We start from the raw sequence: 60729 nt of genomic DNA, 5'->3' as shown, positions 1-60729 counted from the left end.
ATGTTCACCTTATTTTAGTTTAGATAGAAAAAAAAATTCTTTTTGAATAACTAGAATAACATGTTAGAAAATGTGAATTTAAATATAATATTTTTAAAAAACATACTGGAAAACCTTTTGCAAGAAGGTGTATAAGGTCTTGTGTTGATTTTCTAAAAATGTTTTGCAAATATTTAAAAAAACTTTCAACGAGGATAACGAGTAATACAATATGTTATAAAAAAGAGAACCATAATAACACATGTTTTACACTGTCACCCCAAACTCTGTTTCTTTTCTATAAACTCTAAAGAGTTTCATTATTCAAAATCAATTATTATAAACGCTAAAGGATTTTATTAATCAAAATCAATTATAAAATCACATTAATATGAAATTTATCTAGAGGAATCACTTCATAACATTGAAAAATAAACAAAAATGTGACGTTTGACTCTCTCCAAATTATCTAGAAAACGAATTATAACTAAATCACTTGAAGATTTTTCAAACTATTTTCATGCAGGTAATTGTTTAATCAAGTAGATGTAAAATAAGTACAATTGTTATTAATTATTAAAATAATTTAATCCACCCTTTCCTTTATTTTGTACATATTTTTATATATAATATATTTTGTATTAGTTATTTTATTTATATAAGTATCAATTTTATATGAAAAGTGTTTAGGGAGTTTCTACAATAATATCTAGAAGCATATTTTTATTATTAGCAACCTTTTTATATATTTTAGATAATTATGTATATAATCGAAAACAAAAAGCCGTTATTCTCTTTTAATGAAAACAAATATAATTAATGACGCACAAATATTCTCCTTTATTTATTGTGATATGTTACCATGTTGTTAAAATACATTTATTATTACATCAATTTTATTATTTTATTTTATTCTTGTTGATCAAAATATTATTTTATTACCCAATACGATAGGTTGCGACATGTTATGTTATGTTTATTTATTTTATTTGAAAAGAATAAATTAATTAATTATTTTTATAGTTATCCTAATTTTATACATTCAAATATATTCGTATTCATTACTCATATTATATCGTCTTAATCCCAAACTCACATAATTTATATATGGCTTTCTTTTAAAAAAATTTGTAATTTTCTTTGTTAATAGAATTTGATGATAAGGTTTAAAAAAAATATATTTTATTATATTAATACTCAAGATGTAACAATAGAAAGGGAAATATAGTTGGGATTTTAAAAAAAAAAATAGATAACAAATACTCTTTATTGATCAAGATTATTTCTCATAATTGTGTAGGAATATTATTTCTTCTAACAATTTTAACTAAAAAATTCTTCAAACAAATTATAATTTCTTTACACACTCTTGTGTGCAAGTATTAATCACGTTCTTCATAAGATCATAAGTACCTGAGAAGCAAGTAAAGTAAAGTAAATGGTCAAAATCCTAAGCAATACATCAATTATCAAAATCATGAAAAAAATAATTAATGAAATCAAATATAAAAAATTATAAAACAATGAAGATAAGTAAATATTTTAAGAGAGTACATACCGATATTGTTGGCAATGGACTTCATTAATTGACAACTACTAATACAATTATGAATAGGATCAGAGGGTAATTGACTACAGTGTGATCGACAATCTTCGATACATTTTGAATATAATCCAGGAAATGCTAGTTGAGGTTCACATTTGAATGCACACTTCAATTTGCATAAAAATCCATCAGTTTTACTATCTAATTCGGCTTCTAATTCGGCTTGTGTAAAACTCAAGAGAGTCATGAGCATGATTATAACTCCAATAGCTCTTATCTCAACTTTTCCCATCACTCTTCTCTAAATTCTTTCTAAAATTCTAAAATTTGTATAAAATGTCAAATCTCTCTTGTGATATTTCAAGAAAGCTAAACATGAATTTATAGAAAAAAAATATTGTAATATTTTCTTACTCTTTAAAAATATTTAGTTAATAAATATATTTTAATAAAAAACATACTATTATATATCTATAATTAAATGTGTAATAAATGTAATATTTTGACAATGTGTCATTTTTAAAAATAGTATCAAAATATATTAAATCTCATTTAATTTATAAATCCTTGTAGGAAAACACTTGATGTTGAACTATATCCGCATTTTTTAAATATTTTTAAAAGTTTGTTGTCTTCTCTTTCTTATATATATTATATTATAAATTTATAATAATTGTAATTTTGTTGAATTAATATATAACGTAAAATTTTAAATATCATTCAAATTTTACTATATATAAAATTGACTAAGCTAATTTAGAAGTCCAAAATTTTTATAATATTGTGATAATAAATTCTTTCATAGACAGAAAATCAAACAAAATTTAGTGTTCATGCATCTATTTAAACTTATCTATAATTTATAAAAACGTATATTTTTTAATAATGAATTTATTTATTAAATTATAACAACACGTTCATTGTTTAAAAAATAAATTATACATATTAAAAGGTAAAAATTAATGCATATATAACCGTTATTTCTAAAAGGATAAAATATTTAATTATTTTGAAATAAAAGTAAATTATACGACTATTTATTTTATTAAATTAATTAATTAATTATTTTTATTAAAATATAAATAATTTAAATACAGTACACTTTTTTTTTCTTTTGACAAAAGAAATACTATTATTATAATCACTATTGAAATAAAATATATTATTAAATTTTAAAAAATATTTTTACTAAAAGTAATTAAAAAATTAAACAAGTTTCTTTTAATTTTGTTGTATGTAATTTTTTTTATTGTATAAGTGGTTTTTTTTATTAAGAACAATTATTTGAATTTTGAAAAACAGTAGTTACGTAAAGGGTAAAATTGTAAGGATATAGATTTTTTTTTTTTTTTTTTTTTCAAATTCAAAATCTTTTAAATCCAAATTTTCATTTTAAAATCAACAATTATTAAATTTGTTTTATTTTAATATTATAAAGGATAAAACTAAATAAAAAAATGTGTACAATAAGAATCCCTTTATATATTAATATATACTAGCAGAACATAAACATGTGTATTCACTTTTTTTTGTTTATATATATTTTTTTAATTAAATTTTGAATAAATGATATATTTATATTATAAATATAAATTTATAATTTATTTGAAATGTTTGTGTCGATTTATCTGCATTTTTTTATTATATATATATATATATATATATGCTTTAAAGAAGAAATAAAACATTAAAAGAAAAAAATTAAATAAAGATAAATATTGATATTGAAGATGTATTTATGTGTATTATTAAAAAAATAAAATTTTTGTTAACGAATATTTTTATTAATTAAATTATAACCATAATCAAATTGTATAAAACATATCATACATAATTTTTTCAATTTAAAAAGAATTACATTTTTTATTTGCATATTCTTATCAAGATTAAAAAAAATAAAAATAGCTATCATGATTCCTAAGTATTATAATTTATTTCATTTTCATAAAAAAATAAAAATTAAATTACAATGTGAAATAAATAGAAAAATAACAAAAAAATATAATGAAAGTGGAAAAAAATAAATAAAAGTTGATTGGTAAGTCAAAGGTTTTCAGTAGGAGAATTAAAAAAGCTAAATAATTTATATATATTTATTTAATATAATTGTGTTTTGTAGGATATGTAACTATGGTGTCGTGTTCAAAACAAAACAAAACTATAATTTCATTTTTAAAATTTGTTATAAAAAGAATATTTTTCATATAGATATAATATATTCGTATTTATTAAAATAAATAATAAATTTATATTCTTAATATAAATATACAAATAATAATATTTAATTTTATTTTAAATATTAGTTTACATACAATTTATCCTTTATTCAGATTATTGTCATAACTTAAGTATTATATAAGATCCAAATTCTCTGATTTTTAAAAAAAAATATGTAATTTAACCATTAATATTAATAAAAGTAAAAATTTTAAATTTATTATTTTCATAAAAGAAATTGCATTGATGAGATATTTATGAAGTTTTACTTAAATTTCCATTATATTGTAAAATAATTAAAATAATGCCCATCAAACCATATTTTAATTCAAAATTCAATTTGACTCATTTTTTTAAATAATAAATGTAGTGCATGTCAAACCGTTTCTTTCAAAATTTAATATTAACTCTTTTAGTTTTAAATTTAAATAATTATAAAATAATCAAAATAAAATAATAAAATAAAATATTGATAGAATGATAAAATATGAACAAATTTGTGTACACCATTGTAATAAAAAATCCCTTTTATATATAGATATAGATTAAATGTATTCCATAAAAAAATAGTATATCATTGTTAAAAGACGTAAGATATGCTTTTTTAAAATATATCTAAGTTGATTATTTTTGTTAAGTCCCACGAACATCAAATATTGTTTACGTGACTCAGATATATGCTTATGTGCTTCACGCCGTCAAACCCACCACATAATCTTCGTTGTCATTGTGTCTAAACTCATAGGTTGGACAAGATAGGATAAACAACTGGAAGGTAGGAGGGGAGCACGTCCCAAAATTCAGATAGACTTTTCAATTCAGACAAATTCACCTCATTGCCTAAGTAAGAAATGTTAAAGGATAGCAAAGATTGAAATTGAGTTTGCAATCTAAAAGGGGGAAACGAAAGAATAAGTAAGGAAACCTACAATGGTAGCAACTCCATCAGTGGTGAAACCCTCACAAGAGGTGAGCACCAACACTCCCAAGTTCTTGAACGATTTCGCGATAAGCTCCAAGCATTCATCGCTGACAACCATCCTCTTGAGCCTCATCTCCTGGAGCCATGGGTAGGTAGCAACAATGGTACTTTCTCTCACATAAACAATGACGTTAATGATATTTGAAGACAGAGGTGATTAAGGATGTGTGATTTTAGTAAAATAATTTCGAGTTTTAATATTCAACATACTTGATGGAATTTCATGTAGTATGCTCAACTATGAGACCATTGTTTCCATTCTCAGTAAGTGACACATTAAAAGACTAAATCTATCTACAAAACCCCAAAAGTATTTATGTACACTTTGTATTCTTGTTTTTGTTATGTTCTTCATCTTCAAGGTCTTTATATATGTAGTCTTCTGAAATGTGATCATTGAATCTTTGTAATTCTTCGTTCTTCACATAATCAAAATAGAAGCTTTTGCTCTGATTGATTCTTCCGCATCTTAAACATGTGAGTATTTGAAATTCTTACTTTATATTATTCAAATGTGACGTTTTAGCTTTAATCTTCTTAACTTGATCAACTGTAGAAATATGCCACATTGTTCTTCTTCAAAAACATTACCTTTGTTGTAATTTGTGCGTCTTTAACATATACTTGTCCTTTCAAACTATTTCTTTATCTGTAAAAACTTGAACGTTAAGGCTTTCGCAATTTTGGACATGGATCTTTCTCTTTTCAGCATTGTTCATCATCTTCTTTGTATTAGACACTCAAATAGGAAAGTTCATATATGAGTCTTTAATGCGTTGTACACTTGTTTGTACTTCGAAACATCTTTCTCTTTGAAATCTTGGTTATTAGCATCTTATTACAAAGTGGACTTTAAGCCTAACTCAATAGGAGTGGGTGCAGGTTTGCAGGCTAAAAGACCTGCATCTGTTAATAATTGCAATGCATATTTTCTTTGATTTACCATTATTCCTGTCTTACTTCTTGCTACTTCTAGACCAAGAAAATATCTTAAATTCCCAAGATCTTTAATCCTGAATGTCTGATTCAAGGTTTGTTTGATTCGAGCAATCTCTTCTTTATCATTTCCTGCCAATATTATATCATCCACATATACCAATAATGTTGTAAAAGATCCTTTAGAAGAATTAATGAACAAGAAATGATCATTCATAGATTGAGTATATCCCATAAAAAGCAAAAATGATGACAGTTTGACAAACCATTCTCTGTTGGCTTGCTTAAGGCAATATAAAGCCTTTTTTAGTTTACAAACTTTTCCTGGTGGAATAGAAGTCAATCCAGGAGGAGCAAGCATGTATACATCTTCTTTCAAATGTCCATGTAAAAAGACATTGTTTATGTCTAATTGTTTCAATTCCCAATTATAAATAGAAGCACTAGTACAAAATTTGAAAACAACGACTATTTATTTAGTGCGGCTTTGCGTTTAAACGCATTTGTAAAAAACGCGGTGGCATTTTTGTAATTAAATTGATTTACAAATGCGGTCTTACCCTAGAACCGCATTTGTAAATCAATTTTACCCTAAAAATAGAAGCGCGCCACTGGTTTTCACTTTCACTTTCGTCTTCTCCGCTCTTCGTTTCAACGTTCTCAGCTCTCTCCGCTTTGCATTGTAAGTTTCAGCTCTCTCTGCTTCAACGTTTGTTTTCGTTTTCGTTTTTGTCATTGTCATTATTCACTTCCTTGGCATTGTCATTTCGTTTCCTTACTCGTTTTCTGCATATAGGTGGTTACTGTTCTATTGGTTCTCTGGTTTTTTCTGCTCCGCCACCGCCACTGCTTCCGCCTTCGCCTACGCCTTCGTCTTCGTCTCCGATCACCATCAACCTAAAGGTTGGTGTTGTATTTATTTAATATTTTGAATTTTTATTTTTCTGTATTATAATATATATTTAATTAATAACTAATATAACTTGGAATGTATAACTAATAACTAATAATTTATATATTTGTGTGTATTTTGAATTTTTGTATTATATAATTTCTATTTTCTTAAATTTATATTATATATAAATTCTATTTTTGTAATTATTTTTATTTTTTGCACTTTCTTTTTGCATATCTTTCTTTTTTTCTCTGGCATCATTTATTTTTTATAATTGTCACTTTAAACTACTTTTACTTAAATAAAAATGAATATGATATTAATCTTTATGGAATTATAATTCTATAGTGTATTAAACTTTGTTCTAGAATTTTAATTTTAGAAGTGAAATATTTAGTTAGTTGTTAATTACATTTTAATAAAAGTTTTATGTTATGTTAGTTATTGTTACTTTTAGAATAGAAATATCGTGTTTGGATTGAGTCCGGGGGTGTTCGACCCTCGGCAAATGTGTGAGATTGAAGAGAATACTAATTATTAGAAAATCCTAACTATATTCCAGAATATATAATGGATCGAAGTTGGATTAATGCTGTTCGTATAAGTGATGAGTACGAAAGGGGAGTAGAGGAATTTATACAATTTGCGCAGCGTAACGCGATTATTAGTGGTCATGATGGAGCAAAGATCAGGTGTTCGTGCGTTAACTGTTTGAATGGAAGGATACTGGATGTGAATATCATGAGGGAACACCTGCTATGTGATGGGTTTCTTCGATCTTATACAACTTGGACATGGCATGGTGAATTATTAAATTTACCACGTGTTTCCGTAACTGAAGAATATGTGGGTTCTACCATGGATGAAGCAGTACACGATGATGGAGATGATGATCGATTGGAGGACATGATTCGTGATGTGGGAGCTGAGTGTTTTGCAAAAGCGCATGGATATGAAAGTATGTCAAAAGATGCAGAGACTCCTTTGTATCCTGGATCAACTAACTTCACACGGTTGTCGGCGGTGTTAAGATTGATGAATTTGAAGGCAATAAACGGATGGACTGATAAAAGCTTCACGGAATTGCTCCAGCTGTTGAAGGATATACTTCCAGAGGGAAATAGTCTACCTAATCGTAATTACGAGGCAAAAAAGATTCTTTGTCCAATGGGTATGGAGTACAAAAAGATACATGCATGTCCTAATGATTGTATATTATACCGGAAAGATTTTGAATTGTTGAAAAGTTGTCCGAGGTGTGGGTTATCACGTTATAAGTTGAAACAAAAAGATGATGATTCTATTGATGACATGGAAAAGCATGGACCCCCAATGAAGGTTATGTGGTATCTTCCCATCATTCCAAGGATGAAGCGTTTGTTTGCAAACCCAGACGATGCTAAGAATCTTAGATGGCATGCAGATGAGAGGAAATGCGATGGCATGTACCGACATCCAGCTGATTCTATTCAATGGAAGAAATTTGATGATGACTTTCCAGAATTTGGTAAAGAATCAAGAAATATCCGACTTGGTTTAGCTACAGACGGAATGAATCCGTTTGGTAATATGAGTACAAATCACAGTTCATGGCCTGTATTACTAGTTATTTACAACTTACCTCCTGGATTGTGCATGAAGCGAAAATACATGATGTTGTCTATGATGATATCCGGTCCGAAACAACCAGGGAATGATATTGATGTTTATCTAAGTCCCCTAATTGAAGATTTGAAGTTAATGTGGGACCAGGGTGTCGAAGTATTTGACGGATTTGCTAATGAAACTTTCAAGCTTCATGCCATGTTATTTTGCACCATCAATGACTTTCCGGCATATGGTAACTTATCAGGTTATAGTGTTAAGGGTCACAAAGCGTGTCCAATATGCGAAGAAGACACTGCTTCTCAACAATTGAAACATGGAAGGAAAACAGTATATCTTCGGCATCGGAGGTTTCTTAGAAGTCATCATCCTTACCGGAGGTTGAAAAAAGCCTTTAATGGACACCAAGAGGGTAGTGGTCCACCAACTCCATTAACCGGTGTTGAGGTTTACGAAAAGGTAAATAACATAGACCACACCTTCGACAAGTCCAAAAAAAAGTCATCTGTGACAAATATTTGGAAGAAGAAATCAATCTTCTTTGATCTTCCGTACTGGTCGAGGTTAGAAGTCAGACATTGTATAGATGTAATGCATGTTGAGAAGAATGTGTGTGATAGCTTAATTGGTACACTTCTTAACATTAACGGGAAGACGAAGGATGGTCTAAATGCTCGTTTAGATTTGATTGAGATGAACATACGCGGCGAGTTGGCACCCATACAAATGGGTAAGCGTACATATTTGCCCCCAGCCTGTTACACAATGTCAAAAGATGAAAAAATTAGTTTTTGTCAATGTCTAAAGGGTGTGAAAGTGCCACAAGGACATTCCTCAAATGTGAAGAGTCTAGTGTCAATGCAAGATTTGAAGTTAATTGGGTCTCATGATTGTCACATCTTGATACAACAATTGTTGCCGGTAGCTATCCGTGGGATCTTACCAAAAAATGTTAGACACACCATAACCCGTTTGTGCTCATTCTTCTATTCCATCTGTTGTAAAGTCATTGATCCCTCAAAACTAGATGAACTTCAAAATGAAATTGTTGTTATCTTGTGTGAATTGGAAATGTTTTTTCCTCCGTCTTTTTTTGACATCATGGTTCATCTAGTGGTGCATCTGGTAAGAGAGGTTAGATTGTGTGGACCAGTGTACTTAAGATGGATGTATCCTGTTGAGCGGTATATGAAAATTTTGAAAGGTTATGTGAAAAATCATTATCGTCCAGAGGCTTCAATGATTGAAAGGTACATAGCTGAAGAAAGTATTGAATTTTGTTCAGAGTACATGACAAAAGCAAATCCAATAGGTGTTCCAGCTAATTCATGGCACCACAGGCGTTCTACAAGTAAATGTTTACGTGGTGTGAATATTGTAAGCAAATCTCGATCAGAAGTCTTGCAAGCACATTTGTACATATTGAATAACACAGATGAAGTTGTACCTTACATAGAAGCTCATAAAGCCATTGTGAAGGCAAATAACCCAAGACAAGCAGAGAAATGGGTCTTGATGGAACATAATAGAACTTTCATGCCTTGGTTTAAAGATGAGGTGTTCAAGGATTCAACGGCATCAGAGACCTTGACTTGGTTGGCTGCTGGATTGAAGTTTGATGTCATTTCATGTACAGCGTACGAAGTGAATAATTGTATATTTTACACGAAGTCCCTGGATGAAAAGAGTACAGTTCAAAATTCTGGTGTTACTCTTGAAGCCGAGTCAATGCAGTTTTCGACTTCGAAAGATACAAATCCAGTACTTGGATCAATGGCATACTATGGGTTTATAGAAGAGATATGAGAGATTGACTACACTAAGTTTTCCGTTCCAGTTTTCAAGTGTAAATGGGTTGATAATAAAAGTGGGGTTAAAATTGATGAATCAGGATTCACACTAGTGGACTTTCGAAAGATAGGGTATCGAGATGAGCCATTTATAATGGTTCAACAAGCATCTCAGGTTTTCTATGTGAAAGATCCTACGTCAGAACATTGGTATGTCGTTTTACACGGGAAAAAACAAGGGGAAGCCATAGATGATATTGAATATGGCGAAACTCGTTCATTCACACCAATGATAACTAATAAAGATGATGATGTACTTGATGATGTACATGCAACCCGTAAAGACCACAGTGAAGGAATTTACATATAAACATTCAACCCACATGCAACATGTAAATAAACATTTATAATTTTATGTATTATTTTTATATGATTTTAATTCGATGCACATTAACTCATGTTTGTTACCTAATTTTTTTAACAGAGACATGGATGACAACCAGACTCCAGTCAGACCTCGATCTGGGCGAGGTAGTAGAGGACCTACTAGATTGAAGCGTCTTGCATTGAGACGTGCTGCTGGTGAGAAGACACATGTTGACATTGACGTCAACACTGGAGTGGCTTTTGGTCCTAAGGCAGATGAGTTTATGAGCTATCTTGGAGTTGTTTCTCGTGAGAGGCTCTCCATTTTGATTAATTCATGGGATGAGGTTTCAGAGGTTGATCGGAACATGCTATGGGAGGATGTTCTGGTAAGCTTTACATTATTATTGTTATCATATAATGCTTTTTAATATTGATTAATTAATTTTAATTTCATGATGTTATTTTGCAGGCAAACTTTGACATTCCTGATGTGGAACCGCTTCGATCAAAGATATTATCCAATATCGCACTTAAATTTCGTACCTTTAAGTCAAGACTGACATCGAGATACATTTTTGGCGACCTTAAAGACGAAAATCCATGTTTAAAGTACCAACATATTGATGAAGAGACATGGCGTCTTTTTAGAGAAAGCCGTGAAAATGAGGCTTGGATGGTAAGTGAAGTAACTTTTTTGTTTATATAACATTAATAAGTTTATCTTATTTACTTCAGTTTGTTTATTTCAATTATGACAGGATCGTCGGAAGAAAGCTCAAGAGATAGCTTTGAAGAATCTTACCCCGCACGTTATGTCTCGTTCGGGGTATAGAAAACTTGAGCAAACACTGATGGTGGAAAATGAGAAATCTCAACAGGGGACGTATTCTGAGAATGTGGAAACAGGGGTCACTTCTCCTCCACCACCTTTTCGCCATGAAAAATGGAAGAGGGCCCGAATTAAAAAGTCCGGTGCACCAAGTTCCGAGCAATCCGGGGTTATAATCGAAAAAATTGTAAGTTATTTTTGTTATTTTCAATTTTTTTAAAGCATTAATTATATTAATGATTGAAAATATGATTTTTGTGTACTCTTGCAGGATTCCTTGGAATCCGACGGTACATTTGTTGCTGAAGGTCGTCACGATATCCTGGTTGAAGCAATTGGACGACCTGAACACTCTGGTCGTGTTCGTGCCGCTGGACAAGGGGTCGGAATTAAACTTTATTTTGGAGTTTCAGAACGACAGCCATCCTCCTCCTCCAAGAAGGAAACTCAAATGAAGACTAAGTTACGTGAAGAAATAATGGAGGAGATGAGAAAGGAGACTGATTTGATGTGGCTGGAGATGAAAAAGGAGAATGATCGAATGCGACAAGAGTTTCTATCGCAACAAGTTTGTGCTGAGCCGATTGAACCCCTTGTTAGTCCCACTCCCAAGAGCACAAAGGGGAGTTGTGCGGCTCCTCCAACATCAGGGGATGATATCAATGGGCAGACAGAGGATTGTGAGCTACTGGTAGTGGGCGGCAAACTTCCTCGGGTGGTGGCACTTGGAAAAGTCTATAAAAACGCCACCACCTTACATAACGTTCCTCTCTCCCCTGATGTGGCGAAGGTAACTGTTGAAAAAGTACGATTTTCTGATGCTCGTGTTCCACTACCTTCAGATGAGGTAACCACTGTGGCCGATGCATTTCAGACATTCGTTGCCTGGCCCAGAGAGCTCATTCGATCTATGCCCGAACCTCATGTAATAATTTCGTTTCATTATATTATTTTTTATTTATATTTATATATTACATATAATTTAATACAAATGTTGTTTATCTTGTAGGAACCTTTTCAGCCACCAACTCCGAAAAAGAAGCGTGAGGTTCCAGTTGACGATCCTATGGCTTCCCTACGTCTCATTGCTAGTCAGATTGGCAATGATCCTTTTCCAGTTCCGTGGGATAATACATTTTTTCAAATCAACACTGAACTGCCACTGATGATTTACAACACAGATTTATCAGAATTTATATCTGGGAACCAGGAGCTCAATATAAGTATAATTCAATTTTTTATGATGTAAGTATCTTTACCTATTATTCAATTTACTTTATGTTAAATTATTATTGATTATGCTTTAACTAAAAACTTGTAGGTTTTTGCATAGAGTCTGTATCACTGAGGGGAAGGAAAATATGTATGGATTCGTAGATCCTGCATATACTAATCCCGTTGGACCAAACTCAACTGAGACTCAAGCATACATCACTAACATCCTGGAAAAAGAGGGAAAACAAATTTATTTATGCCCTTACATTAATGAGTAAGTTTAATTATATGTCATCAATTATTATTATTTCATGTTTTAAATATTTACTAACTCTTTTCAATGATCATATAGGCATCATTGGCAGTTACTTGTCTTATCAATGGTTGATAAGACTGCTGTGTGGTTCTGTTCCCTACACAAGAAGATGCCCACAAAATTTAAGGATATCATTGATACGTAAGTATAGTATAAACTTAACTTTGTATATGTTACTAATTAACCATCTACTAACGAGGTTTTTTGTATTAACCAGTTCATGGCGTGGATATAACATCCTAAAAGGTCGATCCAGTTCAAATAATTTGAACTACATAAGAGTAAAGGTTTGTAATTTTTTTCTTTCTCTATTATCATTGTTTATCAATATACTAACATATTACTTTTTATTGAATTATATAGTGTAATAAACAACCAGGAAGCTATGAGTGTGGCTATTACATTATGCAATGGATGATTACCATTATAAGACTAGGTGTTAAAACTGGTTGGAAGGAGGTATATGTTAAATCATTTTTATAATTCTTGAACATATATATATCTAGAAACTAATTTATGTCAACTTTGCAATGCAGTTATTCACAGAAGAAACACCAATGAGTGAGGAAGGCATTTCATATGTTAGAGATTCTTGGTCCACATACTTCATTAATTTTTATAACTCTAGCATAAGTAAACAACATTAGTGGTTTTATTATATGTAATTTGATCACTTGTAAATGTACATTTTGATGATTTCAATTGGTTACTACATTTTTGTATTTGTCTGGCTGGGTTTAATCATTATGCAGGTTATTTAAATATATGGTTTCTGCACAAAACAGGATGTACCAAAAAAAAAAAACACTATTTACAAATGCGGTCATTTACCAAGACCGCATTTGTAAATAGTGAATTCGCATTTACAAATGCGGTCTTAGTAAATGACCGCATTTGTAAATAGTGATTTATGAATGCGGTTTTTACCAAGACCGCATTCATAAATCCTAAACCCCAAACCCACTCCCTAATTCAGAATAATATACAAATGCGGTTACCTAAAATGACCGCATTTGTAAATGTGATTTATGAATGCGGTCATAGGACCGCATTTGTAAATTCCAGATTTACAAATGCGTGTTGATCAAATGCGGTTCTATGACCGCATTTGTAAATTTAAAATAGCCGCATTTGTTTAACTTATCTGCACTAGTGAAGCTAAAGAAAGAAGCAACCTTATGGTGGTCATCTTTGCTACTGGAGAGAAAGTATCAATGTAGTCAATGTCTTTTGTTTGCCACTAACCTTGCTTTATACCTTTCAATTGTCCCATCAGCCTTATATTTTATTTTGAATACCAATTTGCAACCTATGGTAGCTTTGTTCTTAGGCAGACAGTCTCCTAAGTTTGATTTGACTCTAAAGCATATATCTCACATTGTATAGCTTTTCTCCAACAGTCATGTTTCACAACTTCAGAATAAGTGTTTGGCTTAACATGTGAAGAAAGAGACATAACAAAAGATTTGTAAGAAGGTGATAAATTGCTATAAGAAAAAACAGAATCCAAAGGATATTTAACTCTTGAAGATACACTGGAAACATTAAGATTACAATGATAATCCTTTAAATACTCAGGTGGTCTTTTTATTCTTGTGCTCATTCAGACAAATGGATCTGATTTAGAACTTTGTTCTATATCATGGTTTTCATTGAGATTTTGATCTATATGGGAACAATCTTATTCTAAAACCTTAATTTCTGACTCACAATTATTATCACTATTATTTTCAACATTATCACAAGGTGTATTATCACAAGGTGCAAGAATGGCTTGTGATGGCTGACTTAAAACAGATTGATCTTCAGCAAACAAAATTTGATCATTAATGTCAGAACTGTTAGTTTCATTGCTAGTATCTTGAACTCTTTGGTATGGAAAAACATGTTCATAAAAGACAACATCCATAGACACAAAAATTTCTCTTGATTGAATATTCAACAAAATATATCATTTTGTCCCCCTTTGAAAACCAATAAAAACACATTTTGATGCTCTTGGATCAAATTTTCTTCTATTTGTTGACAAAGTGCTAGCATAACATAAAGAACCAAACACCTTTAATCCATTAAAATCTGCATCAGTTTTGAAAAGCATTTCATGAGGAGAAGAATAGTTTAAAACAGGTGTGGGAAGCATGTTTATAATATGCGCAACATGTATCACAGAATATAACCAATAAATTTTGGGTAAATGAGATTGTATCATAAGAGCTCTTGCTACATCTAATAAATGACCATGTTTCCTTTCAACTATACTATTTTGTTGTGGAGTATTGACACATGATGTTTGATGTATTATTCCTTTACCGACAAAAAAATTGGTCATGACAAACTGACTTCCATTATCACTTCTTATTATTTTTATTGTTGTCTCAAACTATGTTTGAACAAAAATAACAAAATGTTCCAAAACCTTAACAACTTCATATTTTTGTTTCAAAAGAAAAATCCATGTGTATCTCGAATAGTCATCAACTATGGTCAAGAAATATTTATGACCATGAATTGATGGTATTGAGTATGATCCCCAAATATCTACATGAATCAAATCAAAACATTTTTTTGATTTAGATGTACTAATAGGAAAAGAAAGTCTTTTTTGCTTTGCAAAATGACAAACATCACAAACAAAATATTTGTTATATTTAACATAAGGAAATTTATTCTTGATAACATCAATACATTTATTTGAAATATGACCTAATCAAAAATGCCAAAGGGTTTCTAGATCACTAGCACTGACAATAACAATATTGATGATGTGTGTAGATTCAAGGGGTTTAATTTGAAATTTCTGGTAAGATGGGATCTTGAGTATATAAAGTCTATCTTGCATCTTAGCAGAACCAATTATTTTCAAGGAGTTTTTGTCTTGAATGTGATAACCATTAGAATCAAAGGTAAGAACACAAGATAGTCTATCAATCAATTTTGTCACTGAAAGAAGATTAAAAGTGAAGCAAGAAATATACAAAACATTGTTTATGACATGATTTTGATTGAGAAAAACACTTCCAGAATAATTGGCAATGACTTGATTTCCCTTTTGTAATTTGACATAAATAGGATCAATTTGATGATACGAAGTGAAGTAAGTTAAGATGAACAAATTGTTAGAATGGATGGCTTTAAACTAGAGGGGGGGTGAATTGTTTAAAGAAGATTTTCGCAAACTTTTAAAACAAGAATGAATTTATCTCAGGAAACAATTGATAAAAAATTCAGTTTATCAAAAAACATAAAGCAAAGCACAACACTGGAAAAACAATCGGTTGTTTTACCGAAACAATCGGTTGTTTATACCAGTTATCAAATACAAAACTGAATTTAAAGAGATAGGGATAGAGAGATTGCACACAGATGTTTATACTGGTTCACTCCAAATCCAGAGCTACATCCAGTCTTCTCAGAAACCCTGAGGAAATCCACTAAGCAATCACAACTTGATCACTTACACAACAACCAAGAGAATCACCTTGAACACCTCAAGACACACACTCTTCTTGGCCAACACACCAACACCAAGAACACACAGCCAATCTCAGCAAACACAGAAATGAAACTTGTTTCACAGAGTACAAGGATTAAACTTGTTACAAAAGATAATTTGAAATCAATACAAGCAGAATCCTATTCCACAACTTTGATCAATCACAAACTTTCAGCAATCTCAGCTCTTTGAAAAACTCAAAAACTCTTAGCAAAAACTTGTCAAAGATTAATTCTCAAATTTGTTTTTCTGAATTTATTCAAAGATGTAGTTTGTTATCAAATCTTAACAAACTCTTAAATTGCATTAAAAGATTGGTCAAAGCATTTAATGACTGGAGCGTAATCAGTTAAATCATTTAAAGCTCAATCAAAGATAAAACAGTTTTTCTGTTATGGTCCCAAAACAAACAATCGGTTATTTCTTCGAATCAATCAGTTGTTTTGGTTCTTAACAGTTCAACTATTTTAAAAATAGTTTTCAATCTTTTTCTCAAAACAAATAAGTATAAACAATCGGTTGTTTCGACAAAACAATCGGTTGTTTTAACTTAGTTTGAAAACATTTTACTTTCACAAATATTGAGATGCTTATGCTTTAGATTCGATCAAAGGGTGGATTACAATACTCAAACTACCCCAGAACTATACTAAACCAGCACAGCAACACCAAGCACAACCAAGGCTTCAACATCCTTCAAAGGGTTTGGATTCTTCAAAGCTTGAACACCACTTGGTTCAACACAAATGTGATCAGTAGCACCACTATCAATAATCCAAGAACTAAAAGAAGAAATAAAGTTATTACCAATTTGTGTTATCATGTTGGAAGGAATAACAAAGACTTGACTAGAAACATTGTCACTGGACTTGACCTGTTGTAAAAGAGCTAACAATGTTTGATATTGCTCAGGAGTAAAACCAATTTGTTGAGACTCCACTTCTAACTTTGAACCTTCATGATTATGCTCATTATTGTTAAAATTTGTATTGTGAAAGGCTGCATGACTCTGATGATGGTTCTGATTTTTAATTTTGAAATGAGGTGGAAAACCACGTTTTTTATAGCATGTATCAATGGTATGCCCTGTCTTTCCACAATAACTGCAAATTTTGGAAGTATATCCTCCTCCATAGCTTCCTCTTCCATATCCACAACCCATGTCATAGGTCATAACATTGTTATTATAACCTCCTTTGCTAGTAGCAATCATTGTCTTGGATTGATCACCAAAAACTTTCCTCTCTTGTTGTGTAATGAGAGAGTAAACTCTATTCAAGGATGAATTATCTGATGAACTAACATGGTAAGGTGAACAAAGATCTTGTGAGGGATCAACAACTTCACCCATAGATAAATGTAGCAACTAGAGCTCTAATTAGAGCTCTGATACCATATTACGAAATAGAACAGAGATGAATAAAAGAGAACAAAAGATGAACAAAAGAGTAAAAAGAAGGTAAAAGATGAGAAAGAATATCTCTCTTTTCTTGTTATTGAAATCAAAACAAATGGTTTGAATATATACAAGTAGTACACTCATTCTAGGTTTAACTAAAGAGGAAAATAATCAATAATTAAATACTAGAATCATAACACATAAAGACAAAATAAAGGTTATTCACCTCTATAAAGAGAAACAACTGATAATTAGAAAAGACACCCAATTAATATTAGGATCCTTCTATAACTCTGGTATCCGTATCCTTTAATACCTCGCCACAAGCAGGGGAGCAAATATTGATGAGACCCAGCTTGGAACAAATATTCTTAAAAGATTGAGGACTTATGTATCTCACTAATACCCGACCTGACATAACATTTTCTGTACAACAACTTTCTCAGTTTCTTGCTAAGCCTACAATTGATCACTATAATGCAGCGATTAGAATTCTCAGATATATCAAAGGGGCTCCAAGTCTTGGTCTATTTTTCTCTTCCACTACCTCTGTTCATCTGAAAGCCTTCTGTGATAGTGATTGGGGCACCTGTAGTGATTCAAGACAATCCAGTGACAAGTTTTAGTGTGTATCTTGGGAATTCTCTCATATCTTGGAAATCAAAGAAGCAAGAAACAATATCAAAGAGTTCTTGTGAAGCTGAATACAGGGCAATGACCACTGTTACATGTGAAATTCAATGGCTAACTTATCTTCTTCAAGATTTCAAAGTTCCTTTTGAGCAACCATCTCTTTTATACTGTGACAATGACTCAGCAAGATACATTGCAGCAAATCCAGTGTTTCATGAGCGTACAAAACATATAGAAATAGATTGTCACGTGGTCCGGGAAAAATTAAAGAAGGGTCTCATCCATTTGCTTCCCATTTCCACCACAGAGCAACTGGCTGATATTTATACCAAAGCTTTAAGTCCACTTCTTAATATGGTATCAAAGCCATTTCGAGCCTATCCTAGCAAGTGTTTGTTGGGCTTATCAGGCCACCCGCTATCGGGCCGTTATCGAACCACCCATAATATGTTATCCCACGCACGAGCTGTCATTTCGACGTGAGGGGGTGTGTTGGAGATCCCACATCGACTAGAGATTAGGACATTTCATTGTATATAAGTGGGTGAAAACCTCACCTCATAAGTCGGTTTTATGGGGTTGAGTTGGGATTAAAGTTCACTTTGTAATACATCTTGAAATGGCTTCAATATTCATCAACGCAGGTATCTCGCTTCATCTCTTTCCTGTTAGATGCTCAATAAGAAAACTTCATATGTCAACTTCATACACATTGTTCCTTGCTTGTTAGACGTTGTTCCTTTAACCATTTCTAGAAACATTAGAATTATCAATTGACATAATAATCATCATAATAAAGCATGGGCATCACTGAATAATACTTTTAATATCTTCGAATTATGGAGACCTTATATTCTCAAAATACTAATTGTAAACATATTTTCAAATTTTTTTCCAAGTTAACACAAGATTTAAAAGTTTGAACCATAATCATATTTTAATATGGAAATATTTTCATGAAATATGTTTCAAAAAACTCTTTAATATGATAAATATGTGTGTTATGTTTTTCCAAAAACATTCCAGTTAAAATAATGTTCATTCAAAAACTTTTCAATAAAAACTCAATTTTATTCCTTAATGCATAGTTGTATTAGAAATAGTTTATAATCAATATAAAAAGTGCATTTCATTATCAAAACATTAAAGCACATAATATTTCATATTTTTAATATCTTTGTTTTTCATTCTTAAATAAGAAAACTTTCCAAAATCATTCATTCATTTATCTTATTTGAAAACTCTATTTAGTATGAATTAATATCATCAAATAAGGTTAAAAAACATTAACAAAGTGATAAAAAGTGTTATAGAAATGTAAAAGTTAAGTATAAACACTTCTTGATATGATAAATCATCTGACGAGTAAAAGAAGAGATGATCGTTCGTCACGTGCAAGCTCCAATGATTGTCTAGTGTGTTTATTGGTGAGTTTTCCTCGTGCTTTTGAAGCATTTGCCTTAATGTAGCTTTAAAGACCATCTAACAAGATCGTTTACTCACATGTGAGATCATCTTACGCGTCTATTCACAATTGCACTTTCTAGCTAGTCAAGTTCCCACTTTGATTATTTTCTTTATAGCATATAAGCACTCAGAGATTGTCTATTACTAATATGAAGACTAGGTCATCTGGTATGTTTAAGATAACACTTCTTTTTTATTACTAACATGTAATGCATCAATATATCGTCCGATAAAATCTTTTATTTTGACCATGTGCCATTGAATCATCTAAACTTACACTCTAACATCTACACATAAGTGAGCTTCGTTATAAATCATAACACAAATTTTAACCATTAAACAATTCTTCGTTAGAAAGGAAACTTGTGCTTCCAGCTTTGTCGGGTCTTATATTTCCTTTAATAGTTTATTGGAACAAAATACAAATCAGGGAATAATTTAATTTACAATATAATTCGTAGGAATCACTGAAACAATATTTTTGAATTTCTTTTCATTACATAAACTTTTTATATTCAATTATTTCACAGTTAATTTTGTATTAAAAAACTTTTGAAGTTAACATTGATCAAAATGTTGAAGCGTAATTAGTTTTAACCTAGATATAATCTCATTAATTATATTTCAAAAAACATTTAATATAGAAACAATTCAAACTCTGGTTTTTGAAAGCTTTTACACCGATGTGCTATTTACCCAAGTCCATTAATCTTATTCGAAAATGATATTTTCTATAATTTAGAAATGTCAAATAAGAGAAAAACATAACATTTAAAAATAAGGAAAAAAAATAACTAATTTTTAAAAATAAAAGAAAAACAAAAAAATTAAAATAAAGAAAAAAATAATTAATTTTTTAAAATAAAAGAAAAACAACAAATATTTTAAACAAAGAAAAAATAAATATCTTTAAAAATAAAATAAAAACAAAAATATAGAAAAAAAAATAATAAAAGAAACTTAGGGTTTGAATGGACTCCATGATTCACAAGCCTATGTATCCTTCATCCTCATTAGGGTTAACTTTGGGACATAAAATGATCATGACACTACTAGACAAAGTATTCCATTCCTTGCAGAATCTTCTACAAATGTTGATACCAAATCAAATCTGACTCCATTGAATATAAAAGATAATGATAATTCCAAAAAAGAACAATTCTCATATCCTACTACTTATTCTAATGAGATTTATTTATCACTTAAACTTTAGTTTTGATCTTATTTTAATATGAGTCAAAGTTGTTTGTTTGACGGGTGATTACTCTCTTATTTTAATTACCCAAACACTTTGATATTTTAATTTCAAATTATAAAAGCCAAAAATCCCCAATACTTAGTGAGATAAACTTTAAATATTGAACAATGTGCAAAACTTTAATTGAGAAAATATTGGCATTGTAAAAATAATTTTGCATGAGAATTAAAGAAAAATAAAATAAATTAGTAAAAGAATTCAATTGATAAAATTGAGATTAAGCAACCCGACAAGGGAGAAACATGGATATGGTATTTGTAAAATATATAAAATCATAATGTTATTAAAGAAAATAACATACAATATTTTAAATTAATTGACATTTATGCAACATATAAGAGTCATTCATATCGATGTCTCAATTATGAAATTATTAAGAATATCTCCTAAACATTAATTCCTTAAATATTTAAAAAACATTCTTATCATTAAAAAGAGATGTTATATAACAATTGATATATTCTAATTTATGTCTAGTATCAAAAGATATAATTCTCATTTATGTCAAATTCTTATAAGTATTTTTTAGTTAAATCCAAGAATCAAGTTCACGAATAAAAATTCAAGCTTTAAACACAAGATCCATGAATCAAGTTCATGAATAAAAATTCAAGCTTTAAGCACAATCCAAGAATCAAGTTCATGAATAAAAATTCAAAGCTTTAAACACAAAATACAATAATCAAGTTCATGAATAAAATGACAATACCAATATCAAGGAAGAAAAAAATATCATATATCAATATTATCAGGATTCATCATAGTTTGAAAAGATTACATTCAATCCCAAAGAAATGAGTTAACCACTCATGGTGACCATTACATGCACCAAAGCAAAAGAAAGAGATCCATAATGTTTCTCCTTAACAGTTGATTCCTAGGGTTTCCTCCCTCCTCTTTCTTTCTGCCTTACGCTCTTATTTAACCTATTTGGACTTAACCTAAGTGGCATCTTTATTCATAACACATCTCTTTCTTCATCTTTCCTTAAATTCCTAAAAATAACAAAAAATTGAGAATAAATAATTCTATTAATCTCGTAACACCAAAATGTATTATTAAATTCTAAATTTTCAAATTAGTGTTGAGTCATAGCTTAATCAATAATTAAAATTAATAAATGTCTAAGTTTTTGCATAAAATTTCACTAAACAATGACACTTATTATAAATGCATTATCCAATGATTTTGATAGGATTCTCTAGGCAGCTTTATGGTGCAACTTTCAAGCTGCTTCAACAAATTGGCTAAGGAATTGCATAAGAAAACTGATATCTGGTCTAGTGTTGATTAAATACAACAGTCTTCCAATGACTCTTCGGTATGCAGTATTATCATGCACTAGTGTGTTTTTGATAAAATAATCTCTCATTTTTTCTTGACCATGGATGTTCTAGCTAGTTTGGTACTCAACATATCTGCATAAAAAAAAAATTTAATAACCTAAAGGGGTTGAGTACGCAAAGAAAACAGAGACCCAAAAAGGAAGAGAACGTTAAAAAGCTCCATCGTCTGATCTTCGTCTGACGCATTCTCTGTACGAACTTCGTTTGATATATATCTTTGTTTGACGAGTTCTTCGTCTTATGTGATGTTATTTCATCTTATGGTCTTTTATGCACAACGGTTCTTCCTTTTATTATTCACTTTGACTATATTCATTTCAAGAGTGAACATGAAGACTGGATCGTCTACACAACATTTACACGGTTTCGTCTAACAACCTTTTCTCTTGTTGTACCGTCTAGTGAGTCTTGCTCTTTTTCTTTTATTTTTTTCTAATCTTGTGATACACATGAATAAGCTTTGTCATATCATAATACACCTTATAGTGTTTGTTATCATCAAAACATGTAGACACTTAATCATGAAATTATCTAATGAGTATGGTTTCGTATATGACTCAACACCAACTAATTCCTAAACTTGAATAAACTCAATCATCTACAATTTAATTGAAATTAAAGATGGACTACTCTATTACATGGAATCTTTACTCCTATACCATGACAATATTTAAAATGTTTATTGTGAAAATAGAAACTCTGTTTAAAGTAATTCTTATTCCTTTTAAGTATAATCATTAACTATAACAACTCATTCAACCATACAAATAAAAAAAGTTATTCATTAATTCAATTTATATTTTGTGTATTTAAAAAGTATAAATTAATTTTATATTTTTAAAATTACCCAAATTATATATATATATATATATATATTCATGATTCACATTATATCGGCTTAATACTTTGACTCATAATTTACATATCACTTTCTTTTGAGAACGTATTCTAATTGTTTTTTTTAATAGAATTTGATGATAAAGTTTTAAAAAATAAAAAATAAATGAAGATCTAAGAATTTTTCTTGACAATAGTTAACAAATAATATTTATTGATCAAAATTTATTTTTCGCAATTGTGTTGAAATATGATTTCTTCTAACAATTTCTCACTCATATTACAAATTATAACTTTTTTTCACACTCTTGCATGCAAGTATTCATCACGTTCTTCACAAGATCATGAGAACCTGAAAAACAAGTAAAGTCAATGGTCAAAATCATAACAAAGTAAAGTCAATTATAAAAATTATGAAAAGAATAATTAATGAAATCAAATATAGAGAAAAAAATATAATAAAACCCTGAAAATAAGTAGATATTTTGAGAATGTACATACCGATGTTGATGGCAATGGACTTCATTAAGCGACAACTAGTAATACAATTATAAATAGGATCAGAGGATAGTTGACTACAGTGTGATTGACAATCTTCCATACATTTTGAATATAATTTAGGAAATGGTTGTTGAGGTTCACATTTGAATGCACACTTGACTTTGCATAAAACTCCATCAATTTTGCTATCTAATTCGGCTTGTGTAAAACTTAATAGAAACATGACCATAATTATAACTCCAAGAATTTTTATTTCAAATTTTCCCATCACTCTTCTCTAAATTCTTTCCAATGATCTAAAATTTGTATAAAATGCCAGATTTCTCTTGTGATAATTCAAGAAATCTAAACATGAATTTATAGAGAAAATATTGTAATATTTTTTTTTACTCTTTGAAAATATTTAATTAGTCAAATATACTTTAGTAAGAAAAAATATTAATATAATGTACATATTAATAATTTATTTACTATTTTCTTCTATAATTAATATTAATATATGTAACGAATGTAAAATTTTGACTAAATAGTTTTTTTTAAATATTAAAGCCGATTTAATGATATATATATATATATATATATTTACTTGTATTTATTTAACAAAAAAATCATAAGTGCATTATTAAAAAAATGTAACCAGTTTAAATGTGTCTTTTTATTATAAATTTAATAAAATAAGAAAAATAATACGGAAATACATAATTTATCTCTAATTATCTGGATGTATACTATATTTGGTAAATGTAATGCTTGATAGTTTTCAACCGTCAAATTTATCATAATATACATTAATTTTGTATTTTCAAAACATAAAACATTTATTAATTTCAATAAAATGTAACTATCATACAATAAAAGCTTCATATTGTGTGTATAATAATAATATAATAAAAATATTTATTTGAAATAACTTCTTTATTCTTTTAAATATAAATAACGGGTTATTAGAACATATTCCAAGCCTATACTTTAAATATGTAGTGATAATATTTATTAAGGATGATATGTTGATAATAATATATAATAATTTATGGTTTAATATTTATATTCAGTGATTTGACTATACGGTATATTTATTTTTTATGTATAATTTGTTTTGTTATAATACTATATTTTAAATTGTACGAGGTTTAGCATACTTTTTTATCCTTTATAATATTAAAATAAAACAGTTTAATAATTATTGATTTTAAAATGAAAATTTGGATTTAAAAAATATTGAATTTGAAAACAGATAAAGAATCCAAATTCTTACAATTTTACCCTTTACGCAACTACGTTTTCTCAAATTCAAATAATTATTTTTAATAAAAAAATTATCCACAGAATAAAAAAATTACAGACAACAAAATTAAAAGAAAGATATTTATTTTTGTTATTACTTTTAATAAAAATATTTGTTATAATTTAATAATATATTTTTATTTGAATAGTGATTATAACAACATGTATTTAGATGATTCATGTTTTAATAAAAATAATTAATTAATTAATTTAATAAAATAAATATTTGTATAATTTACTTTTATTTTAAAATTATTAAATATTTAATCTTTTAGAAATAACGGTTATATATATAATAGTAATTTTTACCTTTTAATATGTATAATTTATTCTTTAAACAAAAAACATATTGTTATAATTTAATAAATAAATTCATTTTCAAAAAATCTACTTAGTATAAATTGTAGACAAGCTTAAATATATTTGTTCTTGTCGGTTGACTTACTCGTCTGTTGACTTTGGTGACAAGCGCTAGTCCTTGTCTGTCTCTTCGAGAATTTGTTCTATCTCCTGTTGCTCTGGGACGCGGCTCCGTTGAAATAGAGAGGGTCCTATCTTTTGATTGCACTTTGACGATCAAGTCAGTAAAGGGCTTACTAGAATTTAAGAAGTATTCAGTTTCAATCTTAGAAACAACGTACCTTAACTTGGAGTCTCAAAACCCTTTTATAGCTTACCTTTTGTAACAACTTTCTATCACGAGAATTTAATCTCAACTGAAAGCATACTCAACAAGATAAACACATTCTATTCAGGGGTGCCTTCTCTCAAGGTTCTACAACATAAAAGAATCTTATCTCTAAGGGTTTACTGCCCAAACGGGACCCAATCACATGGCCCAACAGCCGAGTTGACCTGCATGTGCTATGCATCGAGATCCGACCACAGAGCACTGAGCCCAAAACACTCTGGTCCAGTACACAAGCCCCCAGGCTCAAGCTAAGCTTGCTTCAACGAAGATACTATTCGCGTGCTCTGGTGGCTTACGTGTCATTCTCACAATGGGAAAACGTGACACAACGCACAAAGCATTTCTGAGGTGATATCTCACCATATTTAATCCTAAACGCACACGTGACATTTTCATTAACGGTGGAAAGGCGTTGTTGCTTGCCATTCCTACATTTGTTTAAGTTAATGTTCGAAAGCCTTCTTCACTCACTGTTTCATTTCTCCTATATTTGTGAACCCTTCGCGCCTCTCTCAAATTCACTACGCCTCCTTCGCGAACCTGGGAAAACTCCTCTTCCTAAATCGCTCCCTGAAACAAGGTACTTCCTCTTATTCAACCCATTACTCTACTCCTGTATTTGCATGATGACCTGTTTGGAATATTTGTTGCGATCACACTACCTAAGCTACATCTTTTTTGGATTTATTCTTTCTTGCTTATGCTCGTCGTTATTTTTGTTGGTTATATGGTTTCACTTGAATCTGAAATTTATCCTTGCATGTGGGTTTCTTTGCCTGAATGTGTGTTTGAATTTGCTTGTGTTTGTATTTATAGATACTTTTTACGATGGATTACCAAACTCTGTACCCCTGGGCACCCAGAACCTATTAGAAGAAGTTTCGATATATATCTCTCACGAACAAATAGTGGCCTATATGAAATCAAACGCCAAAAAAAATGTCATTTTTTCAGAGAGAACAATAGAGCCCTTAGGGTAATCCCGTATAGAGAATATGAGCATGTGTTTGTTGTGACGAGTCCTCGGACCCTAAGGATCCCTTTTGTTATATAACTCTCACGAACATATACTGGCCTATATGAAATCAAACGCCAAAAAAAGTGTCATTTTAGCAGAAAGAACGATAGAGCCCTTAGGGTATTCCCGTGTAGAGAATATGAGCATGTGTTTGTTGTGACGAGTCCTCGGACCCTAAGGGTCCCTTTTGTTATTTTTATGCCACCGTCTTAAAAGAGATTCTTCTTCGTTTACCTTTATTCAATTTTGAAAAAGAACTCCTCATCAAGATCAACGTGCTCCTGCCCAGCTACATCGAAATAGTTGGGCATTTGTTCGGGAGTTTTCAATTCTTTGCACATAGTTTGGTCTTTTGCCATTTGTGGAAGTCTTCCTATATTTCTATGAGGCCAAACATCTAGGTTGTTAACTCTAGATTTCCTTTAATGGGGTGGGTGGGAGAGCATTGTTATCGCTTTTCCAACAATCTTACAAAGGCTTCAAGGGCAAATTCTTGAAGACACGCCCAACAAGAAGGACCCAACTCTTCTAGATGGGTTTCCTTTATATTGGATCAAGGAGATGATTGGCCTGGATCAACAAGAAGGATTTGGCAAAAAGGGCCAAGGAGATGAGGGAAGTTGCTTAAGCGCCCCTAGCCCGGGATCTCAAACTCAAAGCTCTTGCCGCAACAGTTCCAACCTCCACTGAAGACGACGAGGAGACCTATTATGGGCTAGTCTTTAAAAAGAGAAGGAAGACAACAATTGCCTCTTCCGAGCTCTCCACATCAGATAGGCGAGCTCTCTCTTACCATGCTCCTCCACCAAGACAATCAACACCACACTACATGGTAGTGGTGCAAGAAGACGAGGGCACGAGCTTCCAGGAAGAAAGGACTATGGGACCAAAGCTTGGACGCTCCCTCTTTTCTCGAGAAGGCCTTACTGCCCAACAAGGCCAAGGAGAAGTTGATGGGCCTCGACGAGGATCGCTTGGTTGGGGAGACCATGAGGCAACTGGGGTAAGCATTGGCTACAAGCTGCTTAGTTGCCTCCAAGCTGAAGGAGTGGAGAGGGTTAGCTAAGAAGAAGTCCTATGACGTTGCTGAGCTCTATCAACAAATAGGAAACCTTCAAGGAGAAATTCAGCGACAAAGCTTCATGAGGAACTCCAATAGTTAAGACAATCACAATAAGAAGCCAAGGCCCTCCTGACTGAGAAGTCCATGGAGGCCATAGGCCTATCTGAGGAGAAAGTAAAACTCTTGGTTGAGGTGGAGAGGTTAAAGGGAGAACTGGTTGAGGTGACATACCAATTTACACTTATGCTAGTTCATTTAAGCTTAAAGGACAACAAAATTAAAACTTCCATCAAGCACGAAAAATCACAATGCTTTGGAAATCTAACCTCGAGATGATCCCTACTCTCGGCTGCAAAGAACCTCTTTATTCGTATGAGCGCTCTTCAGCTACTCCAATAAGGAACACATACTCTGATCTTTCTAAATAGGGACTTCGATACTTAGAGATTCGCACTTGATTTCTTCTCCCTGTGTTAAGGATGACTTGTTTACAATCATGACACATCTGACTCGAGCGTTGGCTTACGCATCCAGTCGATTCCTAAACAATCATCTTCACTAAGAACATTTACCTTGAGTGTTGACTTACACACCTAGTTAACATTACCTTTGTTTAGAGCATCTGACTCGGGTGTTGGCTTATATGTCAAGTTAGCTCTTAAACTAGCACCTTCACAGTGCATTACTACCCTACGAGGTTAATCTCAACCTTCATGTGAAGAATGCCCGAGCTCGGGTGATTTCACCAACCCAAGGTGGGTCATATTACCTGCCCACAGATGAATTTTTTTCCCACAGAGCGCCTACTCAGGTATGCTAATCGAGTAAGGTCGTCTTATCTGTCTTTAGTCAAACAATCTTAACTACAGTTGATCGTGAATCAGGGTACCTGCACTAAGAATCTTACTGAGACAAGGTCGTCTTACCTTATAGTGCATGAGCAGTTTCACACATGACGCTTACTCGAATAATTTTACTGACAAGTTGTCTTATCGTGTGTTAACAAAAAATAATTCTAATGCATCATCTTTCAAGAACAAATTTCCATTGGGTGACCTCGTTAAAAAACACTCGTAAGGGAAAAATAGTGTCGCCTTAGTTACCACATTGTTCATAAAGAAAACATCAGCAAAACATCTAACTGAAATAAAATTTATGGTTTGCACCATTCCATGTTCGAGGTATAGCTCCTCCTTCGAGGGTTTCAAGCCTGTAGGCTCCGTTCCCAAGCACCTCCACCACATAGAATAAGTCGATCCACTTTGAAGACAATTTATTCTCCAACTGATAGGGGTGAGCCTTTTGCATCACCAAGTCAGCAACCCAGAACTGTTGAGGCTTCAACTTGGTCTTCTGCTTCAACTCGATCTGTCTCTTTAAAGCTTCAGACCTGATACGAGCTTGTTCACGCACCTCATCTAGTAGATTCAGGTTCACCATCCTCCCTTCATTAGATTTTTCTATCGCGAAGTTCTCTAATCGAGGTGAGCTTTCTTGGATCTCTACAGGTATCATGACATCTGACCCATATACCAAATTGAAGGGTGTTTCCTTTGTGGTGAATTGAGGAGTGGTGTGATAGGCCCAGAAAATTCGAGGAACCTCTTTTGGCCAGGTCCCCTTGGTTTTTTCCAACCTCCTCTTCAATCGTCCAAGCAAGACTCTGTTGCTAGAATCGACCTGACCATTCGTTTGAGGATGCTCCACAAAGGCAAACACCTGTTTGATACTGAGCTTTGTGCATAGCGTGCATAATTGCTAACTTGCAAACTAGGTACCATTATCCGAGACCAAGTGCCTTGGGATCTCGAAATGACAAACAATGTTTTTCCACACAAAGTGTTGCACCTTGTGGGCGGTTATCTGCGCAACTAGTTCAACTTCTATCCACTTGGTGAGTACTCAATAACCACCATGAGGTACTTTGTCTGACGAACTGCCAAAGGGAAAAGACCTAAGATGTCTATTTCCCGAGTATGGAAAGGTTAGGGGCTATGTATTGACCATAGCTCCTCAGGGGGCGCATGATCCCAATCAGCATGCTTTTGACATTGTTCGCACCGCGGTGCATATCTCATACAATCCTCTTTCATAGTTGGCCAATAATACCCAACTCGAACGACCTTCAGCGAGAGAGTTCTTTCTCACACATGGCTTCCACAGATTCCTTCATGGAGCTCTGCTATGATACGAGTACACTAATCCTCACTTAAACAAGTGAGGATGGGATGGGTATAACCATGACGAAACAACTTTCCATCCACAAGGATATACCTCCCCACATTCCTCTTAACCGCCTTCGCCTCTGCAGGTTCTGTTGGGTGCAAACCATCAGCTAGGTAGCGCTGATATGGTGTCATCCAGGTCTCTACCACGTCGACCTGCAGGACCTCCAATGACGCTTCTCCCAACAAGTCATAGGTGCTTATCATGGGCACCTTCAACGTCTCTTGTGTCAATGATCAGTGCCTCCTTCCTCGTTCCGAGGTGACCTCCAGGGTTTCTACCTGGTTGACTTCAAGGTCTCTTGAATGACTACCTTTGTCGACCTCCCTTCCTGGAACTCGCTAGCTTGGACAACAAGTCTGCTTGGGATTTTTGTTCTCTAGGGACATGCACCAACTCGAATATGGAGAAAGCGACCTTCAGAAACATGACACACTTGCGATACGAGATCAATTGTGGGTCTTTAGCCTGGTACTCACCTATGACCTGCCCAGTAACCATTAATGAGTCATTTACCAACAAGCTTCGAGCACCCAACTCCTTGGCCAACATCATTTTAGCTATCAAGGCTTCACACTTAGCCTGATTGTTGTTGGTTTTGAAAGCAAATCTCAAGGTCTGCTCGATTAACAACCCACTAGGTCCTTCCATAATGACCCCAACACCTCTACCTTGTTGGTTAGAGGATCCATCCACCGAGAGGACCCAGTGGAAGTCATTACCATTTGCCTGGGTAGCCTCAGATGATAGTTCTGCCATGAAATCAGCATATACTTGGCCTTTAATAGCCCCCCTGGTTTTGTATTGCACGTCAAACTCAGACTGTTTGACTGCCCAATGAACCATCTGACCTGCCATGTCAGGCTTCTGAAGGACCTTGCGGATAGGCAGATCGGTCATCACTATTACAGTGAAACGCTGGAAATAATGGTGGAGTCGTCGTGTTGCAAATACCACTGCCAAGGCGGCCTTTTCAATAGCATGATATCGTACCTTCATCCCTTGCAACACCTTTCTCATGAAGTAAATAGGCCTTTTACTTTATCCTTCTCCTGCACAATGACCGAGCTGATTGCTCGATCGGTGACTACGAAAAAAACACGAATGGGAGTACCTGGCAGCGGTTTACAAAGAACAGGCGGGTTGGCCAGATACTCCTTTAACCTGAAGAATGTGTCTTCACACTCGTGAGTCCACATGAAACGGCTATTCTTCTTCAGGCATTGAAAATAAGGGTACCCCTTATCTCCTCCAACTGATAAGAACCTAGACAAGGCGGCCATGCGCCCAGTCAGCTGTTGTACTTCCTTCACACTAGCAAAGATCCTCATCCCAATGATTGTTGCACACTTGTCCAGGTTCACTTCTATACCCTGTTATGTGAGCAGAAACCCAAGGAACTTCCCTGCTTCCACCCCAAACACACATTTCTTTGGGTTCAGCTTTAAATTATACTTGGCTATCGTGCTGAACAGCTCTTCCAAATCAACAATGTGTTGATCCTTTTCTTCTGAGGTGACGACCATATCGTCCACATACGCTTGTACATTTCGCCCAATCATTGGGCAAGGATCTTGTCCATCGACCTCTGATAGGTGACACCACCATTCTTGAGACCGAAAGGCATGACGTTGTAGCAATAGCTAGAGAGCTCGGCCATGAAGGCGGTCTTGCTCTCATCTCGGGGGTGCATGCAGATCTAATTGAGAATGCGTCTAGGAAACTCAGCAATCGACAACCTGAAGCGTTGTCCACCAAGGAGTCTATGATGGGTAATAGATAAGAATCCTTGGGACAGGCTTTATTCAGGTTTGTAAATTCGACGCACGTCCCCCACCTCCCATTGGTCTTTTGTACCAATATCACATTTGCTAACCACTCAGGGTATTGAATCTCTCTTATGTGGCTAGCCTTCAAGAGCTTCTGCGTCTCTCCCCTGATGATCTGACGCCTCTCCTCGTAAACTTTCTTCTTTTTCACACTACCGACCTGACCTTCTCATCCATAGTAAGCCTATGACACAAGAAGTTTGGGTCTATCCCGGGCATATCCACGGACGACCAAGCAAAAGCATTCATATGCCTCGATATTACTCATCTATCTTGTCTAGTAGCTCTCGACCAGTGACAAGCCGAGTTTGAACTTCTTACCTTCAATTTCTTTCTCCTGAACCTTACCAGCAGGTTTAGGTCGCCTCTCCCTGGAGACTTCAGTTTGCATGATCATTTCTAGCTCTTGTGCCTGAGCAATGATCGAACACACTCCCCTTTTGGTTCCTTTCCAGATATTCCTTAAAGAATCCATCCTTTACCAGGCCTTCTAACTGATAGCCCAGAGTTATACAATGTTCCACGTCATGCCCAAACCCCTTCTGGAACTCCCACCGGGTCTCCTTTCGTGGCCCCAAGTTCTTGTCAGATTTTGGGGGGAATCTCAACTTATCTGCCATCCCTGGCATGCTCAACAAATCCTTGTAAGTCATCCAGAACCTTGGTCAAAATGGCAGGTCTTCCTTTGCCTTTTTCCTGGGCTGGTTCTTTCTAACTGTGTAGGATGCTCGCCTTGTGTCTGACCTCTTCTCGATCGCGGCTTCGTGGATCCTTAGAGGTTGAGCTCGGCTACCTTCTTTGGGCTTGGTTTGCCCTGGGTATGTGCTGTCACACTTCATAGATACTGCTTCTTTTGCACTGATGTGAGCAACAGCTCTACGTCGTATCTCCCAAAACGTTCTTGCTTGATTTTTTATTAATGAGACATTGAACATTCATGCCATGATCCCCTGCCCAAAGGCGTGAACCATCAAGGCCTCGTCCTGGGTCTGGAGCTTCACTCTGAATGCCCCAAACCTGTTCAGAATCCAAAAGAGTTGAGAAGGATCATATCAGACAATCCAAATGTTGGCAACTCACATAAGATGTAAACCCCTTGGGAAACTCAAAGTAGATGCATACATTTGCAAGTATCAAATACACATGGAACTTATACATATTAGACGATGCAAGCATCTTCCAAGCATCAGAAAGAGAATGATAAATTGGGAAGTGTCCATGTTGAATCCTTTACATTCTTGAAATATTTTATGACATCGGGTTTATACTTTCCAAGTTTTATTTGGCATTTGTAAATTATAGAAAACATTATTTTCAAATAAGATTAATGGATTTGAATAAATAGTATATTAGTGTAAAAGCTTTTGAAAAATAGAGTTTGAATTGTTTCTATAACAATGGTTTTTTGAAATATAATTAATAAGATTATATGTAGGTTAAAACTAATTACGCTTCATCATTCTAAATCAATGTTAACTTGAAAAGTCTTTTAATACAAAATTAATTGTGGAATAATTGAATATAGAAAGTTTATATAATGAGAAGAAATTAAAAAATATTGTTTCAATGACTCCCATGAATTATATTGTTCATTGATATGTATTTCGTTCCCATAAACTTTTAAGGATATTGAAGACGCGCACAAAGTTGGAAGCATAGATACGGATACGGACACTGACACGACACAGATACAGACACGAAGATACGTATAATCTCTAAAATGTAGGACACGGGACACGGATCTATGTATTATATAATTTTAAATTATTTAAATTAAAAATAAATATTTATGTGCAAAAGTATGTTTCAGATTCTTTTGGGAGCAGGAAGATATTTTTCATGACTGGTTCAAAAAACTTTGTTCCTTATTTTTATAATCATAATAAAAATTTATACAATAAATTTGATTTTTTAGAAAATTATTGTATTTATACCTTTTAAAATTGTGTTTTAGAATCGTGCTATAATTTTTAAAAATCTAACAAATATTTTTTGAATTGAACACTTCACCGATAAGTGTCGTACGAGTGTTGACACCGATACGTGTGTCCGACACGGATATGCCATTTAAGATAAGTGTCCGAGCCTCATAGGCTGGAAGCATAAGTTTTCTTTCTAACAAATAACCGTTTAATGATTAAAATTAGTGTTATAATTTATGACAAAGCTCACTTATGTGTAGATGTTAGAGTGCAAGTTTAGATTATCCAATGGCACATGGTTAAAATAGATGATTTTATAAGACGATATATTGATGCACTACATGTTATACATTTCTTAAAGTATAAGACAATCCAAAAAGAAGTGTTATCTTGAACATATCAAGTGATAGAAAATCTCTAAGTTCTTATAAGTTATAAAGAAAATAATCAAAGTGGGAACTTGACTAGCTAGAAAGAGCAACTATGAATAGATGCATCAGACGGTCTCACAGTAGTGGAATGTGACCAAACATAGATGGTCTCTAAAGCTACATCAAGGTAGACGTTTCAAAAGCACGAGGAAAGCTTACCAATAAGCACACTAAACAACCACTGGAGCTTGCACGTGACAAACTATCATCTTATCTTGTACTTGTCAGATGATCCATCATATCAATGAGTGTTTATACTTAACTTTCATATTTCTAGAACACTTTTTGTCACTTTGTGAATGCTTTTTTTAACCATATTTGATAATATTAATTCATATAAAACACAATTTTCAAATAAGATAAATGAATGAATTACTTTTTAATGTTCTCGTATTTAAGAACGAAAAATAAAGATACTAAAAATATGAAATATTACGTGCTTTAATGTTTTGAGAATGAAATACACTTTCTCTATTGAGTATAAACTATTTTGAATACAACTATGCATTAAAGAATAAATTGAGTTTATATTACAAATATTTTGAATGAACACTAGTTTAACTAGAAAGTTTTGGAAAAACATAACACACATATTTCTCATATTAAAGATTTTTTTCGAAATATATTTGGGAAAATATTCCCAGGTTCAAATATGATTATGGTTCAAACTTTTAAATTTTGTGTTAACTTGAAAACAATTTGAAAATCTATTTACAATGAATATTTTGAGAATAGAAGGTCTCGATAATTCGAATATAGTAAAAGATAATATTCAGTGATACCTGTGTTTTATTATAATGATTATTATGTTCATTGATACTTATAATGTTTCCAAAAATTATTAAAGGAACAACGTCTAACATAAAAGAGATGAAGCTGAAAATAGATACTTGTGCTCATTTCAAGATGCTAAGAGAAAAGATTTGCAAAAAGAAAGATGTTTTGAAGTGCAAACAAGTGATACAAAGTATTAAAGGCTCATATATGAACTTTGATGTTTGAGTGTCAAACATGAAGAAGACAATAAAGTGTTGAAAAGAGAAAGATTCATGTTTATACATATAAAGGAATAATTTGAAAGGATAATTATATGTTAAAGATGTGTAAATTACATCAAAGTTAATGTTTCCATTTCGAGCGTGTATTACATTGAAGATTGAAGAAGAACAACGTGACATATTTCTACGATTGATCAAGTTAAGAAGATTCAAGTTGCAACTTTCGCATTTGAAGAATATAAAGTAATTAGTATCTAATGGTTAGATATTAATAATAAAAACTACTTTAGATACCAATAATTTTTTTAATCTTTAAAATGATCTCTAATTTAGTCAAATAATAACAAACTATTTTATCTCTAAAATTAGTTGTTATTTAATTATTTTCTTATAATAAGTACAGTAAGTTTGATAAGTTCATGGTTGATTGCTTAATGACTATTTTTTTAGAATCTTGACTACTTCACATTAAGGTTAGATGCAATGTGAAGAAGAGGTTTATCACCTATTAAGGTTTGTTGCAATGTGAAGAAGAGGTTTATCACCTTTGTAGAAGTGATTTTTGTGATCCATAAATTGACATATGGCTCATCAGTTAAAAGTGATTTTTGTGATCCATAAATTGACATTGACATAAATTGACAATAGACTGACTATATGCATTAAAAATGAAAAATGTCAAGTAACCTAAAATGATCATGCTAACCCAACAATCATTCTCAAGTAACAAAACTTGTAAATTTAACATACTTTTTGACAATATATCAAATGTATGTTTAATGAAATTATGTCACCACAATCATGTAGTGATTATAAAATATTTAGTTGACAACAGGTGTTAGATTTCGACACATTTGTGAAAATCATTTGAATGCATAGGAGAAAAGAAAAATATTTAGACACCACTAAAATAATCCATAAACAATATTAAATGAGTATTTAGAGCATTCTAATCTTTTCGCAAGCATAAATTTAAGGATGTATCATATTGCATAATATGATTATCATGAACAAACAACACACATTAATATGATATTGTATGACAAGACGCACTCATAGCCTTTTCCTTTCCAGCATCACAAAATTTTTAACCACCTTTCATTCATTCCAAAATAAATTTTCCAGAATGAACTTTTTACACTTCGGAATAATTGGAATGTTTTATTGATGCAAAAAAAATACTCCACATTCATTAGGCAAAACATGAATTGACACTTGGTCCACAAAATACTAATGATCAGAGTGCAGCCACATCATATTTGCAGCCACAGAAAGCCCTTCCACTGTGAACTCCATCACAACGATCTACCAAAAGCATGAAAATGTCATATCAAAATGCCAAATTTCTACAACATCCAACAAGGGCAATTAACATCAAAACAAACCTTTCCACCTGCGTATCTTGAGTTATTGACTCAAACTGAGTACATGGGCTTTTATACCCTTGTTTACCTGGAATTGTAATTATTCGGCCAGGCTTTTGGCCCATTTATATATTTTTTTCAAAGGAGCAGCAATTGTTAAGAGCATCGTAGTTACTATCTTACGATTCACGATACGTATACGAAACGATACAGTTTTACCCTCCCACGATACGAATCGTTTGAAGAATCTTTTTCGTCCTTGAATCTTAACTGTATCATACGATGAATCGCAAAACAATTCCGTATTGTGTGAATCAGTGTGAATTTAAAAAAAAAGTAAATAAAAAAAGATAGACAGAATTTGTTTAATAACATGTATGCACCACATTATTTTTTTAGAGGTTGTTTTGGTGAAATTGTGTGGTATAAATATATATATATATATATAATTTATTGTATCTTACATGCATACATATCTTATATATTTAGATATATATTTAAGTATATATTACACTTTTTAATGTTTATGAATCTTACGATTTACGATTCATAATATCAGCTCTCCGATACACTAACTGATACACTAATTGTATCTCGATTCTACTACTACCATGGTTAAGAGTATAGACGAAGGACGACATAATTGTTTATGGGAATCACTGCCAAGTACCACATAGAGTGTTCACAGTGAATAATGTTATTTACACAAATTTTCGTACACAGCAATCTGAATCCTTGAGAGTTTTTCTAGTCGAACGCAGATACATTCAACATATTCTCAGTTATAACGGCAAAGAGCTTCCTTTCATATATGCTCTGAATTCAAAATACTGAGAAAATTAGGGGGTGGGGGGAAGGGATCTTAATGCATACCAACACCATGAGATTCAAATTACTTCGGTAAACAGATCTTTATCAACTACATAAAACAATAAACACCAATATACCCAAAGGCTCAAGATTGTTAGCACAATTTACATTTACCAATTTACATAAAGCCAGCTATTTTCCGTTACATAAAATAAACAAGACAATACATGGGTGGACATAACCTGGTATAGTTTGAAGCTCCAAGTCATATCTTGGTGCACCTTATTCAGGATGAGAAGTCCAATATACCAGTCCACTGTATGCAATCAACTCAAATTAGAATACAAATAATGAACAAGAAAATAAAAAGTGCAGTCATTCATGCTACAAGGGAAATAAACATAAAAATTTCTCCCTTTCATGCTTTAAAGGATGGAACCATAAGTATATTAAGTTGCATTTTCAAGCTGTTTTTGGATAAATTTATTTACAATCAAGACATTAGAAATTAATATCATAATAGTTACAAGATATCCTAAATAGACAATTGAAATCAAATTTAGGAGCAAATGCAAACAGTTTGAAAATAATTTTGAAAGAGCTTTCTAAATATCCACTTCCGTGAACATTTCTTTATCATTTTTAGTTTTTTTTATGGTTATGATATTTTCAATTGCAAAAGGTAGTGTGCATCACAACTGGAGCATAGACAACAAAAGATTCTCAGACAATGATAAATAACTCTGATTGCATCGGCTTTCAAGAGAAGCATGACAGATTAAGACAATATATAGATGAATGATGGTAGATTCAAATAGCACTTACCTAATCAAGACACAAACGCACTCCAAAACACCTGCAACCCCAGTCCAAACTGAAGGGGCAGATTTATCAAGTGAATCTTGGATCAGTAGACCTGCTGATCCAGCCAAAGAAACAAAGGATACCACATATGCAATGAAGAGCCACAACTTCAGTCTGTCAACAAGAAAGTGGTCAAAAGGGATTAAGCCAAGACAATAAAGAGGAAATAATACTTAATGACTATCACAAGTTATTTTGTCTAATAAATTTAATGCAAGACACAACATGCACAAATGACATAGGAATGCTTCACTTTTACCCTCTTGCATGTTCACATTCCTCTATCAAAATGCCTGATGAAGGCACTAAGGCACATAAATCCATGCTTCTTATCTGGTTTATCTGGTTCCTATAGGTTTTTGTTATTGTTCATTATATGCTTGCGCTTATACATCTGGTTACTAGAGGTTTTGTTATTGTCCATGATCTGCTTGCGCAGGTACTAACATGATCACCATGTGTCCTCACACTCACAATTAAACACTAAACTTCAATTTCAATGTATTTCATTCTCATAGATAGCAGTTTGGAGGAAGGGTAAAAGTGAAACGGCGCTATTACCTCTAAAGTCCAGAAGCATTTAATTAGAGGTCAGCATTTTAGGAAAAAAATAGCACAAGTAATCTCCAAAGATCAAGCATACTACTACTCAGCTGTTCTTTTAACTTATTAGTTTGGACACATAAGTAATACAAGCACAAACACAAACACAGTTCAGACACAAGTACATCAACATTCCACACACAGTTGTTAGGAATATTAGTCGAAAATTGAGACCTCAACCGGAGTGTTAGGGAAAACATAAATTGACTAATCGACGTATTGAGTACCTCCACTCGCCTTCGTCATAGGGAGAATAATCGATGTCTTCTTTTCTAACGCAATTGAACATCAAAGCCGCAAGAGATGCGAAAATTCCTTTAATCAAAAGTAGAATCCATTACTATAAACCCTAAAATTGAAAGAGCGGTAGATGAGATGAGAAATTGAGCACTCACCAGGAAGGTAGTGAAGGAAGGGAACAGTGATGGAGCTGCAAACGACGGCGTCGAGCCAGATCCACCAACCGACACCGAAGACGGTGCCCGCAACGCCGGGGCCGAAGATTGCCCATAACTCCAATACGTCCATCTTCCCTTCTCTTCCGTCAGACCTAACCAAAAACACTGTTAGTTTTGTATACTGCAATATGCCTTGAGTATTGCACTATCTTGATTGACTGCAGGAGGATAGAAGGGGAACACGAGAGTATCGGAAACGTTTATATACAGTTAAATTAAAATTTATATTTTTTTTTACTGAAAAATTAAAACTTTCATTTTTACATTTAAAATTATTTTTCCTTTTTTATATGAAAATAAAAACTCTACATTATAATATTATATTTACGTTTGAATTTTTATTATTATTATTATTATTATTATATATATATTTAAATATAAATTCTTGTGTATTTGTATATATAAGATATATGTTATTGGGTTTCAAGATATTTGAAAGAGAGATAAAATAAGAGAGAAAAAATTAAAAATATGTTAAAATTAAGTATCAATCTCTCCCACTTTCCTAATTAAGTGAGAACAAATAAAATAAAATTTTAAAATTAAAAGAACTGTTTATTTAATAAAAAAAAATATCAGTATAAAACAGAAAAGTAACTAATCTCTCAGTGAAACAAATAAAATAAAAATTTTAAATTAAAAAACTGTTTTATTAACTTCTAAAATTATAAAATGTCCAAATAACCAAAATAAGATAATAAAACAAAATATTAAGTAAGGATAAAATAGGAAAACAAATTTAGAGCAGTTAAAGTGGAAAATCCCCTATATAATTTTTAGTTTTTATTTTTTGGTATATTTTTTAGTTTTTTTTTTACTATTATTATTATTATATATATATATATATATAAATTCATGTGTATTTGTATGTATGAGAGATATGTTATTGAGTGAAGAGATTCAAGGAAGGAAAGAGATAAAATAAGAGAAAAAAAAATTAAAAAATTGTTCTACACTCAAAACTGCTCTCATAAGTACCAATCTCTCCACTTTCATTGTCAAGTGAAAACAAATAAAATAAAATTAAAAAATCGTTTATTTAATAAAGAAGAATATCAATTTAAAACAGAAGAGTAACTTACTAATTTCTCCACCAAAATGTTCAAATAACCAAAAAAATAATAATAAAATAAAATATAAAGTAAGGATAAAATAGAAAAAAAAAATAGAACAGTTAAAGTGAATAATCCCCTTGATAAAATTACTTTCCATATCTTTAAAAAAACTAATTGAATTTCATAAAATAAGAGAAAAAAAAATTAAAAAATTGTTCTACACTCAAAACTGCTCTCATAAGTACCAATCTCTCCACTTTCATTGTCAAGTGAAAACAAATAAAATAAAATTAAAAAATCGTTTATTTAATAAAGAAGAATATCAATTTAAAACAGAAGAGTAACTTACTAATTTCTCCACCAAAATGTTCAAATAACCAAAAAAATAATAATAAAATAAAATATAAAGTAAGGATAAAATAGAAAAAAAAAATAGAACAGTTAAAGTGAATAATCCCCTTGATAAAATTACTTTCCATATCTTTAAAAAAACTAATTGAATTTCATAAAATAAGAGAAAAAAAATTAAAAAATTGTTCTACACTCAAAACTGCTCTCATAAGTACCAATCTCTCCACTTTCATTGTCAAGTGAAAACAAATAAAATAAAATTAAAAAATCGTTTATTTAATAAAGAAGAATATCAATTTAAAACAGAAGAGTAACTTACTAATTTCTCCACCAAAATGTTCAAATAACCAAAAAAATAATAATAAAATAAAATATAAAGTAAGGATAAAATAGAAAAAAAAAATAGAACAGTTAAAGTGAATAATCCCCTTGATAAAATTACTTTCCATATCTTTAAAAAAACTAATTGAATTTCAAATTTAATTTCTCCGATTCCTACGCTTAAAAGTTGTTTCTCAACTATATTTTTATTTTATGTGTACATGATCTATTTAGTTTATAGTCTCTTTTACCATATACTTTTAATCTATTAATTTTTATATTAAATTCAAATATATTTTTTTTTAAAAATTATAGTAAACTACACTATTTAAAACTAGGGATTACAATTTTAAAGAAGAGTTAGATATTTTACCATCATTGGAGGCCAATTCAAGAGCAGGGGTTTAATATTTTAAAGTTGAGAGTGAAATTTAAAAGATGAGTTTGATACTTTAAAATTTGGAAAACTATTTTAAATCAATTTTTATTATTTAAAACTAAGGATTTAAAATATGAAATAAAATTTAATATTTTTGAAGTAGGGATTCTAATTTTAATATTTTGAACTAGTGATTAGAATTTTAAAACAAACTTAATATTTTGAAGTAGGGATTACAATTTTGAAACAAGCTTAACATTTTAATGTAGGGATTAAAATTTAAAAAGTTTGGTTTACTATTTTAAACTACAAAAATAAATTTTAAACTAGGGTGGGTTTAATATTTTTGTACTAGGGATTATAATTTTAAATTAGGGTTTAATATTTTGAACAGGGATTAAAACAGACTTAATATTTTAAAATTACAATTTTGAAGTTTGGTTTAATATTTTAAACTATGGATTTACTTTTAAAGCTTGAATAATGTAAATTAGGATTTAAAATTTTGAAATATGCTTTAATATTTTGAAACTAGGTTATTGAAATTTTGAAGTATGGTTTAATAATGGAAAATGGGTTAGAAGAATTTAATATTGTTGTGTTATATTGTTGTATATGTTTAGTAATTTAATAATATGGTTTAGAATTAAAAATGCATTATGTAAGATGTGATTAATTCGGTTGTGTTTTGTTGTTGAATTTGTTAACTACTTTTTAAGTTGTAAGGCACAAATGGTAGGGTAGTATTGAGTCAATATTAAATGAAGCATATGTTTGAATAACAAGTAAAAACAGAACATTAAGTCGTCCTTGATCACCACAATTAGCACTAATTATGTGAATCATAGTTAAAGTAATAGAGAGCATAAAGTTTTATCATAAACTCCCTACCATATTCTAACATGCAGCAGAATATGCAACTAAGATAAACAACAAAAACGACTTCATTTTACAGAAAATTGGAAAAAAAATGTTAAAAGGGTAATAATCTATGTAGCACAGACACTGATACGGAGATACGTAAAATCTCTAAAATGTAGGACACGGGGACACGGATCTATATATTATATAATTATGGATTATATAAATTGACAATAAAGATTTATGTGCACAAGTATGTTTCAGATTAATTTTTGGAGCAGAAAAAAGTTTTTCACTAGTTCACAAAGATTTGTTTCTTATTTTTATAATCATAATAACAATTTATATAATAAAGTTTGAATTTTTAGAAAATTAATGTATTTTTTCTTTTTAAAATTGTGTTAGAACCGTACAAGAATGGTCAGAAATCAACAAATATTTTTTGAATTGGACACTTCACGGATACGTGTCCTACAGGTGTCACACGAGTGTTGGTGTCCGATACGACACGCCATCTAAGAGGAGTGTACGAGCTTCATAGATAATAATACCTAAGAAGTACAAGCAAATACAAACCAAAGTTATAGTAAACCAATCCATCTATATCATTCCCTATTACATATTATGGGATCGTCCTATGAAAAACGAAATCTTAAACAAAACATACAATACAAATTTATATCATTGCATTCACTTAATCTTTCTCATCTTGATTCATGTATCCATACTACAAGACATCAGTCTTGATCTAATATTCTGTTGAAGATAGACCACTGCCACTTTAATGTCCCATTGAGTTTCATTCAGTTCAGTCATACATGCTTCTTTTCAGTTATTGTCCCGATTTTATGCATCCAAGTTGCTATGTTGTTATTGGAATACATCAAATGAGTAACAATACAAAATTCACAGAACAAGCACCATAAAAATGAATATAGAGAAAACTGTAATTGGTAGGTACATCATCCATTGGAAGAGGAATGATAGAAAACAATGTAGTTAAAATAGCAACTTCACCTTAAATCCTCAATTCGGGAAGAGTGAATCACATATTGAGTCGATGAATTTTACAAGATTAATATTCCATATTCTATACCATTAAATTCATAAGTCATAACCCATAAAGCAGTAAGAAACTTAACAAAAAAATCCAAAACAGAAGAGGTCAAGTAGACATCAAAACCTTGCAAGGCATAATATATTAAACACAATGCAAAGAAATACTCTAATCTTAGAATCTAGATGTCTAATCTAGAAAACGTATCAGATTATAATCACAAGGATCCACACATCACAATCACAGGGCTCGGAGTGACGTTTGTGATCCACATTGACCCTGTGTCAAATTTTTCTCAATTCGGGATGTGTAATGCTTCAGGTTTGGTTAATGAGTTCTGGGGACAATTTGGGTTGACGTGGTGAGTGAAATTTGGAAACACAGGAACAACGTAAATTTTAATAAGAGTAAGGCTGACGTGTCAGAAGTGTTCACAATGGTCCAACTTAATGTTTGATCTTGGCTCTACTCAAAGTTTAGCTTTAGGTCGTTTTCTTATCCTAATTTGTGTTTGAATCCTTTGGACTGTATGGGGTTGGTTAGCTGAGGTTCTCGGTGTTTTTACCTTGTTAGTTTGGCAGGCGTCTCTTAGAAGAGGAAGATGGTTTAAACGCGATTGTATAAGGATTGAATAAGTGATTTATATTTATTAATTCGTTTTCTTGATAAATGTAAGTTCTCTATTAATATAAGAAATAAGAAATGGGATTAGGAGAAAATGACGTCAACAAAAAATAGAGCGATCTAATATTTAAATGAGCCACTGACAAAATCATAAAATTGATGGATTTTACTAGGGATTTATCTTAATGAAGACTTTACCTGTAATTTCTACTGCTGTGTGTGATTAATGGTAAAATCGAATGTTGATTTAAATCTCAACTTTAATTAGCAAGAAAGAGAATCTACTTTTTTATCCCATCTAAACCCATCTTGCATGTTTCTCAAGGTAACAAAAATTATATGAATAACCTTTACAGAAAGAATAAATTATTAATCTTATAAATTAAAAAATTAAAATAAATGTTGTAGTAACTAAAGAAACATCTAACATGTCTCAAAAGCAACTTCTTAACCATAGTAAGCAATATCGAGAACTTTAAAAGTACTAGTCATGATGTTTGGAGTGTAATTTGGATTGGTATAGTGAGCGAAATCTGGAAACATAGGAACTCGATCATCTTCAATAGAGGTGTGGAAGATGTGTCTGGAGTGTTTGCTTCGATGCAAGTAAAGGTGTGGTCTTGGATTGTTGCAAAGTCTAATTCTGATTATTTCCCTTATTCTAGTTGGGTTCTAAATCCTTTGGCTTGTATGAGGCTGTTTCATTGATTCTGGTTAGAGTTGGTCTGGGTGCCGGTGTGTTGGGTTGGTAGACGCGTTTTTAGGTGTTTGTTGTCTTATTTTTCTGTATAAAGGTTGGACCACTCCTGAAGTGGTCCCTATTTATTTATTTTTTTTGCCGATAAAAAAAAATATCAGCCATTTAATTTGTTACGCTTCGCCATTGAATATTATATATTTTAAAGCATTTTTTTCAATTTTGTTATGGAAATAGTCAGTATAAAATGAGTCATTATAAAACTAGTCACTATGAAGGAATATAATTTTGTAATGTTATTTTAATTTGATATCCCAAAACATTATCCATGCAATGAGTTCTGAAAACATTGATTTAAATCATTAGATGAATACTTGAACATCAACTCATAGTAGTTATTAAAAAAAAAGTAATACATCAAAATCGTAAGCAAGGTCATGATTGATTGCTTAAAAGAAAATCAAATACAAATGTAAGTTCTCCATTAATATGTCTAGTATAAAAACTGCAATGAAAAAAAAATGTAAATGAATTTATTGAGTTAACAAAGTCACAAGAAATACAATTGAATTATAAAATCTCCAGAAAAAACACATCTAACATGTCTCAGAAGCAACTTGGTGACTACAATAAGCAAAATCAAAAACTTTTAAAAGTAGTAGTCATTATATCAATCATTTAATTTGTTAAACTTTGTAATTGAATATTGTATATTTTAAAGCATCATTTAATTTGTTACGCTTTTCCATTGAATATTATATATTTTAAAGCATTTTTTCAATTTTTTTATGGAAATAGGCAATATAGAATTAGTCATTATAAAACTATACACTGTGAAACTAGTCACTATGAAGCAATATAATTTTGTAATATTATTTTAATTTGATATCTTAGAACATTATACATTGAATGAGTTTTGAAAACATTGATTTAAGTTATTAGGTAAATACTTGAGCATCAACATAAAATTAACAATCTTAATAGTGATAAACAAAGAAAAAAAGTGATACATCAAAATCATAAATAAGGTCATGATTGATTGCTTAATGACTATTTTTTTATAATCTTGTGATCACTTATAATCTTGTGATCCATAAATGCTACATTAAAATGCTTACAACAATTTGTATCAGTCCCAAATATAATACTATCAAGGATTTAGACCTTTTTTCAATGTCAAATATCAGTAAAAAAATTATAATTGCATAAATCCGAGTCAAAAGTATAAAATAACAACTGCAGAAAGATCAAATTATAAAAGAGTAAAAAAATCATATGATTGCCTTGAAAATAACTTTAAAAAATAAGGATAAACAAAATTTAATATAAATCTTTTAAGTTATTAAAAAAATTAAAAATGTTTTAATAATTTAAAACAAAAGGTACGAGAATATTGATAGTTATTGAGACGAGGACAAGATATGTACATAATTATTATCGTTCTTATATTCAATGTAAAAAAATAAGTATTACTGATAAACAAATTCATTTGTCATCCTTAACAACAAAGATTAAAATTTAAATGAAAACAAATGATGGTTTTCCAATTAGGTTAGGGTCAATATACTATATGCATTAAAAATGAAAAATGAAAAATGTCTAGTAACCTAAAATGATCAATTTTATCACAACGATCATGCTAACCCAACAATTATTCTCAAGTAACAAAACTTGTAAATATAACATACGTTTTGACAATATATCAAATGTATAGTGATTATAAAATATTTAGTTGACAACAAGAGTTAGATTTCGATACATTTGTGAAAATCATTTGAATGCCTAGGAGAAAAGAAAAATATTTAGAGAACACCAAAAATAATCCATAAATAATATTAAATGAGTATTTAGCATTCTAATCTTTTCGTAAATACAAATTTAAGGATGTATCATATTGCATAATATGATTATCATGAACAAACAAGACACATTAATATGATACTGTATGACAAGCCGCATGCATGGCCTTTTCCTTTCCAGCATCATAAAATTTTTAACCACCTTTTTCATTCATTCCAAAATAAATTTTCCAGAATGTACTTATTACAATTCGGAATAATTGGAATATGACGAGAATTTTATTGATGCAAAAAAAATAAAAAAATACTCCACATTCATTAGGCAAAACATGAATTAACACTTGGTCCTCAAAATACTGATGATCAGAGTCCAGCCACATCATATTTGCAGCCACAGAAAGCCCTTCCACTGTGAACTCCATCACAACGATCTACCAAAAGCATGAAAATGTCATATCAAAATCATATTCTCAGTTATAACCGCAAAGAGCTTCCTTTCATATACGCTCTGAATTAAAAAAATACTGAGAAAATTACTTGGGCAAACACCATGAGATTCAAATTACTTCGGCAAACAGATCTTTATCAACTATATAAAACAATAAACACCAATATACCCAAAGCTCAAGATTGTTAGCACAATTTACATAAAGCCAGCTATTTTCCGTTACGTAAAATAAACAAGATAATACATGGGTGAACATAACCTGGTATAGTTTGAAGCGGATGAGAAGGAAAAACCCAATATACCAGTCCACTGCATGCAATCAACTCAAATTAGAATACAGGTAATGAACAAGAAAATAAAAAATGCAGTCATTCATGCTACAAGGGAAATAAACCATTTTAAAAATTGAAATAAACATAAAAATTTCTCCCTTTCAAGAGGTATATTTAGTTGCATTTTCAAGCTGTTTTTGGATAAATTTATTTACAATCAAGGCATAGAAATTAGTATCATAATAGTTACAAGTTATCCTAAATAGACAATCGAAATAAAATTAGTTTGAAAATAATTTTGAAAGAGCTTTCTGTTTTTATGAACATCATGGGGTCTTTTTTTTTTTTTACCAAAATGGGGTCGTTATCAAAAAAATTACAAATATGGGACAGGCACGACTTCATACATAGAAGTCGTGCCAAGTTGGTACGACTTTGTCACGTCAGCCTGAAGTCGTGTCAACTTAGCACAACTTCTGTCACGTCAATCTGAAGTCGTGTCAAGTTGGCACGACTTTGTCTACATCATATTTTTTTAATTTTTTTTATTTTTAAATAAATATATATTATAATTATTTAATTATAATTAAAATTATAAGTTATGTAATATTTGGAATTAATTTGATAAATATTTTTTTTATGAAGGTATAAATACTTAGGTAAAGATGAAAAAATTAATAATCAAACTTGAAATTGAATTTTATTATCAAGCTTGTTTGGGTGGACAATTACTTTTATTGTAACCTTCGGTTCTGCAATATGAACATTTTTTTTGCTTTTCATATTTTTTATTAATCTAATAACCAAATTAATATATTACATTATCGTCAAACATGATCCATACACAATTATTCATTTTTTTATTGCTTAAAACTAACACCCTTAGAAAATTATGTATCAAATTAATTTTAAACATTACATAACTTACTAGTCAATATCTAAATAAGAAAATTTTACAAGAAAATTAAAAAAAATATATATAAATATATATATATGACATGGACAAAATCGTGCCAAGTTGACACGACTTCCGGGGTTGACATGGCAGAAGTCATGCCAACTTGGCACGACTTCAGGATGTGACGAAGTCATGCCAACTTGGCATGACTTGTCCATATTTGTAATTTTTTTGAAAACGACCCCATTTTAGTAAAAATAAAAAATAAAAAGTCTCATAATGATCATAAAACCTTCTAATTATCCACTTCCGCGAACATTTCTTCATATTTTTAGTTTTTTATGGTTATGATAATTTCAATTGCAAAAACAAGGTTATACAATGATAAATAACTCTGATTACCTGATCAAGACACAAACACACTGCAAAACACTTGCAATTCCAGTCCAAATTGTATGGATAGGGTCATTCCATGAAGCTTGGATCATTAGAGTTGTTGATCCATACAAAGAAACAAACACTACAAAACATGCAATGGAGAGCCAAATCAGACTGTCAACAAGAAAAAATAGTCAAAAGGAGTGTTAGGGAAAACATAAATTGAGTAATCGATGTATTTAGTACCTCCACTCGCCTTCGCCATAGGAAAAATGATCGATGTCTTCCTTTCTAACGCAATTGATCATCAAAGCCGCAAGAGATGCGAAAATTCCTTTAATCAAAAGTAGAATCCATTACTACAAACCCTAAAATTGAAAGAGCCGTAGATGAGATGAGAAATTGAGCACTCACCAGGAAGGTAGTAATCGAAGGGAACAGTGACGCAGCTGTAAACGACGGCATCGACCCAGATATACCAACCGATAAAGAAGACGGTGCCAGCAACGATGTGGCCGGTGTAACACCCCGGAAAATACATCTAACTATTACAATACAGGTTCTACTTATTTCTATACAAGCATAAAGTTTTTCAAAACATTCCTAATACATGATTAGGATATATAAAAATACAAATATTTACAATATAAGTTTCATAATCAACACCCTAAAACTCTTCTGATCCTCAGACACCTGTAAGATCATCTGCTCGTGTACGTAGTACAGTCATCGCAGTTCAAACACAACAAGAAAAGCAAGGGTAAGCTAGTGAAAATAGAATTTTATAATATACACAATTAAATCAAAAGAGAAAACAAAGTTACATGATCAATTTCTCAAATTATTCAATCTTCTTCAAATCTCAACAATAAAACAATCACATGGATCTACACATCCAAGATATTCAACAAACAACGTCTTCCGGAAGACCCGTATTAAGTAAGTCCTACCTGATCCAAAGATTACCAGCGAATTCAACATAAAGGATCGGGTAAGTTCAATACAACTCAAGCCGTGCATCTCATATGTCACGGTGTGCATGAACTCTCCCATCAGCTTCTCACCACCTGATATCTTAGTCTATGTGACTTAGATCATCAATGAAGCTCGGAGATCTCTGTTACCACATAGGCATCAATACTTAATACACAACAAACATCAGTCCATACATTATCCCGACATCAATACTTAATACACAACAAACATCAGTCCATACATTATCCCAAATGTATGAATTCAATTTCATACAATTTCGTCATACAATATCATTCAAAAAGTTATCCACAATATTCAAAAGTTTATTTGACATAAAAAAAATACACTTTAATACTAAATCATCAAAACCCAATATTTCCACAAATTTAAATAATATATAAACAAACTCCCCACCGTTTGGATAAGCTTCAAGATTTACGGGCCTAATGCAAATTATCCAAACATAACAAAAATTCAGTATATAATAGAATAAGTTGAGAGGATTAAACTTCTCAACTGACCCCACCAAGATTGATGACTAAATCATAAGGAAAAACATAGAACAAAGGATATTTAGAGTAAAAATGAACTTACTCTGTTTGAAAATCTGATCGGGTAGAAATGTTCCTTAACTTCTCTGCTATAGCGTGGTATGATCAAATTCTAAAATAGATGAAGATTGGGAGATAAATTAAGAGAGAGGGAGAGAAGAGAATTGGAGAGAGAGAGAAGAAAAATGGTACTATGGTGTGAAGAAGAATTTTTCTTGTTGTTTTTAAAAAGAAGGGCACGCTGTTACAGCCGGGGCCGATGATTGCCAATAACTCCGATAAGTTCATCTTCCCTTCTCTTCCGTCACACCTAACCAAAAACACTGTTAGCTTTATATACTGCAATTATGCCTTGAGAATTGCACTATCTTGTGTGACTGCAGGAAGATAGAAGAGGAAAACAAGAATATGACAACGTTTATATACAGTTAAATTAAAATGTATATATTTTTTAACTGAACAAATAAAACTTTCATTCTTACATTTCAAATTATTTTTCCTTTTTTTATATGAAAAATATAAACTCTACATTATAATCATTATATTTACGTTTGAATAATAAATATGAACTTTCATTGTCCAATCACAAGTCTTGTTATAATTAATAAAATTACTTTCAATGTCTTTAAAATTTATTTTTTATTGAATTCCAAATTTAACCTCTCCAATCACTAGCCTTAAAAGTTGTTTCTCAACTATATTTTTATTTTATGTGTAAATGATCTATTTATTTTATAGCCTCTTTTACCATATACTTTTAATCTACTAATTTTTATATTAAATTTCAATATATTTTAAAACTTTTATAGTAAACGACTCTATTTAAAACTGGGGATTACAATTTTAAAGAAGGGTTAGATATTTTCACCGTCATTGGAAGCCAATTCAAGAGCAGGGGTTTAATATTTTAAAGTTCAGAGTGAAATTTAAAAGATTAGCTTAATACTTTAAAATTTGGAAAACTATTTCAAATCAATTTTTATTATTAAAACTAAGGATTTAAAACATGAAATAAAATTTAATATTTTTTGAAGTAGGAATTCTAATTTTAAATTAGGGTTTAATATCTTAAATCAGGGATTAAAATTTTAAAACAGACCTAATATTTTAAAGTAGGGATTAAAATCTTAAAGTTTGGTTTAAAATTTTAAAATACACATAAGTTTTAAACTAGGGTTTAATATTTTTTCAGTGGGGATTATAATTTTAAAGTAGTGTTTAATATTTTGAACTAGGGTTCAGAATTTTAAAACAGACTTAATATTTTTAAGTTGGGATTACAATTTTGAAACAGACTTAATATTTTAACGTAGGGATTAAAATTTAAAAAGTTTGGTTTACTATTTTAAACTACAAAAATAAGTTTTAAACTAGGGTGGGTTTAATATTTTTGTAGTAGGGATTATAATTTTAAAATAGGGTTTAATATTTTGAACAGGGATTAAAACAGACGTAATATTTTTAAGTAGAGATTACAATTTTGAAGTTTGGTTTAATATTTTAAACTATGGATTTATTTTTAAAGCTTGAATAATGTAAATTAGGATTTAAAATTTTGAAATATGGTTTAATAATGGAAAATGGGTTAGAAGAATTTAATATTGTTGTGTTATATTCTTATATATGTTAAGTAATTTAATATGTAATTTTATAATATGGTTTAGAACTAAAATATGTAATATGTGATTAATTCGGTTGTATTTTGTTCTTGAATTCATGGTTATCAAACTCACGAGTTAATTCGGTAGTAGAATCAATTTTTATTAAACTCAGCCAACTCGGAGTGATAATACCTAATAAGTACAAGCAAATACAAATTAAACCAAAGTTATAGTAAACCAATCCATCTATATCATTTCCTATTACATATTATGGGTTCGTCTTATGGACACGAAATCTTAAACAAAACATACAATAGAAAGTTATATAATTGCATTCACTCAATCTTTCTCATCTTGATTCATGTATTCATACTACCAGACATCAGTCTTGATCTAATATATTCAATTCTGTTAAGGATATAGACCACTGCCACTTTAATGTCCCATTGAGTTTCATTCAGTTCAGTCATACATGCTTCTTTTCTGTTATTGTCCCGGATATATGCATCCAAGTTGCTATGTTGTTATTGGAATACACCAAATGAGTAACAATACAAAATTCACAGAACAAGCACTATATAGAAATGAATATAGAGAAAACTGCAATTGGTAGGTCCATCATCCATTGGAAGAGGAATCATAGAAAACAATGTAGTTAAAATAGCAACTTCACCTTAAATCCTTAAATCGGGAAGAGTGGATCACATATTGAATCGATGGATTTTACAAAATTAATAATCCATATTCTATACCATTAAATTCATAAGTCATAACCCATAAACAGTAAGAAACGTAACAAAAAAATCCAAAACACAAGAGGTCAAGTAGATATCAAAACCTTGCAAGGCATAATATATTAAATACAATGCAAGGAAATACTCTAATCTTAGAATCTAGATGTCTGATCTAGAAAACGTATCAGATTATAATCACAAGGATCCACACATCACCATCACAGGGATCCACCACTGCATCCCTATTTTCAATTCCATCGACTTTGTAATCCAAATAGAGGCTCAAAACAGATTAATAGTAGAGGAAGACAAACTAAGAATAGCAACAACTCAGAGAACAGAGGAAGATGTACCGAGAACAACAACAACTCAGAACAGAGGACGAACAGAGAAAGGAAAAGTGGAGAGTGAGCTTCGTATGGTGACTAGGGTTTCACTAAATCAAACAAAATGAGGAGAGGGTGTTGGGTGTCACAAATAAGAAATAAGAAATGGGGTCAGGAAAAAATGACGTCAGCAATAAATAAAGCGATCAAATATTTAAATGAGCCACTGTCAAAATCATAAAATTGATGGATTTTAATAGGGATTTATCTCAATGAAGACTTTACCTGTGATTTGAACTGCTGGGTGTGATTAATGGTAAAATCGAAGGATGATTTATATCCCAACTTTAACTACCATGAAAGAGAATCTACTTTTTTTTATCCCATCTAAACCCATCTTGCTTGTTTCTCAACATAACAAAAATTATATGAATAACTTTTACAGAAAGAATACATTATTTTTCAGGAAAAATATCCTCTATCAACACAAACATTCATGAATTTTCTCTAATAATGCCAAGGAATTAAACAATTAAAGAACATCATGAATTGTGAATGTGGATCCATCATGACAAAAACCAGGACTAATGGATTACAAATTCTGACATTAATCTTAAAACCTTAACCTCTGAAAAATGTATAATGCAAATCCCTCTTGTCAGAGATAGAAATAGTGAGATAAAGTAAGGCCTTGTCAAAGTAAAGCTGCCAAAGTCTGGCCTTTGTTTGTTACAATTCTTTTTCCTTTTAGGTTTGGCATACTCTATAAACCTGTAGTTTGCCAAAGTGTTTGCTTAGTCATTTCCACCAAACCAAACAATGCACATTTTTCAACATCACTCAATTTCTTCAATCTTCCATGTCTTTCTCTTTTATTACCCCGTGATATCAGACAAGCACTTTGGTAACCATCCTTAAAAGCTAGTCATAAAAAAAGGAGAACAAAACATTTAAATACTACCCCAAGCAACTCATACAACTCAATGTGGGACATAAGCACCCCATAACACCTAAGTCCCCATCATAGCACCACTTCTAATAACGGGCATCTGAACAACTTTCACTAAATGACACTTTACTTGATGACATTTCACTTAACATTCATATTGGTCAAAACCCTCTATAACCCTTTCCAAAGACATTGACAACCAACTCTAACACCAATTGATAAGCACCCAAGCATTTGGAAAGCTCACACTTTAAGGGTGGTGAATCAAATACTTAAATATTCCACTAAGCATCCCATCCTACTAAAGTCCCTATCACCGATACCAAACACACCGTGAAACAATAAAAAATAAACTAGTACTTCTGAACTAAAACAAGGAAATCATTTAATCCAAACCATATCACATCACAAACAAGAGAATAAAAAAGCATTCAACTCAACCAGATTCATTGTTGAGCTTGTTGAGTTTCGTAAATCTAACATGCAGTCTTGAAACAACTACAACGTACCAAACATAAAAAAAAAGGCCAACTTTGATGGCAACCTTTTTATTTCCAGAAACATCAACAAAGGTCAAATATAGTCAAGAGAATTCAGTATCATCCATTTATACATTAAGTTGTGTCTTGTCGTACCTGATATAGGATTCTGCAAAGAACGGATGAAATAAGGTTTTCATTTGGCATGAAACAACCAACCTCTTGATTTGGGCTTTGAAGCTCTCTCGATCGATAAAATTATTAAAATATCATATCATTTAAGCACAGAATTGGTAGATATTTCCTACATCTCAATGTAGTGCTAGATTGCAAGCAGTAAAAAAATAAGCCACATATTCTGCATTCTAATTCAATTTCCAAAGATTTTAAGGCATAGCATCCACCATTTCTACGATGAAAGGGAAAATGGAACATCCATATTCTTTTCTAACAACACATCATCAAGAGACAACATGAGAGCAAACTTCAGTATCTAAGAAAGAATACACTCATAATATCTGTCACATTTTTAGTTCTGGACAGAAACAATGCACCGCACGCACATTTGACAGAACAAACTGGTGGAAATTTACAGGACGTAACATAAGTCAAAGAATCAAACGAAATTATCCAAATTCCAAATTATTGGAATTTTTCATGCTATATTTAATTTCCTTACCTTACCAGTAGAGTTTTAGATTTTTAAAGACACATTCATGCGCAAAAATCTCGATTACAACATGGAAACAGACAATGATGTCACAATTGCGAAATGCAGAACTAAGATGAGAGACAAAGTTATAAAGAAAGTTTCAATATCTTAAAACATTCACGGAATTCAACATCCTGAATCTGTTATGGACTAAGGAGCGTGCGCAAACGGAATCGAGAGGTGTAATTCATAAATAGAAACCGCATGTCAAACAAAAATTTCTAAAATCACGCAAACATGAAGAAACATAGCCGAAATTGCATAGAAAAATGAAAAAAAAAATGAGAAAAAGGATTAAATGGAGGCATTAGAGATCAGCATAAGGAAGAGTGAGGAAAACCCTCCCGAGAGGGATCAATTCGGAAGGGATGAGTACCTGAAACCGGAATTCTCCGTGAAACGGTTAGAGTGGCGTTGTTTGGTAGAAACAGTGAAAAATAAAATGTTTAATTACCTTTTTCGTCCCTATATTCATAGCCAATAGTCAATTTGGTACGGTGATTTTTAAAAAAATCAATTTGGTCCCTAAGTTTTTTAAAATGTATTCAAAATGGTCTTTTCTGTTAAATATCATCAAACGGCGTTAAGTGGTGCTTATGTGGCAGACACGTGTAAGTTACGTGGATTGTGCTTACATTACTTTGGTGAATACTGAATTAGGGTTTAGGTTATTCAAATTGGAGATTTCGAATTTTTGATTTAGGGTTTCAGATACGAGGATTGCTCCCCTGGTTGGATTATGTGGTGCGTTTCCCTGCTTCGATTCCATTCGGAGGTGTGCTCCCCTCATTCGATTCTGTGGTGCGATCGTGAATTACGATGGTGAGCTGCGTTCCCATGGTCGATTTGGAAGAACGATTATGTGGTGCGGTCCAGAAGTGGTGAACGAGCAGCGATTGCGATACATACCGTGGTGTTTTGTAGTTGCTCCTTTATAAGGTTAGTAATTTTTGACTTAGTTTCAGAGTGGTTCTGTTCTGTTTTTTATTACTTTTAGAGAACATATACAGGTTGTTTATGATGTAGGGTCCACCATGTGCAACATTTTTTATGTGTGGTCCAACATTTGGTCTCTGACATAATTTTGTGATGTGTGGTCCAACATTTAAGTTTGGTTTGTAATTTGTTTGTTATTTGTGGTCCACCACTCTCCACTAGAAAAATGAGCCATTATCAAAAAATACAAAAAACAGAAAACAAACAGTGAAAGAAACTTGTTAGACAAATAAAAGTGAGATATAGGTTGTTGGAAAATGCCCAAGAAAGTACTTAAGCCACTCCAAGAAAGTATGCTGTCCTCAACCAAGCCTTTCTTGTGGAATGGAGGAGCTTCAAATGAAATAATGTCACAGCAAACCAACTTACTTAAGAACAAGTCTCCACACAACTTTTAGAAGAACAAAAAAGACAAGCAAGAAAAGGTATAAACAAGAAAAGTTAAACCAAAAATAGAAAGCAATGTATGACAAACTAGAAAGAATATGAATGAAAGACAAACAAGAAAATAAGGAACTCAATGAATAAAGAAGGCACACCAAAAGAGTCCTAAAGAAAAGTGCTAGAGTAGATTGAAGAAAATAGAAAACAGCTACTGGAAAAAAAAATTTAAATGCAAACTGTGCTATGTTTACAGATTTAACTGGAATGATTAAAAGCGAACTGGAATGTGAAAAATTAACCACAGAAACTTCAATGTCTTAACTCAATAATGGCACTGGAATGAGGTAAAAACAGTAAGCCAATTGAGAGAAATAAATTTTTCAAAATTGCTGCCCAATTGTATTCTTTTCGGCAGTATTGTACACTTTCCGTATTTTATTTATCATTTTTTGTGTACTTGGAATTTTTGAGTAATTCTTTTTTCTATGATTTTGTAACACTTTGAAGAATGTAAATCCAAATTTTCACAAATTTCCCATGAGCCAATTAATTGCAGTAAATTGAAAACAGTAGCACGTTTGTAAGAAAACAGAGGAGCCTATTTAGGAATGAAAAACAGTATGATGAACTAACAAAGACATAATGGAAAGTATGTAAAGGAACTTGTATAGAATGAGAATACAAGCATGAACTCAAATCTAAAAATGAAAATGCACAAAGGATCAAGCAATAAACTCAAAAACAGAAAGTAAACCAAAGCAAAAAACAATCAAAGCAATAAAAGTACTACTAGAAGTAATGACAATTATGGAATAACATGACTAAGACAAAACTTGACATGATTACAAAATTAAAAGACATATCACAAGATATAACAACAAGTGAAAGGAAGCTTAAGGTCAGCTCTAGGAAGGAGAGTGCCATTCCAAAAGAGCAGTCATACTCATATGAACAATGAGTGCCATAATCCTTTTCACAAACACTTGGTGTAACAAAAGAAAAACAGCAAGAAAACTCAAAATAAATCCTAAAACAGAATGGTAAACAACTCGAATTAAAGAGCTCTTGAAAGTAAAGTGCAATACAACTCAAAATTTAAGCAAAAACAAGCCTAGACTCTAGATACCACATGATGTGAATGCAATAACAAGATAAGTGAAGGAGTGCCGCCACTTGAAGCTCACCATTGCATACAAGATAAGGCAAGGAAGAAGAAGACTCAAGACTCACAATTTCTCACTAAATTTGAGTATAGTCTCTCTACTTTAAATTCCAAATCTGATTTGTACAAGGGCAGCACCTTTATTTATAGCCTATAAGGTGCTGAAATGCAAAGCCAAATGTGCCTCAAATGAGACTCAAATTCGGCGCCAACTAGTGCATGAAGGAAGTGTGACTTTCCTTCCTAGTTTGGCACCTCCTAACTCCTATCTACACTCCCCCTAGCCTCCCTTACTACTTACACCTATATATTACATCCGCACCCCTATTCTATAAAAGAAATAAGAAGAGCCATCTTATTATACTCTTATCCCAAAGCTCTTGCCATGCTCCTAGTGATTCGTTGGGCTTGGGCCCCTTGTTGGGCTTGGGCTTCATGGGCTTGAGCATCCTCTACTTGGTTTCCATCAGCAATCCTCGTATTAGAAACCCTAAATCAGAAATTCGAAATCCCCAATTTGAATAACCTAAACCCTAATTCAGTATTCACTAAAGTAATGTAACTTACACCACGTGTCTGCAACATAAACACCACTTAACGCGGTTTGGTGATATTTAACAGAAAGGACCATTTTGAATACATTTTAAAAAACGTAGGGACCAAATTGAATTTTTTAAAAACCACGGTACCAAATTGACTATTGACTATAAATATAGGGACGAAAAAGATAATTAAACCAAAATAAAATCTCAAAAAGGAAGGCAGAGGTGACTCGTGTGCCGGTACTGCCAACACCTAACCTGCACAACAATGGTTTCTTTCTCACTTGTTCACGTTTTATAACCAACAAAATGAAAAAATTTCTTTCAGCAAACCTCATAATTCCCTAAATCCAAAATACTCTTTTTGAATCCATGTTTATTTTTTAATTTTAGATCGTGAAATTCAGAGATTTTCCAAATTACAAATTTGGAATATAAAAATTTGAAATTTACACATACCGGATTATGCAATAAAAATAAAACTCTGTATTTTGAATTATACCATTAAAAAGATTTTTCATATAGGAAAATAAGTTTTATAAAGAAAAACATGTTCAAGATTTTACAATCTAGAAACTAATTTTGGATTTAAAAAAAAAAATTAGATGTTACGTTAGTATATTGTTAATAAGATTGTTCAGGATTTTAGAATGAGAACAAGAAAAGAATTGAAAAATTATTTTTTGTTATGAAGTTGTAGTTGCGACAGAACCAAACCACTGGAAGGTTAACAGGCTTTTACCATTGACATTTAGTGGAAGAACATGGGAGCTAGAAAGGTGAAGAAGATGAAATGGGGTGTTGTGAGTTTTTTTTTCATTAAAGGTAAAATGTCACCATCCCTATGGAGGTGTAGAAAGAAATTATGGGGTGCATGAAGAAACCCCCAATCTGAGTTATATGGCTCATTAGCCTGGTTAACATATTATCAGAACTTTTGCTTCTTACAACTCATAATTTCTATCTAATTGTGAAAAGATTAAAATAGCCTTCACATATAACTTAATCTTCAATTCCCTGCTTCATAATATTATATATATATATATATATATATATATATATATATATTATAAAAAATTTGATCTGGAAAGTTTTCTAATTAAGTATTCAAGAACACTAATCTTATTGTTACAAAATGTTCTATTTAGAAATAAATAAAAAATATATTCTAGATTTTCTAATCTAGAATAATTACTTTTTTATAAATATATTTCATACTATTTATTTTTGAAAAGTTAAATTTTTAATAAGATGATCCAAAAATGTAGAACAAATAAAAATTCTACTAATATTAGCCATGGTACCTTCTGTCGAAATCTAGATATTTAAAAATGATAGGGATGTAGATACTAACTATGGGGTGTAGGAAGCAAAAGCCACCCTGTTAACCTTTCCATAAAAGTTCATGGGTGTTTCATCCTACACCCTTATATTTTCTTCCTACACCCTATAATCATGTGTAGTGACTAAATTATCTCGAGTCATCATAACACCCAGTCACAACATATTTTTCTCTCTTCTCTACGGTTTTGTCTCCACATTGCTATTGAAAGTGCGAAAAGGACCAACGGTGCCTCAAGTTCAATTTTTGTCATTGTTTTGTGAAGAAGGTTGTTTTTTGGTGGTAGGCAGTGGTTTTGTGCCGTTCACAGTAGGATTTCATTCTGTTGAAGGTTGGTCTGCAAATTTTTTTAATTTTTGGAATGTCTAATCCGTTCTTTTGGCAGATTCATCAATCCATAATGGTATGTCTATGTAACCGAATTGAACAATCCGTAGAAGCTCAACGAAATGACGAATTAGTATTGAAACCGGATTGGGGGATCCATCATTTTTCCTGGATTTAGCAATTCAGTTGTGGTTTTGATGTTACTTTTTCCTGTTAGGTGTTTTTTATGTTGTTTTATGGCAAACCTGTTTGTTGGGTTAGGTTTTGTGCATTTTTTTTTGTTAGATGAGCTTGTGTTTTTTGGTGATGAAAGTTTTTGTTTTAATATAAATGATGTATGTTCAGATCAAAAGGGTGAGAACTAGGAAAGGATGTATACCAAGTGAGCCTGTATGACCGTCAATCCATAAGTTAAAAAATGCATTCCAGATCTACTGATCCATAAGTCAAAATATGCATTCTGGAACACCCTCTCATCTGGAATACAGAAACTTAACTTACGGATTAGTCATTCCATAATTTTTCCACTTGTGAATTACTCAATCTGTAATACAATGTTTCTGCACTTTAAAAAGTTTCATAGAGAACATTGTTTATGTTCACTTAGCACACTAAAGGAGAGTGCATAAACCTTGTATACGTCATGTTATTCGTCTCTAGTGAGAAACCTTGTGATATGTTGATGATTATTTGGACAAATTCTTTATCTTATCTAGGAGTGGATGTTTGGCAAAGAATAGTTTGTTATTAATCAAGAGCGGTTGTTGTTCAAAGAATACTCTTAAACGGGTTAGCCATGACTAGCTACATTTTGAAAGAATACTTGTTTGTAGCAAGAATGACTAAGTGTCAAAGAATACTCAGTTTTAGCCAGAAGTGATTGTGTCAAAGAATAGTTATTTTAGACAAGAGTGGTTGCACTCCAATCAATACTTCTTTTATCCAAGAGTGGTTGTGTGTCAAAGAAAACTCAATTTTAGTCAGAAGTGAATTTGTGTCAAAAAATACTCGTTTTAGTTAGGAGTGGTTGCACTCCAAACAATTGGAAAATAAGTACACGAATAAGCTCACACATGCATAAATTGTTATATAAAAGTTTATGCAACCATCTACTATTGTCTACAAATGTGATGATTAGACAAATGTGATCATTAGTTAAAATATCCAAGTCAAACAAACAATCATCTACCAATGAAAAACAACATTTTGAGGTTGCTTTTGACGAAAGTAAAAACAACATTTTGAGGTTGCTTTTGACAAAAGTAAACATGCTTTACAAATAGCAACTTAATTTGTGCATCGTCTACACATAAAAGTCCACTATTACATGTCTTC

General features: G+C 31.6%; 5 protein-coding genes across 5 annotated transcripts; 1 reads left to right on the top strand and 4 right to left on the bottom strand.

The window, feature by feature from the left end:
- Positions 1-10455: 10455 nt before the first annotated feature.
- On the top strand, positions 10456-28625 carry LOC150023307 (uncharacterized). Its single transcript, XM_090297800.1, has 10 exons — positions 10456-10705; positions 10789-11335; positions 11420-11839; positions 11939-12073; positions 12158-12393; positions 12470-12637; positions 27083-27225; positions 27281-27663; positions 28337-28480; positions 28554-28625. Exons 2-10 carry the CDS (start codon positions 11132-11134, stop codon positions 28623-28625), a joined length of 1905 nt encoding a protein of 634 aa, XP_090153926.1. The 5' UTR covers positions 10456-10705; positions 10789-11131.
- A 181-nt stretch (positions 28626-28806) lies between these two features.
- LOC150023306 (uncharacterized) lies at positions 28807-30101 on the bottom strand. Its single transcript, XM_090297799.1, has 2 exons — positions 29944-30101; positions 28807-29398 (listed from the first exon to the last, which is right to left on the bottom strand). The coding sequence occupies exons 1-2, from the start codon at positions 30099-30101 to the stop codon at positions 28807-28809; spliced, it is 750 nt and encodes a 249-aa protein (XP_090153925.1).
- Positions 30102-30204: 103 nt separating this feature from the next.
- On the bottom strand, positions 30205-30915 carry LOC150023305 (uncharacterized). Its single transcript, XM_090297798.1, has one exon. It carries the CDS (start codon positions 30913-30915, stop codon positions 30205-30207), a length of 711 nt encoding a protein of 236 aa, XP_090153924.1.
- Positions 30916-37305: 6390 nt separating this feature from the next.
- Positions 37306-39354, bottom strand: LOC137822562 (uncharacterized). Its single transcript, XM_068627471.2, has 4 exons — positions 39112-39354; positions 38944-39031; positions 38075-38227; positions 37306-37565 (listed from the first exon to the last, which is right to left on the bottom strand). The coding sequence occupies exons 1-4, from the start codon at positions 39242-39244 to the stop codon at positions 37532-37534; spliced, it is 408 nt and encodes a 135-aa protein (XP_068483572.1). The 5' UTR covers positions 39245-39354; the 3' UTR covers positions 37306-37531.
- A 7327-nt stretch (positions 39355-46681) lies between these two features.
- LOC150023304 (uncharacterized) lies at positions 46682-50128 on the bottom strand. Its single transcript, XM_090297797.1, has 6 exons — positions 50089-50128; positions 48729-48821; positions 48561-48648; positions 48339-48488; positions 47011-47075; positions 46682-46749 (listed from the first exon to the last, which is right to left on the bottom strand). Exons 1-6 carry the CDS (start codon positions 50126-50128, stop codon positions 46682-46684), a joined length of 504 nt encoding a protein of 167 aa, XP_090153923.1.
- Between the last annotated feature and the right edge of the window lie 10601 nt (positions 50129-60729).

This window comes from Phaseolus vulgaris, chromosome 11 (assembly GCF_051622355.1).
Source record: "Phaseolus vulgaris cultivar YP4 chromosome 11, ASM5162235v1, whole genome shotgun sequence".
In the NCBI taxonomy this organism is placed as follows: domain Eukaryota; kingdom Viridiplantae; phylum Streptophyta; class Magnoliopsida; order Fabales; family Fabaceae; genus Phaseolus; species Phaseolus vulgaris.
Note: the sequence above shows the minus strand (reverse complement) of the source record. Positions and strands in the feature narration are given on the sequence as shown.

What these genes read in the sequence shown, in the direction of transcription:
- LOC150023306 (XM_090297799.1), bottom strand. Translation starts at nt 30,101, where the DNA reads ATGATAAGCACCTATGACTTGTTGGGAGAAGCGTCATTGGAGGTCCTG. An exon ending in GTTAAGAGGAATGTGGGGAG is followed by an intron (nt 29,399 to 29,943) that starts GTATATCCTTGT and finishes CACAAAGCTCAG; the next exon opens with TATCAAACAGGTGTTTGCCT.
- LOC137822562 (XM_068627471.2), bottom strand. Translation starts at nt 39,244, where the DNA reads ATGGACGTATTGGAGTTATGGGCAATCTTCGGCCCCGGCGTTGCGGGC. An exon ending in CTTCCTTCACTACCTTCCTG is followed by an intron (nt 39,032 to 39,111) that starts GTGAGTGCTCAA and finishes TTTTGATTAAAG; the next exon opens with GAATTTTCGCATCTCTTGCG. An exon ending in TGCGTTTGTGTCTTGATTAG is followed by an intron (nt 37,566 to 38,074) that starts GTAAGTGCTATT and finishes GATTGCATACAG; the next exon opens with TGGACTGGTATATTGGACTT.
- LOC150023304 (XM_090297797.1), bottom strand. Translation starts at nt 50,128, where the DNA reads ATGAACTTATCGGAGTTATTGGCAATCATCGGCCCCGGCT. An exon ending in TGTGTTTGTGTCTTGATCAG is followed by an intron (nt 47,076 to 48,338) that starts GTAATCAGAGTT and finishes GATTGCATGCAG; the next exon opens with TGGACTGGTATATTGGGTTT. An exon ending in ACCAGGTTATGTTCACCCAT is followed by an intron (nt 46,750 to 47,010) that starts GTATTATCTTGT and finishes TGCTTTTGGTAG; the next exon opens with ATCGTTGTGATGGAGTTCAC.
- LOC150023305 (XM_090297798.1), bottom strand. Translation starts at nt 30,915, where the DNA reads ATGAGAAAGGTGTTGCAAGGGATGAAGGTACGATATCATGCTATTGAA.
- LOC150023307 (XM_090297800.1), top strand. Translation starts at nt 11,132, where the DNA reads ATGTCTCGTTCGGGGTATAGAAAACTTGAGCAAACACTGATGGTGGAA. An exon ending in GGGTTATAATCGAAAAAATT is followed by an intron (nt 11,336 to 11,419) that starts GTAAGTTATTTT and finishes GTACTCTTGCAG; the next exon opens with GATTCCTTGGAATCCGACGG. An exon ending in GGGCCAAGGAGATGAGGGAA is followed by an intron (nt 27,226 to 27,280) that starts GTTGCTTAAGCG and finishes TTGCCGCAACAG; the next exon opens with TTCCAACCTCCACTGAAGAC.